Consider the following 55,112-nt stretch of genomic DNA (forward strand, 5'->3'; position numbering starts at 1 on the left):
GTAAATATAATTAATTATATAAAGTAAATAAGTGTAAACATTGATAAAAGTTTGTAGTATAATTAATTATATAATATAAATATTTATGGTGTAATTTTTTATATTTTTTATTTTTATTTGGAAAGATTTGGTGAGTCTATCACTTAATTGATTTATGATTAATAATAAAATTATTTTGAGGTTGTGTTAGTGTTAGTATTTATTTAAAATAGTACTGGAAGAAAATTTTAATTATTATATTAAAATGTAATAAGTGATAATAAATTTAAAAATCAATCAAAAACTTTAAACAATGCATAAAGTTGTTGAAATTGCTTTCAGAAGAGAAGTTGAAAGTAACTTCTCATCTTAACCTATGTTTAACCGTGGTCATGGAAACTGATAATAAAATAAGTGAAAAATAACGGAAACGAGCATTGCATCATGTGAAATAAAGACAATTTTTTTAATTCTATAAGTTTAATAAAATCAAATTAAATGTAAATTTCTTTATTATTTTAAAACTTTATATTCATATTTGAAGGTAATTTAATTTTCACAATCACTTAGTTACGTTGTTGTTGTTGAATTAATAGTATTGCCACATTAATCGTTATAACGTGGCATGCTATATTTATAAGTATCTCATCGAGATTATGCTAGGTAATTCAAGGGTAATAAAATTATAGGACAACATTATTAAAGGTTATGTATCAAAAGCACTTAAGTGCAAACTTCACCTTAAGTTTATCATATCTCATTTCTTCCACTCTAAGAATGTTGACAAATAAGTCAATTATTAATATTTAAATAAAATAAATTGATATTGTACTGATAGGTCCTCCCGGCACAAGACAGCCTAGTAATCCGGGCGTCCGCCAAATAGTCTAGGACCGTCCATCCTTAGAAACAGGACGATCGCCCAAGGACTGGGTCCGCCAATGTGGAGCGTCCGCCCAATGTGGAACGTCCGCCCAAGAGCTGGACGTTCGCCCAAGAAGTAGGACGTCCGCCCAAGAACTGAACGTCCGCCCAAAGTTGGCATGTCCGCCCAATGTGGGGCGTCCGCCCAATGTGGAACGTCCGCCCAAGAGCTGGACGTTCGCCCAAGAAGTAGGACGTCCGCCCAAGAGCTGAACGTCCGCCCAAGGTTGGCATGTCCGCCCAATGTGGGGCGTCCGCCCAATGTGGAACGTCCGCCCAAGAGTAGGACGTTCACCCGAGGACCAGACGTCCGCCCAAGAGCTGGACGTCCGCCCAAGAGATGGACGTCCGCCCAAGAGCTGGACGTCCGCCCAAGGATCGGACGTCCGCCCAAGAGCTGGACGCCCACCTAGGGTAACATCCCTGACCGACCATCATTCCCAACCGACGCACTTCGCTGATTACACGGTTAAACGCTAAATGACACATTAAGTCCTTAATGAAGATTAAGGTATTATTGGGTCGTTCCCAGGCCCCCAAAAGGTAAAAGCTCATTACAACTCACTATAAATAAAGGTCTCAGGTATGAACTCGAACCAACTTGATAACGATGCATACACGCATCACAATCGCTCTGTCATATTACTGACTTGAGCGTCGGAGTGCCTTTAGCAGGTACCCGGCCCCTCCCCAACTGGGAGTGTGGAGCAGCGCTAGGAGAGGGAGGACGCCCGCCCGGCTCGGAGCAGAGAACGAAGGACCATCCGCCAGGAGTGGAGGACGTCCGCCCGGTTTAGAGCGAGCGTCCGGATTGGAGGGCGTCCGCCCGGTTTGGAGCGCCGAGCAGCGATCTCCCGTCTTTGCGTCGCTCGCCAGTGCAACTTCCTTCGGTTCGCGGGATTCTGCAGTGTCCGCCCAGCCCATGCGTCTTCGTCGTTCGTCCGCCCGGCTCCGGCGTTCACCATCGGTCGTCCGCCTGTTCCCAGCGTTCCCCATCGGTCGTCCGCCTGTTCCCAGCGTTCCCCATCAGTCGTCCGCCCACTCAGGGTCCGCCCGGACACCGTCGAAACAGATATTATAACTTAGTTAAAAGCAAACTAAAATAAAATAATTAGTATTTTTTTCAGAAGCATATTAAAAACTAAATCTACAAACTCTCACAAAAGGAAAACCTTTGTTGTTATAAAATAAAATATTAGAAACAAGTTTAATAGCTAAAATTTAAAAAGCAAAGGGAAGATGTAATGCATGGATTCCTAAAAACTTCCCTCAGATTCCTTGAATTGACCATGCCCTTTCTTCTTCACTTCCTATTATTCCTTGATTGTGGTTTTTTTTCTACTGAAAATAAATAAAACATAAATGCAAAATGAATTATGAGGAAGAAACCAAGGGTGTGGAGCTGGATTCTGATGCCATGAAATTCACCGGTCGTAAACCTGGTGGACAGTAGGCATTCATTGCATTCTCACGATGTAACTCCAATAGTCCACATTTCTCATCAAGTTCATCATTTTCAGCAGCATCCTAAACGAACATAAACACAGTTTCAGCAAGATATAGCAACACAAAATATCTGTACTGTGTACAGGAATAGATAGATATGCACATCATAATCATACATGAAACCATAGGCTTCAAATTTATTCAGACTTTGTTAATTCATAAGGGTCTTTTTAACTTGTGTTATTGGCAAAATAGGTTAAGAAATCAATAATTGAAAGGTTTTTCTTTTTTTCTAAGTCTAATGGGTTTATATTTTTATCTGAGGAGGGTTTTTATTGAAGAGATAAGTCTTACCAGATATAAGTCATTTAACACCACTTTTAACCAAAAATCTTAAGGTTCTAAAGGAGTTATTAGGGAGAGGATATATATATATATATGATTTAGTCTAAAAGACAAAAAATATTTGACACCACTTTTAATCCAAAACCTTAAAGACAATAAATTTAGGGATCTTTCATCTTATATAATGTTTAACTTTGTCTTTTTTACCTAATATGAAACTTAAACTTAGATTATTCACAACAAAAATGCATTAGATACCACAGAGGAGATGCATGATAACAACTTTTTAATAGTTTGATTCTCTTAACCGTGTCTTATTAACCATGTCTTAAGTTACTGGTTAGCATTGTCTTATTTTTAACCATATAGACTTGTCGTTAGTAACTTTACCAGGAGAGAATAATGGTGGAAGGAAGGGAGAAAACGCATCTTGCAGTACTCATTGAACATCAATGTGAATATGATTAATGGAATGGTTGAAATAGAAGCAGCTGGTTTTAACTTCAGTCCAAATAAACCAATCATGGTTATCTGCATGAGAATGATTGCAAGGAGAATGTAGTGATGAATGTACGGCCAATATTGCCCACATGTTTGGTAAGTAGTTTCATACACGTCTTGAATCTGCAAAGGTAAGTTTTGCACGTCTTTAAGACAGCATTCATGGAAGACAAAATGAAAAATACCTAAATATGTGTATGAATTGGATATTTGTCCATGCAAGTGGGTGCCTTTTCAGAATTCAGCATAAGAAAAACTTAAAATAATGATATTTCTTGAGTACAGAATAATAATGTAGTAGAATGATCAAGTATCAACCGTTGCATATGTATAGCATCTATTGCCAACTTGCATGATACAATCTAAATCTAATCTTAGAGGCGTTGTTTCTAATGTTAATAAGTTGATATATTTGTGACTTGAGTTTAACCTACATAAGACATTAACACTACTTTTAACTAAAAATCTTGAGACATTGGATTTATGAATCTTTAATCTTTTATCATCTTTATCTAATGTGAAACTTCGACTCACACGGAATATATTTTCAAGACAATTTTAGACTAACACAGGATCACATAGTAAAGCATCTTAAACAGACCAGAACTTTTAGTGTGCCTATGAATTTGTATTATAAAACACATGAAAAGGGTGTTTGCAGATACAGAGAAAACTCACCTGGTTGACAAAGACGACATAGCCCAAACAGAAGTAGACGATAAGAAACGGTAGCAACAATGGTGCCACTACTGCGTACACTATGCCGATTAGAACTGAGAGAGAGACTAAAGGGATTATTCTAAAGTAAGGAAATGAATAAAGGTAAGGACTTGTCTCTCTTTGAGAGCCATAAACACAAGACTTCAAAATATCCCAAATTAGCATGCCAGGCTGGAGAACCTCCAAAGAAAATCCAGAGAGACCATCTGTCAAGATGTATGTCACAAAGAAATCTGCCTACAACGAGTACAGAAGAAAGAAGTCAAACTCATTAGAGGACTATCCAAATGTAACAAAATTAGGCAAAATTAGACTACCCAAATGAACTTTTGAAATTTGGGAATCCAAAATTGGATTCACACCAAGTCTAAGATGTTAAAAACATAATTTAGCCTAAAATAGTTCTTGGAAATGTCGCTCAGTTATTGATTCAGAACTATTATGAAGAGTAGCATAAATGAAGTAACATACTTACTTGGGCAGAGACAGCTCCGGCAAGATGAGTTGGAAGGGCTTTGGGTTGAGTAATAAATTCTCCAATTAAATCAAGAAGGGATCCTGATAACACACTCCAGAAGAACACATTTCCAACCAGAAAATAGAAAACCATGTTGCAGGCTTTCATCTCCTCCTTACTTCTTGCAATACATCCAGCTATTTTAGCCATAGCAAACATTGTAAAAGGCACAATATATATAAATGCTTTGAGTACAACACTTGGAAGAAAACCAGTCACTATAGAGCTTAGTCCGGGTCTGATGAATGGACAATTTGTTCTCAGTCAGAAAAAGATAAGAAACAAAATACTCTATTTTCTACGTTAGGAACTAATCAATAAATTACAAAGTATGTGATATCAAACTTAAACAAGAAGATGTTCGTTTGCATAAAAGGTTATTTGTGAAAACTCTTTATTCTTTTTTATAATGAGAAAAACCTTGCAATCTCTCTATCATAAGGACCAAATTGATTTGCTTTTATATTAATTGATTGAGTAGTCACAGGAAAATTTATCATAAAGATTTTAGAAGTGTTTTGCTAAGAGTAACGCTACAAAACTGTAAAACTTGACAAGATCTAGCCACAATATGTAATGAAATATTCAAGCAAATGTGATATTTTCTTAATTATCAGAAGGGAAAGAACTGGTTATGTTTCTCACATGAGCTGCACAGCCGTGGCCGGAGGAAACCATTTCTTAAGTTTCTCATATTTGGCTATTCCTTGAACAGCAGTAACTGGAATGGCAAAGAAAACTGTAAGAAGAGATGCTGCAATTACAACACCTAGTCTATATAGTGGAACTAGTTTGTAGGATACTCTCATATTCCTCCATGAAACATCCCTTGGTTCTGGAGCAAGTTCAGTGATCCAAAGAAGTGGATGAGAATGCTGTTGCAAATGAGCAGCTGCTGCAGCACCCGAACGTGACTTGAATATTACAAAAGCAACAGGCAACTCCTAATGTATGAGACAATTAAAGATACTTTATTTTCAGCTTTTGTAACCACACAATGAATACAACCTTCATAGATAATTTTTACTTTCATTTTCAAAGAAGCAAATAGGAACACACAACTGCAAAAGATACCCATGTTCTCATAATATGGACATGGATTTTTAGCCAAAATATATCTTGAACATGTTTCAAGAATTAGGATCGTAATATTTCTAGTTATGTACTGAGAACACTTCAGTATTTCTAGTCCTATCATATTGCAATTTGAATCTTCTCCATCATTGAAAAGCTTATAATATTTTGATTTGTAACAAAAACTTTCCCTTTTTAATCATTAATACATCTAATTTTTCCATAAAAAACCAAATTGTTTTATAATACTTCCAGAATTGTAGAAGAGGAAACACGCAAGCACAACGAGATGGACGTGTTTCTACAGGCTAAAGCTGCTACCTTTTTCTGGAGCATGTCTCTGCATTGTAACTGATGGATCTTGTGAGTGAGGGCTTGAAGCTTTTCCTCGAGCAAATCAGAATCAGCTTTTGAAGTCTCTCGATGTAATAAACCCAAGAGTGATAACCTATTGTTACTTTTGTTGGCTATACAACTCTTTCTCATGTCCTCTATTTTTCTTGAAAGGGACTTTGCATGGCTCTACATGTGACAATATATGTTAGAGGATCCATTACACAGGACAAATTCAAACTGAATTTGTTCTCTTTGATGTTTTGAACAAGTACAAAATATCAGTGTTTCTGCCATGTCTGAATTGAAGAATAATTTTTTCCGTGTAAAATATACGTTCCATTACAGGTGAAAAATCTGAACTGGTTTGAAATCCAGTGTTGGAAAATAAAGTGCTTTATTAAAAGAATATCCTACCAATTAATAAGGTTCAATAAATTTCATCTTGACACACTTATATTCTAGATCGAAATAAAAGTACTAGGTTAGGCTCTATAAGGCTATGGTACCATCTTAGCAACTGACATTATACTTAACTTTACAAAAACGAGTTGTAACTTAAGGATTGCACTCTATTTATATATTATAATTTGACCTTATTTTTAGTTGACATGGGATTTCTAACAGGTTGGGTTGTTCCAATTCCAATTTTGAACAATTGAGAACTTAAATATACAATTCATGGGAAGTTGACTACAGAGCTCTTTATAGATTTCACAGCTCAGGTTACAGAACAATCAATGTCACTAGCTTCCTTTCAAACATTGACCATGGCTTATAAACACTAAATTAGGTAATAAGGAGCATCTCAAATACTATTTTTCACATAATATCTTTATCCAATGCTCATGATTAGTCTGTAGCATAATAAGAATAAATTACAATGAAGCAATGCATAAATATCATATTTAAGAAATCAAAATTGTAAATTGTGACAGTGCCTGACGGCATGCCTTACCACCGATTCCTCAAGTTCTTCAGTTTCGTACACCATTTGGTAGGAACGGTAAGTGTTTGGATAATGTCTCCTGAAGAAATGATCAACGCAACAGTCACGAGCCTTGTGTTCCATGCATAATGGAATTTCACGAACTAGCACAGTAAATTGATCAGGCCTATCTTTTAACTTTTGAATTTGCTGAATCCTTCTAATCAAAATTTCATTGTATTCCTGGTTTTGCATAAAGGAAATAATAATGTTAACTTGACTAAACATTAAGTTTGCTGAGTATCACTACTTGTCTAACACTATTGGAGCATTATTGTCTGTAAAAGGTAAACCATTCTTCCAATAAGTGTTTTCATACAATAATGGCAATAGTAATCGAACAGAGAATTTCACCTTGTATAGTAGGAACATCCCGTAAAAAGATATAAAACACAAGCAAACAAAGTGCACCCAAAGCCTGTTAGAAAATCATGAAACAGATCATTTTTAATGCTGTCACCTAAATTTGAGTCAGAATTACATTTGGTCTAAATGATAAATGCTATAACAAGATCAGAAAATGAACATACAACAATAAAAATCATGACCTGTTACCTAGTCCAGGATTGAAGATTATTAAAAGAGATTTGACAATCAATTGAAGAGGAAAAGATTGCAGGGCACCACAACCGTTAACCTATTGCACAATGAAGTAAATCTAATATTGATAGTGTATGATTGAAAAAAAAAAGAAAAATAAAACTATCAGCTTGGAACATGGGGAAGTCAGCTTCAAACATGGCAAAACATCAAAATAACAATCAAGTTTTTTATTGAAACGTTTTCTAAATGCAAGGGTTATATTGCAGTTAAGTGTTCGTAACCAGCTTTATAACAAGACAGTTGATTATTGAACAACTCTAAAATGAGGCAAACAATCTCTCACCTTATCTATAATATCAGACTTGGGGGCAATAGTCTATTTCTCCTTATCTAATAAGAAAATAAGATTATGCTGAGAGTGTGAAACCAATTAATGGCATAATGGAAGAAATCAAATGTGCAGGAAACAAAACACAATTGCACAAGGATTTAAAACTGAAAGTGGAGCATCATAAATGTTATTAGCCATCTATAAATGCTATTGTTTACTTATTGGTTAAGCATTATAAATTGAAACACAAATGCATAAGAGGTGTGACTTCTATATTTAACATCCGTAGTGGTTGGGCAAAAATAAATATCCCCACAAATTAACCTAAGCTTTGGGTTCCCAAGGCTAGTAAGATTTTCACTATGACATGATCTGACACATCATATCTGGAAAAAGCATTAATAAAAAAAGTCACACTTTTCTTGTAGTTAAATTCCCTGCAACTGGCATTAGAAAGGAAAATCACATGAGGAAACAGAATTGTTGAATAGTAAATATATTGAAGGTATTATCTGTTAACAAAATTTAACATTTTCTTCTCAAATATTCTATTTGACTTCCATTAATGATATTCTTCTCATAAAAAAAATCATGGTTTTGTCAACATTGCTTTGATTCAAACCCCTAAACTTTTGTGGTTAGAGATTCAAAATTAACATGCCAAATTCACAAAAGCCATTTCTTTTAGACTTCCATAGTAGGGGAGTGAGAAATCAAAGTACATAAACTCTACCAAACAAAGGATCATCATACAAGTAACCCTGTCTAAATCTTCCAAAACAACCTTACCTATTTGAACCTATTTTAACATTAGAGATTGTGAAAGAATCCATTGTAAAGTAACTCCCATTTTGAACCTCCTGGGCACCATAATTGACAGGGAGAAGAACCACCAACCCAACAACAGAACACACGGCGAAAAACTTAATGCTGCAAACACAAAAATAATAGTAAATATAAAAATAAGAATAAAATAGTAAAATTAAGCAAAATACAATAATGGCAGCGTTATTATTGCATGTTATTATTACAGTGCAGCAGCATGAATGTTAAACATTGGATACTGTACAAAACTCCTTTAAGAAAATTAAGGTAATTTGTTATTCCATAAGATAAACCTCTTTTCTTTCTCATTTCACAAATCAAAATACTAGTCTTTGAGCGTAACCTTTCTATCAATTTTAATGCATAATCTATCTTCTTACCTCAAATCTTTATTTGTCAAATCTTTATTTGTCAAATCTTTATTTATAGATTTTGTTATAGTTATTTTATTACAGTTGACTTAATTACGATCCAAACATAAACAATCATACTTTAATCTTGAGTTGATCGATTTTAGAATTGATCTACTTTGGTCTGAGTCCGGTCTATTAGATGATAGTCCAGGCTGTTTGGTTGATAACCCAGACCCAGATTTGTTGTCAGCTTGATGGTTGACCGTCCGGAGTCATAGAATGGACTGTTTGGTTCATCATCTGGATTCATAATGATTCGTTGTCAGCTTGACGATTGACTGTCAAGGATGTAGTTGACCGGAAAGCTTGATGGTTGACCGGACAATCATCCAGTACAATATATGTGTTCAAATTGTAGAAATATATATTTTCAATTGTGAAATAGTGTGTGGTGTATTCCATTCAAATATTCATAATCATAATTGTTTGCATTATTTCTTTTAGGGTCTGTGTATACAAATGAATCCAATGATTTTGGATTGTAAACTGTTGTCCTCACCAATGACATAGTTTTGAGGAATATTTCAGTAATTTCACTGAAGAGGGATTCCACAACCATCTTGCAACCAATAAAAGTTGAGGATGATCTCTCTTTGAAGACCAAAAAAGGACATTCAATTGAAAAATTGTGATAGCTTATAGTTTATTTGTAATATTTTGACAATGACTTAACCAAAATGCCAAGTTTAATGCTTTAATGTTAATTTGTTTTACTTTTTTTTAAATATGTTACTTCTTTTGAGTAAATGTTCATTTTCATTGAATACTTTAGCTATTAACATGCTGACTCATCAAATGATTGTTGACATGACATCAAATTTGTAACAACAATTTAAAATTTGTAATTATATAAATAGTGATTATGATAACCTAAAATTTTCAATTGTTACATTGGAGTGCAATTTGATCATTCATTAAATCAATGTTGTACATTATAAAGTAATAAACCCTTTACTTATCAAACTTATTATTATTCATCACTTCGATAGGTTTTTATTATTAATTTTATTATTATTAAATTTCCAAAACTTTTTATATAACTTTGTTCACAAATATTATTATATGAACTTTATTATAATTTGTTACTCAAAAATTTCATTTTAACAATTAATTCTTAATTTTTTTTAATTTTACATTTCAAAATTTTAATTTTAATCTTTTAATTATTATTTATATTTTTAGCTTTGGAAATTTTCTATTGTCAACTATACTTTTAATAATTATTTTAAATAACTTCAAAATATATTTAAGATTTTTAAAATTATTTATCATCACATAACAAAAGAAAATTAATAAATTAACTAAACTTTATATCTAATTTTTTAATCATCAATAATAATATTTATTTTATTTAAATTATTCTATTATATTTTAGTCAAGTTTATAATTATAATTATATTTTTTACTAGTTTTTTATATATTTTAACAAAAATAATTAACAAAAATTTAATTCTAACTAATATTTAAAATCAAATTCACCTTAATTATGTTACTTTCCTTGTCTTAAATGAATAAAAAATGAACTTCTATATCTGTAATTAATTATTTTAATTTACTTTTTGCAACTATTAATTTTATGTTTTTTTAGTATTGTATTTTTTATTTTTTATACCAGTTTTTAATAAAAGTTCTACAAATAAAAAAAAAACAAAATTTATGAAATTCTACTGGCATTGTTGGCATAGCTAGATAACCAAATCAGGGAGAAGAATTCAATTTTATGAACACCGAAGTTCTGGTTCATCTTGAAAAATAAATGCTAAATTGTTTTTTAAAAGAAATGAAAAAAAAAACTTTTATGGTTAGTCTGAAATTTGCTAGATTTGACATGAATATAACCTTAATGTGTTAATAAATGGCAGTGTGAATCGACGGAAGTAAACAAAAGCGAAATAGAGGGAAGAACGAAAGAAGAGAAAGTGTATGTGAAAAAACCTGAGAGAGAGGAAGTGGGAAGATGAACTGACCCGAATTTGAAGAGTCTGATGATAACAAGAGAATCGAGGCCATGAGCGTCGAGGATCTCAGCTTCGGTCACACTGAACGCGCGGAAAACCCAATCGAGGGAGGGAAGGAAACGGCGCAGAGGCGACGAAGGAAAGTGAACGGGAATTTGACGGCGGTGAGAGAGAGGGCGAGCGTAGTAGACGGAAGCATTGGAAGGCTGCTTCTTGAGAACGGAGAAGAGCGAGAGAATGAGGAAGGCCAACCCTATGTTTATGGCCGCAGAAGCCAAAAGACTCTGAGGGTTCATCTTCCAACCCAAGCTATTTACTTATTTGCAGTTTAATTTTGTAAAGAAAGAACAAATCATGAATGAAAATCGGTGAGAAAGAAAGAAGAATGTGTTAGTGTAGTGGTTGTGTTGCGTGGCAGAGGCTGAAGCGAGGAAGAGTAATGTAACTCACTCTGTCAGTGTTTGCATGCAAATTCAGTGCCACCTAACCTTTTTCATGTACATCTTCTGTACCTCTATTATTATTTAATAGAATTAGTTTATTAATTTTCTTCTTTAAGGTGATGAATTAATATTGATGAAGCTATAGCACATGTAAAAAGAATTTAATATTACTGTACTACATATATACCCTTGCATATACTTGGCTTTTATGATATAAGAATATATTATTTTGGTTATGGCGGTTAAAATAATTTTTATGGCCATATACTTTTAAGATTAACGTATTATTAAAAAAATTGATTAACTTAAAATTAATTAAGTTGATTAATTACATAGACTCATCCACTTAAAAATAACGCATGATATAAATATTATAGAATGCAAAGTAAATTAATTATTTTTATTATTAAAATTTATATTATTATATAATGCATTTTATTAACTCGAGTATCATACTATTTTTTATAGTTATACCTTCTCGATCGATTCAGAAGAGACATAGGCCTAGAACATCTTAGTTTGAAGGTGTAAAGTTGGAACACAACATTTCTCGGTTTAAGACTACATTCAAATTTTGGAACATTTCGATTTGAAAATAAGACCCACATGGAATTAAGATATATTTTTTGAAGAAAAAGTTATATGATGTCTAAGAGAAGTAAGATGATAAGTACAAAAGAAGCTGAAAATTCATCTAATGAGATAATCATGCTAATGGCAATACAAAAGGACTTCCTTGTCATCTCGGCCTTGAGTTGTCATCCTTACCACATCTTAGCCTTGAGCTTGCATTGTTGTCATCTTGGCCTTGAGTTATTATCATTGTCATCTTAGCTTTGAGTTCTCATATTTGAAGTTCTTATCCTTACCATCTCAGTCTATGGTAGCTTAACACATCTTAGCCTATGGTGACTTAGTACATCTCAACTAATTTTTTCAATAAATAATCTTGAAAATCAATTAATTACTTTCAATAACACTAATTTCATACTTTCAAGAATTAAAATAATGATTTTTTTTATAAGGCTAAGTGTTTTGAAATTGGTTTTATACTTTTTATTTTAGTTTTTGCTTATCTATCATAGACAAGTGGTATTTTTCCTTATATCGATTTATGCATTACATCTTGTAAGGTACACAGTGCATAATAGTCTTTTGAATGTAGGTAGTATCTCTTGGCTTATTCTAAGAGATATTTAATTCGTGTGATTACATGTGTTACATGGAAAATGTAGTTGTAATATAGTAATTGCAAGATGATAGAAATAATCTCACTAAAATTGATTAGATTGAGAATCAATTGATCTCTTTCTTTTCTTATCTTTTATATTTGTTAGATATATTTGTGTTTTGCAAGAATCTTCTCAAAAACTTATTTCAAGAAAAAATTTCAAAGCATATTATCAATTGAAGTTTTAATCACCAATTCATCTCTTCTTAATATTGCAAATCTAGTTTTCTTTACAACATCCTCCACTAGATAACAACATGACATACATGCTCACATTACTAATTCACCATATAACAATTAATCTCATATTGTTGTAATCATACATTGTTAAAGGTGTTGTTGATCTCGCTTATAAATATTGTTAATCTTTTAGTCTTCTACTACCTATAATTTTACCAAGTCTTTTTCTTTTTTTCTTGTTAATATAGTTCATAAAATTGTCTCACCTCCATATTTAGGCACACATGTAGTATTTTCACATCTCCTTTCTTAAGCACACCTCTACCTATAATAATAATTTTTTTTCCCAATGTTGTAGGCTCCTTGTATTATTTTTCTATTTTCTATTATTAATATCCTTTCTTTAACTTTTTTGAAAGAAAATAAAATTCCTTCTTTGAATCCCAACACTTTTATATAATCAATATTGTTGTTATGACTAATTACAAATTTCCAACAAATTCTTTTATGAGATTTTGAAAACAGGATTCATTACTTTTATAATTCCCCTATAATGAATCAATTTATAATTTATCTTTTATCCTTTTCTTTTTCAATAACAAGCTGAAAATTAATAAGAAGAAAATGAATCAATTGATAGATTGAAGATGAAAAAATAAAAAAAATTAAATAACTAAATACTCAGATAAAAATGAAAAGTATTTTAGTCACTTCAAAATTTTATAATAAGGGTTTGATTAGAAATATTTAAATTTAGTATTTGCTTAAAAATTAATGAAGTTATCGAGTTTAGCATGTTAATTTTGAAAGTCTATAAAGAAAGAAAAACTGATTTGATTTTTAGTTATAAACTTCCCTCGTCATTGTTTGGAGTCAACGAAAGAAGCCACACAGCAAAGAAACATGGCAGCGGTGGCCGGAGCATCCTCGTCGCTGATTAAAGTGGCGGCGCTTTCCGGTTCTCTTCGGAAAGGCTCTTACAACAGAGGCCTGGTTCGTGCTGGTTGGTTTCTGATACACAATCTAACTTTATTCGTTTGTTTTGATTTTTATTTTTATTTTTGGGTTGAGTTTGATAGCGATTGAACTGAGCAAAGAAAGGAATGTGGGACTTCAGATCGAGTACGTTGATATTTCGCCTTTGCCCTTTTTGAACACGGATCTTGAGATAAACGGCACTTACCCATCCGAAGTTGAAGCGTTTCGCCAGAAGATTGTTGCAGCTGATAGCATCCTCTTTGCTTCCCCTGAATACAATTACTCTGTTACAGGTACTTCTGCACCTCACCAAAACACTGCCAAAATGTTCTTTAGGGATTGTAGAACGATTTCTTCAAAATAGAAAAATGTAACGAAATGATTCAAGATTTTTAGAGGTAGTTAGTTAATCAAATAAATGGTCTGGAAGTAACCTAAAAGAGGATAAAGATAACGATAATACATATTCAATTTTTGACTTTAGTTTTGGAAATTACTTAATAGACTTTGACTAAACCACATCATAGAAATTATACCAATTAATACTGTTATAATTACCACATAATTATCATATCGATCAAAATTATAAGGTATAAAATCAGTTGTGTTTCTACTGTTTGATTAGTCTCCTTTAGTATTATATCCTTGACGATAAGTATTTTCAAGAATATAATGAAAGATATTTTGTGTGAGAGTTATGTTATGTTTGTTCAGGTGTTGAAGAGTGTTCTTTTGAAAATAAGAAAATAGAAGGATGTGTTAAAGATCAAGACAATACTACTTTGAATCCTTGAAATCACCTTAGAGACTTTAATTAAAGCAAATATAGTACACACTATCTTTTTCTTTTCCTTTTGGATTTCGTGTTTGAGACTTGAGGAAAAAACATTAATTATTCTAATAATGTTGACAAATTAATAGGTTTGTAAATATTTTTTCTTGTGTATTGCTCAAATATGTCCATTTCTACTCATGAACTCAAATTCACAGTTAAAATCCTTCCAGCACACGTTATTGGTAAACAATAACAGGTTGAAAACCAAACTAAAATGCATGTATGCTTTGATTTATTGAAGGACCACTAAAAAATGCAATTGACTGGGCATCAAGAGCACCAAATGTTTGGGCTGGTAAACCAGCTGCCATAGTGAGTGCTGGAGGAGGCTTTGGTGGGGGAAGATCACAGTATCATCTACGCCAAATTGGAGTATTTTTGGATCTTCATTTCATCAACAAACCTGAATTCTTCATCAATGCATTCCAGCCACCAGCAAAGTTTAACAGTGATGGTGACTTGATTGATGAAGATGCCAAAATTAGGTTGAAGGAAATCCTTCTGTCCTTGAAGACATTTACCCTTAGACTTCAAGGGAAAAATTGAGACAACCATGATTCCCAAAAAGTGTTGAATGGATTTTGGCTCATACCTTTTATGACTGCATGAAAACTGTTGTCTGCAAAGACAAGATAACGTACATGTTTTTACATTTTGCAACTTTTGTCTATATTGGTGTGTCGTGGTTTGTTTTGTTGCTATTTGAGTAAAATCTACATGCCTTAAACTATCTTCAATTCTATGACGTGATATGGCCATGCATGGGCTTTCTGTTATATCAGTTTCCTATATCAATCTATATATTTGTAATATAACACAGATCTATCCCTTCATTCATAATAATAATTCCTTTCTTCCACCGCTTCTCTTTCTCTCGCTCGTCCAAATTCAAGGATGATCAAATCCATTATATAATCTCAATTTTTTTTTGTCTTAAAATCACGAAATGCTTTCTTTACTTAAAAATTAATGTTTGAGAATGTAGATTTTCCATTTTGAAATATTCTTTTTCATACAAGTTCTTTTCACATATACCTTTAAAATTAAAAGATAAAATTAATGTTATAAATTAAAATTAATTTATACGTGAATTAAAAATAAAACACTAGAAAATTCGTACTAAAAAAAATTGCAAAGTACTTATGAAATTTCATCAATGAATTTCAAATTAGTTGATAATTATAATTTATCAACAGAATTACCAACAAAATTTCTTGTTTAATTTATCGATGAAATTATTTGTCGATATAATTATATATAATCATATGAAAAAAAAATTACGAAAATATTTGTCAGTAATATTTTGCAAACATTACCGACGAAAAGATCTATTAGTAAATTTAGCAAAATGAAAGATATCAAAATTTCAAATTTCTTCCCTACCTTCTCCATCAAACTGCAAAACTTTTTCTCCCAAAGTTTAGACCCACTTTCTCCCCAAAACAAACAACTAAGTCTTATCATTATCATAATGTAGATAATGTAGATCTTTGTTGACCCTGTTGTCATGTCTCTTTCCCTCTATCCAACATAATCTCTTTCCTTAATTGTGTTTCCTATAACCTAAACTTCTGCGGGGTGTTCGTGTTTTCCCCAATCTCTTTACCTATTCACATTCGTCTATCGATTATCGATAGTAAGTTTAAGGTTTTGATTTTAACTTGATGCATTTCATTCTGGCATTTTGCACATACATTTGATTTTGAATGTGATTCTTGAATTATAGGTTAGCATTTGAGTGGACAATCCCAATACCATTTTTGTTCTCTCTTGGAAAAGGTTAGAAATTTTGTTCATTTTACCCATCTATTTTAGTTCCAAGTTTGAAAGTTGAGCTTGAGAGCATAATACCTAGGTAGCTCGAGCTCGGCAACTCAACAAGACAAGCTTGACATATCTAAATTGTTATATTGCTGTTGTGAGTTGGTTTTCAAAGTTGTTAATGTAAATTATGCATTTGTCTAGTTTGATTGAGTTGCATTCTTAGTTTCAATATATCACTGCAATTATCTTATTAGCATTGAAGTTGCATTATACTTTCATTCAATCTTTTATTGATATTGGTTTAACATTCACATTACCATCTAAACATTTTGGTTAGAGCTCACATTTATAACATTAATTTATAACATACAATAAATCATTCATGATATCGATTATGAATTCAATTAAACATTTCATACACTAGTAAAAAAATGGGATTCAAACTCGCACATTACGCTTCGGTTTCACCAAAACTGAAGCGTATCAAAACGTGGTGGCAATTCTGTAATTTTGACCACTCTATATGCCTCGGTTCCTAGATACCTGCAGCCTAAAACCCATACTGCTTCGATTTTTCTAGGGCTAACCGAAGCATATAACCCCTCTTTCAACTGTCACGTTTTGAGAGACAGAGGTACTAACTCGGTTATCACAAAAAACCGAGGCCTATAACTCAAGCTTTTCGACTGACACCTCTGCTATACCCTGCTGCTTGGAGAATGTATTTTGACCCTAGAGCTCAGCTTTTGTTTCCTCCACCTAATGCCTGTGACCATTACCAACTTTTGGTGCTTTTTAGTTTGTACTTAGTGCTTACGTACGAGCAATTTATAATTTCTATTCATAACAAAAAGGTCAAACAAGAAATGTTACTCATATCTTATCTTACACCATACTCTCTCATCAATTGAACTTTTTTGGGTTAAAATTTAATGAAATTATAGAATTATGTCTCTTACCTCCTATTTATTCAATTTATTCCATCTATTTTAACTTTTAATAAGTTTTAACTAGTAATAAAAAAATTCAATTTGTGATTTTTGTTCTTAATTAAAAAAACATTATATTTGTAATTAAAATACAAACATTCTTTATAAATTAAAAATAAACCAAGGATGAATCTATTTGTGATTTTTTTTCTTAATTTATTTAACAAGTAGTTTTTAATTTGGGTACAAGTTAAATTTAATCTATAAAAAATAAAATTGATTTTTTTTGTTTGCTTTTAAAAATACTTAAAGAAGCATATAAAGTGTTTTTTAGCTTATGCCATAACAATATTTGTAGGGATTGTAGGTCATTTATATTAAAAGCTGGTTAGTGTTGACAGACCCACAACTACAAGTAGCAGAAGTCCTTAATAAGGGGCTACCCTCAAAGAGTACGGTAGCATTGGTCTTACATACACTGTGAAGTTACTACTTCAGTTCTTGCAGTCACCGAGGCATATATGCCTGCTAAAAACTTGCTTCCTCTGAGATACTACCTTTTAAATTAGTATAATATAACTAGATACGACCTCGGTTGCTTGAAACCGAGGCATATATGGTCTTTAGGCTTTGGGTGGACGCCTAACCGAGGCATATAGGGTAAATTAAATTTCGAAAATGGCATTACTGAAATGTTTAGGCACCGGTCAAACTAAGAGTCGAGGTAGTAGGACTTTTCTGGATCTCTTTAACCCTATGTAATCTTCTTTGTTTCCTCCCAAGAGCCATCAGAACTTTGGAAACCCTTAGCCTTCATGTTTTTTTTTCTTCCCTAATTTTGGTTTCTTCTTATTCTTTTTGCGGACCACCCAATCTTGGGGGTTATCTCTGGATCGTGCAATGGCCTCGTGGTGATGAAGACAACGTTGGGGAGATGGCGCGACCAGGCGGCGTTCGTTCGTGGTGACTCGCAGTGGCGCACTGACCGTTCTTCTTCCTTTTCCTTTTCCCGTTTTGAGTTCGTCTTTGACAAGAGAGGGGAGGCTCTCTTCTTCCCTTCTTTCTTTTCCTGTTCAGACGCGGTTTTCACAGGGAGGGGAGACACTCTTTCCCTTCTCGTTGCTGGTTCAGTCTCGCAAGGAGGGAGGCGATTTCCCGGCAAGGGTTTTTGATTTTGGGATTCTGGGTTTATGTTCTTCTCTGCAGATGGGTGGCCTAAAGTTGGGGTTTCTGTGCTCTCAAATTGTTCTTGCAATTTGGGGGTTAGGGTTTACGAATTTTGGGTTTCTTCTCTGATTTCGAAATTGGGTTGGGATTCTATTTCTTCTTTGCAGATTCGGGGCGCGGATTGGAGGCTTTTGATCTTGTTTTCTTGATTTTACGATTTGAGATTTGCGAATTAGGTTTCCGATCGTTGCATTTTTTGGTATTCTCTGTTGTATCTTCTTCTCAGGTTTGAGACCGCGAAGTGGAGGTTATCCCAATTTTTGGGATGTCATGGTTATGAGTAATTTTTTTTTACGTATAAATTAAAACATAATATCATCACTGAAATCCAAATTAAATATATCTTCAGAATTAACAAAGGGTTTGAACTTACATACAGGGACAAACTGCCTCGGTTCAAAGGGAACCGAGGTATAAACTCCTACGAAAAATAAAAATAAAAAACCTATTGCTTCGGGTAACTTTGAACCGAGCCAATATCCTACCCTTTTATGCAGGTCAAAAGTCTACCACATTTTACCTCGCCTGGATATGTCTCGGTTCAGGAATCGCTGCCTATAGGTGAAAATAACCGCTGCCGTTTCCCCTAACTGCACTAGCGATATATAAAGATGATTGCATGAAGAGAAGATAACAAAACAAGATTTGTTATGCTCTTACGCTGTCAACATTCTCTCTCGCTTACATCGTTTAGACTTTCTCTTGGAAAAAGAAAAACATTGTTACAAGTTTTCAGATATTCATTGTATTGAAAATATATACTCTCTAAGAGAGTCATCATCTCTACTTATTATTCAAAAACACTTTATTGTTTTGTATATTTAGAAGTGAATTAAAATATTTATTAATTTAACTCAATGAAGTTAAACAATCTATTCAGTTAAACTAGTGTAAAATTAGAAGTGGTGAAACTCGTCTAACGAGTTGTGTTAGTTTGCAAAACTAAGAGTGATCAAACTCGTTTGTAATCTTTTAAAGATTATCGGAATCCTTTAAAAGTGTTGGAAGAATAATTAGACCTATCTCAAATTGAAGTGAACCACTATAAAAATAAATCTTTATCTTGTTTTAATTTTAAAAGGTTTCTACAAACTTTTGAAATCTTGAAGTGTTCAACACTACTTATAAACCGTTTAAATCCTACAATAGCGTCTAACATTTATTTATGAAAAAAATTTAAACTCTATTTAATCTTTCCTTCTAGAGTTTACCAATGTTTCATGCTAAAAATTATGTTGCAAAACTCGCATCCAATATAGACCAGAGATGATGGCGCGGCGATGTTGGTTGGTTAGAGGAGGTGCAACGAAGGATGCCGCACCGAGTGTTTCTGTGGAGGCAAGGTCTGAACGTGAGGAGGAAGGAGGCGGAGGACGCGTGCAGCGACATATCAAAGTGAGAACGAAGCTTGCTGGTCATAGGAGGAAGACGGTTCTGATCGCAGAAAAGGCGCACAATGACCACGAATACAGTTAAAAAAAAAGGAGGCTATTGTAGATCGAATAACGTAAACTTCTAATACCATGTAGAAAATAATATTTATTCAATGTATCGTGTATTTATATAGACCCCACATTATTAATTTACAGAATTAAATATAATTAATTTCCACCTAATAATCAGAATCAATCAATTAATCATCCTAATTTCCTAAAAAAATTATAATTTAAAATATTTAATGAATATTTGTCATAAAAAAAATTGTATATATGCTATTTCTTTTATCTCTCAGTATAAGGACAAAATTAGCTAAACACTTAATTCACCACCTTATGGGATAGCAGCCCCACCAACCAACCTTCTACAACTTTTTATATATGAAAAAGTCTAAAATTGAATTCAATGTTTTAGTACAGACTGGAAGACGGCAAAAAGAATTCGCTTCCACCCAACAACGTTGACGTCCATATAATTAATTACAATTATATATAAATATATATACACATAAAGCATGGACTCACAGACATCAAAACAACAAAACATGGCGTCGGTGAACAGAGCATCCTCGTCGCTGATTAAGGTGGTGGCGCTCTCAGGTTCTCTCAGGAAAGGCTCTTACAACACCGCCCTCATTCGTTCTGGTTCCTTCTTCTTCCCTTTCTCTTTTCCTTTCATCACTTTATTTTTATACAAAAAAAACTATATCTAAAGGAACTTCAGATTCACTCATATATGTCTATAATCTCTAGTTCATGAGATGTCTCAACCACCACAAACTATATATCTCCAGGGAGACTAAATATTAATAATTCGATTTATCTAATAACATCAAGATAGAAGATTCAATAAATAATAAATTTTATTAAGAAAAATTTTAAATCAATTATATGAAAGAAAGATGAAGATGGAAAAATTGGCATGATATATATGTTGAACTGTGTTGTAATTTGGTTTGACATAGGTATTGAGCTGAGCAAAGGAGAGGTTGAAGGCATCGAGATTGAGTACATTGATATTTCGGATTTGCCTTTTCTGAACACTGATCTTGAGAAAGATGGAAGTTATCCCTCTGAAGTTGAAGCTTTTCGGCAGAAGATTGTTGCAGCTGATAGCGTTCTCTTTGCTTCCCCTGAATACAATTACTCTGTCACAGGTCACTCCACACCTCTCTTACCATCGTCAAATTTTAACTCAAAATCATAAATAACTATATCATAACATTCTTCATAAAACAAAATAACCTTATGACTTTCATAAATACTGACAATTGACTTGTGTTAGGAAGTTCCAATGAGAGTAATTTAGAATATATAAATAGATATAATCTTTATTTTATAATTCGAGTTGAGTTAAGCTTAAAATTCATTTCTTATAATAATATCAAAGTTAGGTTAAAGTTTATTGTAACAAAATTTGTAAGGACATATTATTCTATTTCTTATCGAATCATACGTAGTCTTATGCTTTATATATATATATTTTTGTTTTATAAGTTAGTTTTGTGAAACTAAATTAACAATAAAGTGAGGAAGTATGTTGGAAGTCTCATTGTTTTAGGTTAAAAAAGTTGGTAATTTTTTTTTTTTTTATTTAGTGTTATGTCAAACCTGAAAGTTGAATCATGCTTTCAATTAGAATGACTTTTAGGTTAAAAAAATGTTGCTAATTTTGTGTTTCTTTTATTGAATATCAGGTCCTTTAAAGAATGCAATTGACTGGGCATCAAGACCACCAAATGTTTGGGCCGGAAAAGCTGCTGCAATAGTAAGTGCTGGAGGAGGGCATGGCGGAGCAAAATCACAGTATCATCTACGCCAAATTGGAGTGTTTTTGGATCTTCATTTCATCAACAAACCTGAATTCTTCCTGAATGTATTCCAGCCACCACCAAAGTTTAACAGTGATGGTGACTTGATTGATGAAGATGTTAAGAACAGGTTGAAGGAAATCCTTCTCTCCTTGAAGGAATTCACCCTAAGACTTCAAGGAAAAAATTGAACCAACTTTAGTCCTAAAAAATTGTTGCAATAAGCCATGGAACTTTCAAACATGTTTCCTTCTTTTGGTACTCTAGTTAAAATAATTATGTGATGTTAATCTTACTGTTCCATTTCTATCAAACTCTATTATTTAGTATCTCGAATTTCCAATTGTAGTTTTTCCATTTGTGTGAAAGTCAGTTATCCAACTATTTTAATTATACACTTCCATTCCTTATTTCACTCAGGAAATAATGTTATAACTTATTAGCTTCTTATTATTATTAATTTTAAATCATTTTTTAATTTTAAATTAGAAACTAATTTATGTTAAGAATTCAAAGAGAGTTAAAAATCTCATATTAAAAGTAAAAATGAGTAACATGATTGTTTTAAGATTTTTTTTTTGTTGAAAATGGTGTCATGATCTTTTATAAAGGTTTGTTTATTGATACCAAATCTCTTAATTTCTTTTCCCAAATGATATAGAATAAGTGAAAATCATAAACCAATGTAGACTTTAATTTACAAATCAAATATAATTTTTTTATTTATAATAAAAATTAATTTAGATACTAATAATTTTTAAGACTAATAATTTTTTATCTTTAAAATTGATTATTATTTAATTATTTTCTTAATAACAGTTTGTATAATAGTTTTGTAGGTTAATTTTTTGTTTGATCAATTAGTTTGAAATAATTTAGTTCATAGTGAAAATGTCGATAAACTACATGCAACTTTAACGTGACTTTATATAACTTTTCTTCTTCTTTTAGAATGGTTTATAGTGAAACAAGTGAAATTATATCTTAAAAAAATAAAAATACTTATTATAATTCTACATTATTTTTGTTTCATTACTGAGAAATATCTCTCCACGGAAAAAAAGTAATACTATTTTAAAAATACCATGTTTCGGGCCAATTAATTATGATTCAACAAAGCTAACCATACAAAAATGTATCAATTTTCATATAGATTTTTTATTGAAAAGTTTATCAATAATTTGATACTCATAATATTTTTATTGAAGAACGCATTAGAGATTCGTTTTTATTCTTGATAAAGATGCATCAATACTCTTTCTAAAAAAAATGAATTAGTGTCTTTAACATTTTGTCTTTTATATATGTTTGCACCAAAAGATGTGGTTAACTTTGTACTTAAAAGTTAAAACCATCGTTATAACAAAAATTATAAATTTGTTTTTGGTATATTTAATCAGCAAAGTTCCCACCAAAACATGTAAAAATGGAAGATAAAAAATTTAGCAGCCCCAATTTTTGTTTGTTTGCATTGTCATGTTATCATCAGTGCTCAGCATCACCAATTATATTAGGAAACCAAACAGCCACTTAATATAAATTGCAATTAAGTGAATCATTATATATGTCACTCTTGCAATTAAGTGAATGATTATATATGTCACTCTGCACTCAAAATTTTCTTTCCTCACTTTCTGACTTCGACCTATATCTTTTCTTTTCATTCTTTGTAAATTTTGTTGTTCATATATCTTATCTCTTCCCTATTCTATTTTATATGATTGTTGAGAAATTAAGAACATTTCTTTTTTTATAAGATTTTCAAACACATTAAATTTTTAATTACTCTAAAGATTCTTAATTATCTATTTTTTAAGATTTTATTATCAATCTTAATGAGACCAGTAAGTAATTTTCTCAATTCAATTAAATTCATGTTAAATATTATGTTTGGATAAATTTTTATAGGTTCTTAATGTATTATGTTACATAATTGATAATTATACCAAATCATATAAGTAATAAAATGGATAAGTTTAGATATAATTTCTCTCAGTAAAAATTATATTTATTCACTAAAGTTAAGAAAACTTTCAAGTAATAAAAAGTATTAATATTTTATTATAAAATAATTCTAAAATTGTAGAAAATAATTAAATTGATTTAATGAAATATATAGTAAAGATTTAATCAGAATTGAGTTTCATGATCTAATTCCATATAAAGACACCAACACAATATACTTCTAACTCTTACTTGAAGATTCATACCACATGTAACAAGTTCTAATATCGTAGGAATAAGTCTAAATTTTGACAATAAAAACCCTAATGTGTTAGCAATTTTTATTATAAGTTCGCATTAAGTTCAACATTTTAATGTTATGAATGACTAATTGTTTCACATATATGTCTAAAATGTGAAATCTATTAATTGTCTTATCTCAACAAAATTTCTCAAACTATTTTCAATCAATGAGTACTATCAAAGATGCAAACAATAATCATCAAGTTAAAAACAAGAAGATGCAAACAATAATCATCAAGTTAAAAACAAGAAAAGAATACAAGAATGGTGGAAAAGAAATATATGGAAGGCTTAAATACTCTTTTGGTACCTCGTCAACTTTATTTAATGTGAGACTTAATTTCTTTGAGTGTTCAATGTGGTCTCAATTTCGTAATTTATGTTCAATTTGATTTTTTCCGTGACGTCGTCTAAATCGTTAACGGTAGATAAACATTGTGTGTCATTTTTCTTAATTTTAAAAAAATTGTCCACATGTCAAGTCATGTGTCACGTGACAATGTCAATGTCATGTGTCAAGTTAGTGTCAATATCATGTGTCAAATGTCAAAGTCACGTATTTGTGTTTTGTATTCAATTCAGTTCCCATTTTCGTTATTTTTATTCAATTTAATTCCAAATTTTGTTAATTTTATTTAATTCAATCACAATTTTAAAAAGAAATATCTTCATTATTTTTAAAATTAAAAAAATTCATTATTTTTAAAATTAGAATAATTTTTAGACCGAATCTCAATCTTTGTAACATATAAAAAAGAATTCTCAATTAACTGAATCGTATGCTTTCTCAAAATCCCATAACAATAATACAACTTTCTTTTTTTCCTCCTAATTGATGACTTCATTTACTACCACTACACTATCAAGTATTTCCGTACCCTTTATTAATGCAAATTGTTTATTATCAATGATTTTGTAAAGAACTTTCTACCATCTTTTTGACAGAACTTTGGATATTATCTTATACTAAAGATATCGGCCTCCAATAAACTTACAATAAGAAAAAATATGATTGAAATAAATTATAAAATCTATAATAATATATAAACTATTTTATTGTTATGCATTTTAATATATAAAATCTAGTTAACAATGTTTAATTCATTTTCTTTCACTTCATTTATCTACAACATTAATACTTTCACACTCGTTCTAATTTTAAATTTAGAAAAGTCACAAAAATAAATAAATATACATCAAAATTATATTACAACTTAATATATGTATAGGTTTATGAAATAGTTTTAAATGGTAATAGTTTTTAAAAAATTATAACGAATTAACAATCACATTATTTAGTTAAAAAAATTAATTACAGACTCCGTTGAAAATTTTAAAGTTTTGAAAATTCAATAAATCAAAAAAATTTAATATGAAGATCGTAAACTTAATCAAAACCTTAAAATGTAATTAAGTCAATAGTATAAAAATTAAATTTTAAAAATTAATTTTATTTTAATTTAGAAAATAACTAATCCATTCTACACGTTTTCAATCTATCACCGTATTTTCACGGATTAAACGGAACAAGTCAAAATAGACGAAAAAATTCTAACCCAATTTACTAAATTTTGAAGGGTTTGTGGAGCCCACACACATTTTGCCACTCCAGCTCTAATTTTTCGACCCATATTTTAAGAATTAATTTGATGTTTTAACTCTTGTTGAACTTTGACTTTGGTGTATGTATTCAGCAAACTGAAGCATTGATATTTCAGTTTTGCCTTTCCTGAACACTCATATCGAGAAAGATGCAACTCATCATAATCAAATTTAAATAAGTATAAAATTTGGATAAGATTCCCCAAGAAAGATCTTCATAGATCAAAATTCTCATAAATGCTTAAAGAAAAAAATTACAATCAATTACATTATTTTATAACCAAACTAATTCATAAAACGCCTCTAATATCATTTTTATAAATTTTAAAAAGTTTAAATTTATATATTATTAAAAAAATGGTTTTTGTATATAAAATTTCTTATAAAAAAAACTAGTCCATGTACTACGCTTTTTTGGAATAATTCAAAATATTAGTTTAATAATTTTTAATTATCTAATATATTCTTTTAAGATTTAAAAAAAAATCTAATTAATAGATATAATGTTTAATTATTAATGAATAATATAAATCTTCAAACCTTCAATTGACTCATAAAGATTTTAAAATGAAAAATGTTTTTTTTTAATAATATTTTTACAATGCTCATGTAGTAATGAATTGATTGGTCCTTTTTTTTTTAAAAGTAAATTGTTCCCTATCATATTTCTTTTAAAAATTGAGAAAACTTGATAATCATAAAGAAATTATTAAACACAAACTTTGATGTAGTTAAAAGCTTATTTTTATCCAACTTGTGAAGCTGCTAGTGGTCCTAATATCACCAAGTTGAAAACCAAACTAATAATAGTTTTGTGAGAAAATATGTGGCATTTGCTTCGGCAATTTCTGCCCACAGGCTATAATCTGAAGTCAGATGGGTACTGTGCAGAGTTTAGAGTGTTTGACCCACCCACCCTCTAGAAGTCTGGTTAGCATTCAAAGTAGAAAAATGGATCGAAATGAAACTGAAAACCAAGCAAAAGCATCCAACCACAAAAACACTTTCCAAGTACAAAGTCCTGAGAGAGAGAGAGAGAGAGGGAAGGAAGTTCTTGTGCTTCAGGTTTTGACTTGGTCTTCCATCATTCATTCACAATTTCACTTGCTTGGAAGCACAACGTGATCATGACGATCAAAGCAAAGAAACCATATGTCACCACCTTATTATATTTAACAGCTCACAGCCGTCTGATAATGACCCACAACACACCTTGTCCTTGCTATATTCCAAACCAAACATAAGAAAAAAAGCAACAACTTGTTTTTGCCTTCTGCTTTGAAAGCCGGGAAGAAGAAGAACTGGGGTGATTTGATCTCGTTTGGGATTTGGGTATCTGAAAAATTTCAACTTTAAGCAAGTTTTTGATTCTAAAGTCAACCAGTCAACTTGTCTGTTTCTTCTCTTTGAACTTTTTGTTGGATTATTCTCTTCTGTGTATGGTTTTCTTTGTTTATGTATTGATATTTTGTTATGTTAGCTCTATGCTCTAGATATGTGTGTAATTGAGGATCTTCTGTAACCGGTGAGTGATGACTGGTTTTTCTTTTGCTGCATAAACTCAGTTTTCGTATACAAGATGGAAATCGTGGAAAAGAGAAAATTTTCTAAACTGTTGTCAGAGCTGATAGTTTTGGCCGATGAGGTTGCTTCTCTTGCTAAGAACTCTGAAATTGAGGTACATATTTTTTCTGAGTTTGCCATGTTGGTTGAGAAATTCTCACCAATCTTCAATGACTTGAGAGACAAAAACACAGTTTTGGACAAGCCACCTATAAGAAAATCCTTGGAATCTCTTGAGAATGAGCTGAGGCGTGCCAAAGCTTTGACAAAAAGCTCGAATTTGAGGCAACCCATCAAGCAAATTGAGGACATAACACATGACATAGGTCGATCCTTTGGCCTTCTGCTCGTAGCCAGCCTAGAAATTTCCGTGGATTTCAGAGAAAAGATTGGTACATTGCAAAGACAGTTGATGAATGTGAGATTTGATGGCAGTTTAAGTGTAGCTTCAAGTCCAAAATCAGAGGTTTCCGGCAGTGAAGTGAAGCTGACTGCAGAAATAGAAGAGGAGATAGTTAATGTTTCTATTGCTGATGTTGTTTTGCAACTTAAGAATGGTAATGATGAAGAATTTGCAGTTTCACTTTTGAGACTGAAGGAGTTCATAGATAGTGAAAGATTTGATGGTGGTTTGATCAACGAGGAAGCAACTCTTTCCATTCTTTTCAACCGTCTAGGCTCGTGTAAGGCAGACAACAGGTTGGCAATCATGCGGTTGCTAAGAAGTATTGCTTCAGGAAATTATGAGAAAAAGGTAAAACCCTTAACTTAAGAAGATGCTTCTCGTAATTGTTGGTCTAAATCTTTGCACCTTTGGTTATTTTAGCTTGCTTTATAAAGTAGTTCACTGCAGGAGAAGATGGTAGATATTGATTTCTTATCAGCAGTGGTGAAGTCACTCACAAGAGATTCAGAGGAGAGGAAGGAAGCAGTAGGGCTGTTGCTAGAGCTCTCCGACATTCAGGCCGTTCGCCGGCGAATCGGAAGAATTCAAGGCTGCATTGTTATGTTAGTTGCTATCCTTAATGGGGATGACCCTGATGCCTCAAATGATGCTGCAAAGTTATTGGATATATTGTCTAGTAATTCTCAAAATGCACTTCATATGGCCGAGGCTGGCTACTTTAGGCCACTAGTGCAGTATTTGAAAGAAGGTAATGCAAGATTTTTCTTATCTGATACCATCACCTTGTGGTCCATACACTCATGATATTACAGGTAATTTAGGAGTATACATCATCGAGCCATTACATTTTAATAAATTTTAGTGGAAGGAGCTAGAAATTGATTGAGTTTGTTAGCAGTAGAAGCAGCAAAATTAGCATCTGGTTTCAATTAAAGGTATCTACCAAACAATTTGATTTTATTGGAACATGTAATGCTTTGTGTAGTGTCCTTGATTCAGAAGAAGTTGGGCTATCATAGAGGAAAATCATTGTGTTTACACTAAAATCCAGTTCGATCTTAATTTGCTAGTCTTAGCTATGTCTCCCCAACTGAATCAGCAGTTTCCAAACCCAATATTGTGTGTTCTGTCATGTAAAATTTTGCTGTGTTTTCTTCTATCTAAATACTAAATGTAGGGTAAATAACAATTTTTTTATCATGGTCATTTTCAATTTGATCATAATAAGAAAAAACTTTCATTTAAGTCCTTAGACAGGCGATCATTTTCAAGTTGATTCTGCATTTCCTGTATCTGAATTTGCAACCTTGCTATTGTAGGATCTGACATGAACAAGATTCTAATGGCGACAGCACTTTCAAGGTTGGAACTCCCTGATCACAGTAAGCTTTCCCTTGGAGAAGATGGGGCAATTGAGCCCCTTGTCAACATGTTCAGCACAGGGAAACTGGAGTCCAAGTTATCAGCTCTAAATGCGCTGCAAAATCTGTCAACCGTGGCAGAAAATGTGCAGCGTTTGATCAGATCAGGAATTTCAGGATCTCTGCTACAACTTCTTTTCTCAGTTACATCTGTGCTCATGACATTGCGTGAGCCTGCATCAGCCATTCTTGCAAGAATTGCTCAGTCTGAATCCATCCTTGTGAATGAAGATGTGGCTCAGCAGATGCTTTCACTTTTGAATCTTTCCAGCCCCATTATCCAGGGCCATTTGTTAGAAGCTCTAAATAACATAGCCTCCCACCCTGGTGCATCCAGAGTGAGAAGCAAAATGAAGGAAAAAGGTGCACTTCAGCTTCTCTTACCCTTTCTGAAGGAAAACACCACCAAAGTCAGGAGCAAGGTCTTGCATCTTTTGTACACTCTCTCTAAAGATCTAACAGATGAGTTAACTGAACATCTTGATGAAACTCATCTCTTAAACATAGTCAATATAGTCTCAACATCAACATCAGACAGTGAAAGAGCTGCAGCTGTTGGCATACTGAGTAATCTTCCTGCTAGTAACAAAAAGGTGACTGATATACTGCAGAGGGCAAATTTGCTGCCAATTTTAATATCCATCATGTATACTATCTCAGGAAGTAACTCATCAACAACAAATAACTTAGCAGAGAGTATTGCCAGTGTTATCATTCGCTTCACCAATTCCTCTGACAAAAAACTACAAATTCTCTCAGCCGAACAAGGGGTGATTCCTTTGCTTGTGAAACTGCTCTCAAGCGGTTCACCAATCACAAAAGCAAGGGCTGCAGTCTCACTGGCTCAACTATCTCAGAATTCTCTGTCTCTTAGAAAGTCTAGAAAGTCAAGGTGGTTGTGTGTTCCTCCCTCGGTGAATGCATTCTGTGAAGTTCATGATGGATTTTGCTTTGTAAACAGCACATTTTGTTTGGTCAAGGCAGGTGCTGTTTCTCCCCTCATCCAACTGTTAGAAGATACTGAGAGAGAAGCAGTTGAAGCTGCTTTGCATGCTCTTTCAACTCTTCTGCAAGATGAAATCTGGGAAGGTGGTGTCAGTTGCATTGCCAAGTTATCTGGTGTGCAAGCCATCATAAAAAGTCTTGAAGTTGGCGATGCAAAGGTTCAAGAAAAAGCAATATGGATGCTGGAGAGAATATTCAAAGTTGCAGAACATAGAGTTAAGTATGGAGAATCTGCTCAGGTGGTTCTTATTGATCTTGCTCAGAAGAGTGATTCTAGATTGAAGTCAACAGTTGCAAAAGTTTTAGCTGAGCTTGAGCTCTTGCAATCTCAGTCAAGTTACTTTTAAAACAAGCCTTTCTCTATGAACAATTCTGTGGCAATGATCTGGTTTTGATCTTCATTCATTTACATTATTTTGTTGTACATGCTTGTGTTTTACCTTAGTTTTTGATGAGCCATTTACCAGAAGACAGTTAAAAAGTTTAGTAGTGTATCAAGATTGATTCATTCAGTTTCTTGAATTACCTTGTCTCAAACTTGTTTCTTTTTTGGTCTACTGTTCATAGAATACTGTAATAACATCATAGTGTTCTTCCCTCACTTACTGTTACTATTTAGTCTCTGATGTACAAAGAAAATATATTAAACATATAACTCCCTTGTAATTATCTTATTCATGTTAAATGCATATTATTTAATTAAATTATATACTTAAAATTAATCTAATTATTTTAGTTTAAAAAAATTATTATTTTTTTTAATCTTATTTAGTATTCTACTTGTTTTTAACCTAATTTTAGTTAATGATAAGAATTACAATGAATTATTGCAATGTTCTATTTAGAACTAACTTTTTCTTTTTGAGAAGTAAGATGAATCCATATGGATTTATAAACTATTTAAATTTATTAACTACACTGTTAAAATATAATTTTGTAAAATATATGTATTAAAAATTTAACAATAATAAATAGATTACTCTAATTGATATGCACACTACTTTAAAAATCACCTCAAAATGTTATTTTTATCCACTTAGATAACTACACACAATTTATAACTTTGCCCCTTTTTTAAACTTTTATTTAAACAAATAATTCTCTACTTTATTTTATAGCAAGAAAAAGAGCTCAACTTAAACTCTAAATGAAAAATAATGGTATTACCATGGATGTTAAACAAAAAAAAAATGTGTGATTTTCTTTTAAAAAACTAATTATTAAAATAAAAAAAATTAAATTATGCATTATATAAATAAAAGATCGTGATTGAAATGTAAATAGATATTTTTAGTGTGCATATTTTACTTTTTAATATATCATTTTAAGTTATATAAAATTACTTTTTTTTCCTCTTCGACCTTCTCTCATTCCCTATTAACTTTAAGAGTGAATATTTCATTTATCTTTTGTAACTTCCAAGGTTTTTATTCTCTCACTTCCCATCTGTGTTTTTCTCTAAACAATGAATGCAAATTCTTCTTATTCTAAATTTAATTTTCTTGAATAAAACTTAAATTTAAACAAAAACCACATAAAATATAAATAAATTTTAGAAATGGATATGTATTAAAAAATATATTAAATTTTAGAATGATTATATTTTAATATACCTATAATCTATAGCATATATATATATAATTTTTTATTTTACTCTTAATATATAATATTTTAAACAATACAAAATTCACATAAAAAGATATTGATGTAAAAAAAAGTAAAATAAAACATAATAAAGCAATATAAGGAAATAAAAAAAAAAGAATTAATAGATTGTGGGAAGGAAAGATAGATTATGAGAAGAAAGGTGCCAAGAAACGCCTTATACATTAGAAAGAAGAAAAAACCTACATAATATGTGTAGTTAAACATATTCTATATGACTACCTTTTGTTTTACAAAATACTTCAATAACATAATTATATATACCATATTTAATTATGGGTTAATGGGTTAAGTATTTTTTAATCCTTGCAAGTAAAATCTGTCTCTCTTGCATATAAAATTTATTTGTATATTTTAGTAATGCAATGAATATATACTCCATTTTGAACGATGTTAATTTTTTGATGAGGTGTATAAGAAGGATGTTAACTTAGAGATATTATATTTAACATGTATGATTTTATTTTTAAAAATAATAAATGACATGTATTGTTAAACAAATATTGAATATATGTATGTTCCAAAGGAGGTAACTTTCATGTCCGTCTGATTTTTGTCTTGAGTGAGAAAACGTGAAGTTATTTAAATGAACTGACTCTAAAAGTCTATGGTTTTGTTCGTTTTGGATGTTGACATTGGGATTGTGGTGGTGTGATTGAGAGTGTGACTTTGGTGTGGGAGGAGTCAACAAAGATTATGAAATAGCGATAGGAATATGTATGTTTTTAATGTATTTGTTTATTTATTTATGAATATAAAGTTATGTTATTATTAATATTTTCTAAAAAAATCTTATGGTAAAAATATTTAATTTAATTTTTTTATAAAATAATAATTATTTATATAATAGTTGTGATGTTACTGAGAAGATGATGAGACTAATAAGGTTGAAGAGCATGTTTAAGGGGTAAAAGAGTGGTGACCAATTACCTATATTTTAAACACAATTAAGCATTTAAAATATTTAATTTTGTATAATTAAATTATTATTAGAACATATAATATAATGTATACTAATTATATAAATTATATATTTAATGATCTTATTTATGCATAATAAATAAAATTTATTTAAGATTATACATATATATATATATATAATATTTATGCAATAATAATATACATATTATAAATAATAAACTCAATGTCGACAAAGAATATTTAAATAGTTATTTTAAGAAAATATTGCATTGTCTACTTTTACAAGGTAGACTGTTGTAAACATAAAAAAGGTAAAAAATTATACGAAATCTTAAAAAACAACAGAATACTGATAGAATTTATTTATACATTTTAATAGAAAATAGGAATAAATGAAAGTATATAATTACTTTTAATAGTAGTTTATTTTATTTTCATTCTAAAACAAAATTAATATTAAAATAAGGACATAAGATGTGTAGATGAAATGAGAAAATCTCTCCTCTATATCTGTTTTATAGAAAATATATTTTTTTAATTTCATAAGAGAAAAAAAAGATAGATTTAAAAATTTAAGAATATGTTTTTTTTTTTTAATTTACAAGATATCTTTAGATCCAAACCGTTGGATGGGTCTCACTAGGTTCGTATTAAATATCTCTTCTAAACTGTATAATCCAACGGCATCTATTAGCTGTATATGTGAATACATATATTCTTTAACTTCAGGTAATCGAGATCCAAAACGCAGGTCGTTTTGCTCTTACGGTATCCCTTTTCTTTTCTTCACTTCCTTCTTCTCTTCTGTTCCCGCGCCGCTCCACACCTCTTCCTCTTCGTTTTTCTCCATCTCTGAACGGTGCCGTTTTGTTCTGTGAGTGTGTAGAACATGCTGCGTAGAAACATTCGATTGAGGAGAGAGTATTTGTACCGAAAGAGCTTAGAAGGCAAAGAGCGCTTGCTCTATGAAAAGAAACGCAAAATCAGAGAAGCGCTTCAAGGTTTCTGTTTTGTTTTTGTTTTTTTGCGTTTCATATTCAATAATATGATAATAATAATAATTATTATATAATTATGTTTATTTATTTATTTGTTTGGTTTTTGCAGAAGGGAAACCCATTCCCACTGAACTCAGAAATGAGGAAGCTGCACTTCGGCGCCAAATCGACCTTGAAGATGAAAACACTGCTGGTAAGTGGTGTCACGCTTTATGTTATGTTTCTTCATGTTTTTTTATGTAATAACTTTAAATGGTTTTTAAGTGTTTGTTTGGTTAATGCACATGAAGAGAATCTAAGATGTCACAAAATGAAATAAAGTTGCCCACAAGATAAAATTAGCTTGCACATGAGTTAAAAATTATGTTTTTCCTTTTTTTATTTTTGTGTTATTGAAGTATTTGTGGAGAAACTTAGCCAACTATAAACTAATTTAATTTATAGAGAAGTTTATTTTATTTTTCTTTCTTATTTTCTTCTGTTAGAAGTTCTTGTGAAAAAAAATTGTTTTAATGCATCCAAGGTTTGTGCCATGTATCCTTTTGTTGTGTGTTTCAATATGGGGGTTTGATGGGATTTATAATTGAATTCAGTTCCAAGAACGCACATTGATGATGAGTATGCTTATGCTGCGGAAAAGGATCCCAAGATTTTGTTGACCACTTCCAGGGATCCAAGCGCTCCTCTTCAGCAGTTTGTAAAGGTTTGCTTGCTTTTATTGAGTGTGGTGTTTGTTTGTTTCAATTCTGTTTATAAAACCAATTTTTTTTTTCTACTCTTTTGCTTGTTACTTCAAGTACTCTTGTTCACTGTGATCTTCAATTCTTTTGTGCAGGAGTTGAGTTTTGTTTTTCCTAATGCTCAGCGCATGAATCGTGGTGGTCAGGTTGGTGTCTTTAATTATTCATCATCTGTCGTCCCATTCTGCATGTTTGTGACATCATGATCTGATTATTTGGTGGTTTCTTTGGTCATATGATTTAGATAAGAAATTATGTTTTTAATTAGAAATAAGAGAAATACCAGGATAGGATAAGAAAAGAGAGGCTTCTTCAATTTACCTATAGATACTGTGAAGACAATCCAATAAAGGCATATACATGCCCCTTCATCTTTCTGGCTACTGCGTTTTTTGTGTTATGTCGAGCACATTGTCTGAACACGATACTGAAATGGCACTCCTAGTGCTCAGCAACTCCATGAGTTTCAAATTAATTATCTCGTAAAGAGTAGTTGCTCAAAAGCAGTGTTTTTTCCAAACTAGATGTTCACGTAATACATAAGTTTAAAAGTGCTATGTGAGGTCTACAAATCTGCATATGTGTGCTTTACGAATTCTGTTGCTTTCCAAACACAGAATCTTCACCTTGGAGTGAGTTTTGGATTTCCAAATTCCAAATTTGCTTAAAGGAACATCTATCTATCCGGAGAATGCATACAAAACTTTAAATAGGATTTGCTAGAAGTAAATAAACCAAAAGAACTGAGTACAAATTCTCAACGGGTTAGAGAAAATATGCAAAGAATCTCAGTCAAAGAAGATCACTATGGATTTGTACCCATTACACCCTTTTTCATTACTTGCCTCCGTCGTTCAGGCCTGTGAAGTTAATATAATTTAATTTTGAATAGTATGTATGCCTGGGGGTCTTTCGGTGAGACCACACTTTACTCCTCTTGCTTCTTGTTAAGGAAATTAATATTCCAACGCCACAATTGAAGGCAGTACATGAATAACATCCACACCACTAGGTTATATTATTCAGCGCATCTCTGCTTCAATTTAGTTGCATTCATTAAGCCATTTTTTTCAATCTAGAATGTCAGATGGCTTTCTGTAATTAGCTTTATTTTCAACTCTTGCTAAAACATGTCAACATCTAATTCTTGACTCCTTGAGCAAATTGCCTAATGGTTTATGCAATCTTCCTTTTCATTTCAGGTTATCTCAGAGATTATAGAATCTTGTCGTGCACATGATTATACTGATGTTGTTTTGGTTCATGAACATCGTGGTGTACCAGATGGTTTAATTGTTTGCCATCTACCATTTGGTCCAACTGCATATTTTGGATTACTCAATGTGGCAAGTATTAGTCTTACAATGTTTCATATTGATTTTAGAGGAAAATATGCTTATCTGTTGTTTCGTACAGGTTACAAGGCATGAAATTAAAGACAAGAAAGCCATTGGAACTATGCCTGAGGCATATCCACATTTGATTCTTGATAACTTCTCAACTAAGGTATTCATAATTCAGTATGAGCTTTATATCTAAGGAAGTACTAAGTTTCAATGACAATGATCTGTTGCTTTGTCTCTGAACCTTTTTGATAATTACAGGTCCTGCAGTATCATTGGTTCTTATCTTATTCCATAATGTAGTGATTGGAGTTCAAAATGATTTTAAAGTATTCAAATCTAGATGTAAAGTTAACTGGTTCAGGCTTTAGTTGACATAATATTATTGACTAAAAAATATTTACACTATGCTGGATGGATATTAAATTCCAACGTTGAAATGCAATTGTCATTATTTTTAAACATCAAGTGGTATTAAACTTTCACTGAAGCCAGAATAATATGTGAACATGTTTAAGCATTGTAGTGTGTTGCTATCATGGCATGTCAAGTGTGGAACTGTGCAATCTGGTTCTGGTTTGAGTACTTGTACTTAGGTTGCGGTTTGAGCATTTGACAGGTTAGTTAGATATAAAATTCTTATCTTTCTAAGTGTAGACAATAGCATAGATTAGGTGTTGCAAGAATGAGAATGTTTTGATGCATGAGTAGACATTTAAGAATAGATATGATGTGGAGTCATTGTATTGAGAGAGCTTACAAGTGTCTTCTACTGAGAAGGATTGTAGAACCATACCCAAAATGGCATGTTACTATAATGCCCAAAATGTTGTGAGCAGTAGCAAATGAATCTGAGTTGATAGGGTGTGCTGTCATTTGTTTGAGTACTGATTGGTGTAAAAGTTATATAGCTCGATTTTTCAATTACATCTCTTGTACTTCTGTGCCTTTGAAATAAGAAATTGTACTGCTGAGATTCAAACTCCAGTTCATTTTTGAAAATGAAAGATGCTCAATCACTATTTCATTACTGGTTTTTGATGAAGGAAGTTATTTCTTATAATATATTTTTGTATCCTTTTTATGAAAAATGTTTGAGAGTCTGCCAAGAACCTTTACATTCAAAGAATTAGTAATTTATCATTTATAAAGGATTGTTTACCAGGACCTTTCCCTTGTCTTTTTCTCGTCTCTTGAGTATCTTTTTACAAAATTATGCTCTGGCCATCTCACTCAAAACAAAATTAATTACTATTGACTACATTACACTGCTAAGTGCTTACTGCTCATCTTGTTTGGAATACTTTTGGACGCTAAACAGTTAGGTGAAAGGTCAGCGAACATTCTCAAGCATCTTTTTCCAGTGCCAAAACCAGACACAAAACGAATTGTCACTTTTTCCAACCAATCTGACTATATCTCGTTCAGGTTAGGTCAATGTTTCCAATTTTGTGGATTCAGCTTCAAATATTTGTTCAAGTTCTAACTATTATTAATCTTCGCTGGTTAATTTGTTTCTTTAAATTGTGTCTGTTATATACAGGCATCATATTTATGAAAAGCACGGGGGCCCTAAATCTCTAGAACTGAAGGAAATTGGTCCACGGTTTGAGTTACGGCTTTATCAGGTGTGCATCACAATTAAGCCCACTATGGATTGAACACATTATTGCTACTAGGATTTAAGGTTTTTGTTTGCTTAAAGCTGTATAGTGTAGTGATTCTTTTGCATGGGCTATATGATATCTTGTCAATATGTTTTCATCATCATTAATACTTCTCATAAGCTTAACTGTGCTTTGATTTTGTTATGATTTATTTTTTTATTTAAATGCCATAGTTTTGTAACATCAGTTTTTCTACCATGAATACGGCTACATGACAGGACCTAGAGTAATTCCATAAGCAGTATCACTTTCAATTGTGATTAAGCATTGTTTTTTAATTTTTGGAATCGTAGCTACTTAAAGTGGATACTTCTCTCCTTAACATACAATATTAAATTGGACCATAGTAGTTCGTGCTTCAGTTTTTATTTTTATTTTATTTTATTTTATTTTATTTTTATTGCTTTCATTATAGTCATACTTCAGTTTTTTTTGGCTTTCATTGGTTATCTTGAACGCCAGTTTCCAAAGTAAATTGTCATCGAAACTGGCCTATTCGTCATACAACATATCTGTTGAACAAGTACTGACAGTTCCTGATGTTTTAAAAAATTTTGGTTTCAGATAAAGTTGGGAACGGTGGATCAAGCTGAAGCTCAGATAGAATGGGTCATTAGACCTTACATGAACACATCTAAAAAGCGGAAATTTCTCAGTAATTGATGCAAACATTGTTATGAATTTTGAGCTCACATTTCACTTAACTGTACTTCCGAGGATGTGTAGTTGATGAGGTTGACAAACGAACTAAACTATTTAAACGAAATTTATATGACACTTAGTGAGATAGCAAAAATTTAAGCAAATGACAATGAAAATGTACTTGCTTACTTCTTGATGAAAATTATTTTTTAAAATTTAATTTCCATATGTGCATGTTGTGTGATCTTATATCTGAGTGTGGTGTTTCATGTTGGTCCTTGAATTCATAAACTGTGTATTACTGATTTTGTATTAAACGAAATATTTGTTTAAGAATAGGTCATGTAACTGTCCTTATTTTTCAGATACATGTGACATTTTTTTCATATTCATTATGGAAGAAAAGTAATTGCAGAGAGCCAGATAACCCACAAAGCAAACAGAAATTTTTATGTCAGAGTAGAATAGCTTAACAGGAAGAACTCTTTTAACAGAAAGTAAACACTATTTCCAAGTTCTAAGATTTTTTTTTAATTGTAACTCGTAGAAAGTATTCTATTCACCACCTCAATTTGTCCATGGAGGTGACAAGTTATTGAAAACAATTTATTTCCAATCTTTATGAATTGGATTTCAAAAAGTATTCTGAAAGTAATGATGAATGAGGTCAATACTTGATGCATCGAAGAGTTAAACTGTGAATCTTTTTAAAATACTTAAGAACTTCAAACACTACAAAAGCTTGAAGATCATATAGTAAAGGACATTATGCATGAATATTGAGAAAGAAATATATTTCAAAAGACTTAATGAATCATGATGAAAATGATGGTTATAAGGTTTATTAATTGATGTGAACATCATTAATCAAGTTGAAGTTCTTAATGTCATAAAGTTCATTTTCAAGATCAAATGAGAACAAAAGATCCCATACAAAACTTAAGAGGTACAAGACAAGAAAAAGAACTAAATTAATCCAAAAAAACTTTGTAAACAAATGTAATTAATCTAATGGTACAATTACATGATGAGACTTATATATATATATATATATATATATATATATATATATATATATAATTATAATAAAAAGAACTTCAAAAAAAATTCTTAACTGTGATAACAAAACTGGTTTGATAATATTTAATTAATTGTAATCTTATTTACATATAACTTTTCATAATTAATATTACTCTTTATTTTATAAAAATCAACAAGTGTTTTTGTCTTTGGTGATATAATATCATTACATCAATTAACTTATTCAAAATATTATTTCTTTTTAGAATTTAAAGTTTTATTATGATTTTACTTTTAAAAAACGTCTTAAAATTAAAAATATATATTTAAATTGCTTAAGTTTCAAGAGTCATTAACATTTGTTAATAGAATATTCATTTTGAAAACAAACGTCACAACTTTAAAATGTGTTAATAATGTTTAATATTTTAAAAGGCAGATATGAAAGAGAATATCCAGACTAAATCGATGATTTGGAAGATGTTTAATTTTATTGTGGCCCGAATGCTGCTCCTTCTGCTGACTTTTCATTCGTCATAGTTTTGAATACTAGCAAGACAAATTCGTGATGCTTTCTTTGTTTTCTTTGGTTTGTCTTACTAATAAGAAATTCACCTTTAAATTCAGCTCTTTGAAATACTCATCAAAACCATAGCATTATGTACTCTTGGTGGTCGTAAGACACCGCTATACTCGTGACTTTTCACTAGTCAAAGTTTTGGACATTACAAATAAGAATTCAGCATAAGGTGATCAAATTGTTGAGAAATTGAGAAAAGTATATGGAAGTGAAATTTTTTTCTCTGTCTATATCTTAAAGTAGGCTTAAGAAATAAAAATTAGGAGAAGAGAATAACTTATTATATTTTTAAAGTAGAAAACCTACTTATATATGATAAGGAAAAATAACGGGACTAAGCAAGTATAAGAATTTTACTATAAAAGTTGGATTATAAAATGATCTCTTTTTTTTTCTCACAAATGACACTTAACTCGTTACTACTCTTCAACTTACTAGCTGAATTACTTAACTACTCTTGTGTATTTCCAACACTCTCAAAACTCTAAGTGATAGTGAATATTAAATGTTCTTTACATTTTCAAAGATGAATGTACGTCTCTTCAAGAGCCAAAGAAATAATTCCAAGACTTAGAGCATCCTCTTTCTTTGATTTTACCTCTTTTACAGGATTTGTTAACTCTTTATCTTTAACAAGCGTATCAAATCGTTTAAGTAATATACATTGTAAATCCATGCATATGAATTGCATTCCTCAATTAAGGAGGGATGTATTTCCAACACAAAAGATATATATTCTCAAATCCAATTTTTAAATATTCAAATTTATATTATTTTGAATTCATTTTAAGTTGACAAAAGTTAACCAAAGTAGAATAGAAGATATGAGTCGAACTAAGCCCAAGTCGAATCAAGTCAGATTGGGATTAAGTTGAAATAGGTTTGCTCAAGCTGAGTCAAATTGGGTTTAAAATGAACAAGGTCTTCTCAAGCTGAGTCGAGTCGGCTGAAAACTAAGGTTAAGTTGAGACGAATCATATTGAAGGTTGAGCCGAGATGACTTTAACCAAAAGTCAAAATGATTAGATATAGGTCTAATGAATCAAGTCTATTTAGTCTCAAGTTTAAGTTAAGTCTGGTCAAGGTTACAGTAAAACGACCTAAACAACAGAAGTAATTGAGCCAAATCCAATTCGAGTTAAGTCACTCCAAGCACATCTCTATTAAAACTAATAGTTAGTTCTATTAGGTTGATCTCACGAAATTGAATCTAATTGAGAAAGTGGATACAATCTAAATTTAATCCAATCTAAATTAAAGAGAAAAAAAAATCCAAATCTAATCGATTTAGTTAAAATAGATTTGGACTATAGATCCGATATTGGAACTAGTTTAAAAATCCAATCCATGATCACCCTTTACCCGTAAAAAGAGTTAAAAATTTGTGAGTGAACGGGACAAAGACAAAATGCTATTAAACGAACTAGACTAGAGGTTTTGTCCACTGCAAGGAACACAATCCGATAGTTATGTCAAAGAAATTGACTGGCGAAAGTTTGAAGAAGATACTGAGGTGGGAAGTTGCAGGGAAAATGGCAAAGTCAATTGTTCGTAGTTAATTTTACGTGAGTGCCAAAACATCTATTTCTATGATCAATACTTTAGTGAGTTAACGCGTGGGCAAAATGGCAGAGTTGACTAACCAGTTTGAGTGTAATATAAAATATTTGATTAAGAGGATGATGGTAGCAGTAACCATAACAAACATACACACACACAATGGAGAGCCTACAAACTCTCATGCTAATCATTTACACTACTTTCTTTTGTTTCATGCCCACTTCCTCTACAATCACTCCAAATCAGTCCTTAAAATATCATGAGACACTTGTTTCTTCTGCAGGAACCTTTGAAGCTGGATTTTTTGACTTTGGAAACTCAAGAAGACAATATTTTGGTATATGGTACAAGGGCATATCACCTAGGATTATTGTGTGGGTTGCCAACAGGAATGTCGCAGCACAAAACTCAACAGCAGTTCTTAAACTTACTCATGAAGGAGATCTTGTCATTCTTGATGGCTCCAGAGGAAGAGTCTGGTCCTCCAACTCATCAAAAATTGCAGTGAAACCAATTATGCAACTTTTAGATTCAGGAAACCTTGTTGTCAGAGATGGAGAGAGCTCAGAGAACTTCTTGTGGGAAAGCTTTGATTATCCTGGAGACACTTTCCTTGCAGGCATGAAACTGAAAAGTGATTTTGTTACTGGTCCATATCAGTATCTCACGTCTTGGAGGGACAATGATGATCCAGCTGAAGGTGACTTTTCTTATAAGATCGATACAAAGGGCTTTCCTCAACAAGTTACTACAAATGGAACTACAATTTTTTACAGCACAGGGCCTTGGAATGGCTATCTTTTCAGTGGTGTTTCTTGGGACAGAATGCACAGATTCTTGAATTTCTCTTTTGAGTTCACTAACAAAGGGGTTTCTTATGGATATGAAACGTTAAACAGTTCAGTGCTTACTAGAACAATGCTTAAGCTCAATCCAAGAGGGGGTACAGAGCGTTCTCTATGGTCAAACCAAAAACAAAGTTGGGATATTGTAAACAGTCATCCACTAGGTCAGTGTGAATATTTTGCAACCTGTGGTGTCAACTCTATCTGCAATGTTAATAATGATCCAATATGTGAATGCTTGCAAGGATTCACACCAAAGTTTCAATCAAAATGGGATTCTCATGATTGGTCTGGTGGATGTGTCAGAAGAACAAAGTTAAGTTGTGATAATGGAGATTGGTTTAAGGAGTACACAGGAATAAAGCTTCCAGAAACGTCTTCTTCCTGGTTTGACAGGAGCTTGAGCCTTAAGGAATGTGAGACATTGTGTTTGAGAAATTGCTCTTGTACTGCATATGCAAATTCAGATATTAGAGATGGTGGGAGTGGTTGTTTGCTTTGGTTCCATGACATTGCGGACATGAGAACTCACACTGATCGAGGGCAAGAAATTCATATACGACTGCCATTTTCTGAACATGGTAATTTCATTTCCATTCATTTTATGCCTCTTTGTCAGATTTAGTTCAAAAATATAATTTATGTTAAGTTGGAATCGATAGAAAAGAAAAGAATGAAATGGAACATTACTAGGATTCATCAAAGAATGCATTCTATTCCATTGCATTTAAAACCTTTCCTCCATTGCATTCCATCAAATTTATAAATTCTATTATACAACTAAGAGGATGAAATTATTGCAATACTAGATTCTGCTTACCATCAACAAGCACAGTATGGCCAATAGTCATGTGTCAGAAGTTGGAACTAGCGGGTATAAATCAGCTTCCAAGTTGAAGTTGTTCTGTATAACATGCCTTTCTCCTCTTTTGTTTTTCCCTGAACTGTAAGCTTAGAGCTACTTGTGGATTGACACTAACTTCATTCCTCAGATCAAAGAAGGAATAAGAGGGACCTAAATCCAAAGAGACTTGCAGGGACTGTTGTAGGACTTGTTACATTCATAGTTGGACTAACAATTCTTGTGTGGGCGACTTCAAAACGTATGAAAGGGATGAAGCAACCCAAGCCAGGTGAAGAATTTATAACTTATTAAGTATTTTATATTTCAATGAAAGAAGAATAATATTGAAATGAAAGATTATTTTTCAGTTCTCAAGTTTGTTTTCTGGTTCACCTAGTGTCTATTTATCTGGTTTACATTATAAGCAAAATATAATATTATTTATAAGAATTCATGTCTCCTGCTACATTGGGAGTAGTGAAAAAAGCTATTCCTTGGAAGCACATGATGGAGAAGGAAAACAACAGCTTGCCGACAATGTTTGATTTTTCAACCATCGATATTGCCACAAATCATTTTTCTATCACAAACAAGTTAGGAGAAGGGGGTTTTGGAACAGTACACCAGGTAGGTGGTCAAATTTGTTCTTGGTTACCAAGTTATTCGTACTGATTGTGAAGTACAAAAATTTTCAAAATCATTACTAGGGAACGTTGATAGATGGACAAGAGATTGCAGTCAAGAGACTTTCAAAAACTTCGAGACAGGGAACTGAGGAGTTCAAAAATGAAGTAAAGTTGATGGCAACACTTCAACACCGTAATCTTGTAAAACTTCTTGGTTGTTCTATTCAACAAGATGAGAAGTTGTTGATCTATGAATTCATGCCCAACAGAAGCTTGGATTACTTTATTTTTGGTTTGTTCTTTCTCTCCCATCAAATTTTTTGCTTTGATTTTTCTCTTGCTTTCGTGTTATTTCCATGATAACTTGACAAAATGAATGTTGCCAGATACAATGCGAGGCAAATTACTAGATTGGGCTAAGCGGTTGAAAATTATCGAGGGAATTGCTCGAGGTCTTATGTATCTTCATCAAGATTCCAGACTTAGAATAATACATAGAGACATCAAAACAAGTAACATTCTTCTTGATGACAATATGACTCCAAAGATATCAGATTTTGGATTAGCAAGAATATTTGGAGTAGATCAAGCTGAAGCAAATACAAGCAGAGTGATGGGAACGCAGTAAGAAACTTAATTTTTGTTTAACAAAGCTATATGCCTGTACTGCTGCTACACAACCACTTCTCCTTACTTTGATACTGTTTTGCAGTGGCTATATGCCTCCAGAATATGCAGTGCATGGTTCTTTCTCAACCAAATCTGATGTTTTCAGTTTTGGTGTAATTGTTATTGAGATGATTAGTGGAAGGAAGAATCGTGGATTTCATGACCCTCATCATCATCTTCTCAACCTTCTTGGCCATGTAAGCTTGAACTGGTTTCTTGATACCTTAGTTTCCTTATATAATTTGTTTGTCCAAGTCAAACCTGAAGAATTATGAAACTTAAAATGAAAACTAATTCGTGCATATACTCAATGTAATTGAACTATAGTTGAAAGTAAACTCCACACCAACACTCATAGCCTGCCAAATAATCAAATAACAGGTTTTGAACGCATCATAGAAACATGAAAGTTTGCTTTAAGTTTTATCATCCATTGAAACTCCCAGATGTTTGAATAGAAATTTGGAGTAGGGAATGAAGTCACTCTTGATATTCCTTTTTGTCATTTCAGGCGTGGAGATTATGGAATGAAGAAAGGCCACTGGAGTTAATGGATGACATATTAGATGATGGTGGAGACTTGTCTTTAGAAATACTGCGGTGCATTCATGTGGGTCTGTTGTGTGTACAACAGAATCCAGAAAATAGGCCTAATATGTCATCTGTTATTTTGATGTTAAATGGTGAGAAGTTGCTACCAAAACCAAGCCAACCTGGATTCTATATAGGAAAAGATAATATTGCTGACACTGAATCTTCAAAGCAATATGAAAAGTGTTCAGTAAATGAAGTTTCAATTTCATCCTTAGAGGTGCGATAGAACATATTTCAAGTAATGATATAGTTATGTAAATGAAATGCTGTTCAAATATGTTGAAACTTGTGTATATTGTATATGTGTTTTCAAACTTTCAGTTTAATTTTAAAGTGCAAAACTTTTTACTGTCATCACCAAGATTGTTTACAATGTCCACAAAGGTTTTTCCGTGGTAACATTACAACTAGCTGTATTATATATACTTTCCCGTTCACCGTGACCTTGAGGAAAGTACACCACAAGGAGATGAGCCCTTGTGTGCCAATATTCTAGATGTAGAACACAGTTTCTGCTTGCAAACAATGTCATCAATACGAAATAGAAAGGTTCACAATACTCAGAGCCGAGGTCCTGGCGACAGATGGTGAGGAGGCCGAGGACGAGGTGGACGTGGCTGAGGTAATTTTGAGAATAATAGTGAAGAGCAAACCCGTCAGCAAAATTGGCATGATCGAGGACAAGGAAAAAGCTGAGGAGATTAGTCAGGAGTTGAGTGTTTTAAATGTGGCAAATATGGCTACTATGCAAACGAGTGTAGATAAAAAAAGTGCTACAATTGTGGTAAGTCCGGTCACGTTGCTAAATTTTGTTGAGCTGAGAAGAAAAGTGAGATAAGCCTTCTTACGGAAGAAGAAGATGAAGAAAAGTGTGAAATCTTGTTGATGGCAAAGAGCTCGGATGTAGTGGACATGGAGAGCTCGATCTCAACAATAGATGAAGTCTCGATAAAGGATGCAACAATTGTGGAGAAGGAAAACTTGGAGAAAGAACTCAAACAAAAAGATGAAGAGATTCAACGAATAGGGAGGCTTTTGGATGGAGCTAATGAAATTATGAATAAACAGAGGGTTGAGCTTGAGGAGCTAAAGAAGGCGACTCTTTGAAAAGGAAAAGAAAGCATCTAGTGTTCTTGAACCAGATGAAGAGGAAGATGAAGATGTTGAGAAGAACCCGATGAAGATGTCAGCCAAGATTGTTGAGAAATCGCCCAAGGTTAAAAACGAATTGGTTAAGGTTACTGAGAAGTCAGGCATAACAAAGTCAATCAAAGCATTAAAGAGGTCAACCAAGGTACAAGACAAGAGGGCCATAAGGAAAAAGAAGAAGTCAAATTTAATTGAAAGAAGCAAACCCGGTGAGGGATGATGCACTTGAAAAGCCGAATGAAGGAAGGAAGGAAGGATTTAAGTTTATGGGGGGAGTTTGTTGGGATAAACTTAAATTTTAGGGTTTTATTAATAATTTTGTTTAAATATTATTTTATTTGTTTTTGGGTCTAGTAATATTTAGTTTGATTTTGATAAAGATAAAATAGGAATACGTAGTTATGATTTTCGATTTATCTAGATACATTATTATTTTATTATAAATTAAGCAAATTTTATTTTTATGATAGTTGATATTTTGGAGTAATGAGAGGGTGACCTTTACATTCATTTGATACAATATTGGTCATATAAAAGAACTTTGATTTGGTGAAATTATGGCATCAAAATGGGATTACTGTAATTACTTCATGGCCCCTCTTCATCTCCATTTATTAAGTGTAAGCATTTCACTTTCACACTTTGGATTTTCTTCATCTTCTTTCTTCAATAAATTATAAGGATTATGGAATCATGGATCATTCTTCTCTTGTGAGTTAAATTTATCATTCTTCTATTTGTCAATTCTATGTTTGATTCTTCTTAAAAGTTAAATTTAAATGGCTGTGTTTTATATATATAATCTGTAATTCTGTTTTGTTCCGTTAAGAGTTTCAAAGAGGTAATGTACAAGTTATGCATGTGAAATTTGAATATAGCTGAAACATGTTAAAAATCCCATATTTAAGATATCTCAAAGTTGTCATGAGATTCAATGTAAGGAAAGAAGTGGGAAGAAACACAAATGTTAGCATTGTGACATGGATTGTATGATCCTAGTAGAAGTATGAAATATGTGTGAAGAACTTTCTTTAAATCACAACCAGTACTTAAACATTCAAATAATGATTGATGTTCTCACTTTCCATATGGTTTCATTGTTTAGATATGTAACGATAGTTAATAAAGGAGAAAGGCCCATTATATGCATCCGTGTTCAACCCCTTGTGCTCGTGGCTATTGCTGCTTCCCTGTTATTGCAAGAGCAGCTATACCTTGGAAGGTATATATATATAACATAGAGTTGAAAAGTTTAAAATGAATATGTATATAAACTAAAAGAAATTAAAACGATAGGCACGAACATTAAAATAAACAATTTTTAAATATAAAAACTAAGATAAAATCTGTACAGCTTATAATCAAATGACTAATCAAACATATTATTATTATTATTATATTACACGTGATGGGTAATTCTAAATGTTTATGTTAGAAGTAGATTTTTAGCCTAACTCAACTCCACAAAACCAGCTTATAGGGTGATTTGCACTCATTTATAAACTATGACTTTCAACAATTTAGGTATCGTTCATGATATATATGCAGGCATGGAATTTTTCAACTTTTGAGTGCTTGGGCAGATGGTCCTGAATCTGTAACTCAGTGTCCAATACGTCCTGGTGGATGGTATACCTATTGATATAACATAACACGACAAGAAGGTACCCTTTGGTGCTCTTCTTTTCACACTCTTCTTTTCTAGTATACCTATAGATGTCCCGCTGTTGATTGGTACTTTTTTTCTTTTACCTTTTTATTTCCTTTAGTTAATCACTAAGTTATTCAAACTTTAATCTGAAATTCAAAAATTTCTTTTAATCTTTTGCATCTTAAAAGTATTTTTAAAAGAAAAACCCTAATGAACAGGTATGTTTAACTTGTGCTTGAATAGATGTTGCAGGGGAGTGGTGGAATGCTAATGCTGTTGATGTGAGAACGATGCAAAGGAAACTGGTCTTGGTCCAGTTGATTCAGATGCCTACACCATTAACGGCTTGCCCAGTGATTCTTACAATTGCTCTCAAAATCGTAAGTCAACTATTCACCATAATTTGGAAATCAAATATAGCTCATACTATATAATCAATCGACACATATAATTCGAATTCTCATAATTAAATAAAATTTACATAAATTTATATTTTGCATATATATATATATATATATATATATATATATATATATATATATATATATATATATATACTAATGAAAAAGTGCATAAAGTTTCAGTGTGTTTGAAATGTTATGAAAAGTAACCTAAGTTTTGAAGACTTTGATAGCATTGAACTTGGTGAGATTTGAGAAAGTGATACCTGTGACAACATCGAGATGTTATATGTTGCAGGGCATTAAAAAGAGATATCTTGTCATGTTGGTGTTGGTGTGAAGAGAAAGGGAGAGCTTGACAAAGAATGTTATTTATCTCTCTTTTCAATTTCTTAATCTTATTTGGTAGCTATAATTTCTATTGTCTTTCATTTTTTTTGGCTGCTTTATGTATTTTCATCAAACGTAATATTTTTTGTTATTGTTTGGAATAAAGGCTTTAATTGTTTTTCCTTTAAAGTTAGAAATGTCTGTATGTGTTTGTATATATATTGATGAATTTTCCTTTAAAATATTTAGATGCAGTGGAGTGCAATCTTTTTTCATCTTCTAAAGAAAGACAACCACAGGTTGACACTTCATCCGCTAATGCTGAAATTAATCTTTTGTTGATTTGAACTTAGAATACAGATGTTCACTTCAATACTTAAGTATTTGTGGTTTGATCATTTATATATTTGTAGGTTGAAGGCGAGGTCCAACGATTAAATGTTGTCAAAGCCAGTAAGATGAAAGATTTGGTGTTTAAGAGGCAGAATGAGCTTAAAGAATTTTACAGAGGAGTTCACATGGATTTCGATAGTAAATCTGCAAGACAGATTTTGACTAGTCTCATTGAATGTGGTACAAAACCTGTCCTATTATCTCCTTTATATAGTTTTTAAAACTCCCTTTATATAATTTTAATGGTTGGTTACGTGACAATTTGATTGAGTTTTGGGAAACTTACATCTGTTATTGAATCCTTGTTTAACGACTTAAGACTTTTGGTCATCTACGACATGGGTAGGACATGGTTTAATCCATTCTTCAAGCCCAGAAGTTCTTTTTGTGTGGGATAGTTGGATAACCAAAATCATTCATGAGTTAATTGGAGAATACAACTAAAGCTATTAGGAGAGGTATAGTGTGTTTTGAAAAGTTAATTGATTTTTTCTAACCATAGTTGTTCCAAACAGTGTTAATCATTGGCATTACACGTAATATATGCTTGTTATTTTGTTATTTATATGCTTGGTAAATTCAATGATTATTTTGTTATTTCATAACTTTATATTGCTTTCTTTGAACCTTGCAGTCTTGTTCTCTCTTATTGTATCAGTGCAATTGTTATTTTGAATGCTTGTTCATTAATTTTTCTTTCAAAACTACATGTTGATTTTTTATTTGATCTTAATTTATTTACTTGTTGATTTATTAGTTCTTTACCAATTAAAATTTTTTTTCTCTTTAGGGTTCCAGAGAAGGAGTTTTTGAAGGCTTTCAAGACTTATCCAGGTCTAAAGATTAGAATAAACGGCTTCCATCATCGTCATAAGAATATCTTTATATTTCTTCTAGTATAATATGTTCAATATTACCCCTGGAACTGAATTATTGAAGATATTAGTTTGATTAATTTTATTGTATGCATGCATATTTATTGTGGTGTATGTTTTCGCCATTCCCTGTTATTATAGTCATTGCTTTTGGATTTACTATGTACTATAAGGAATGACTGAATCTGACATGTGCAAGCTATTGTTCATGTTAGTTTGTGGACCCAAAAGGAATAGAAAATTAGGATAATCTATTTTTTTTTTATAAAACCATTAAGTTATATACAGATTTTTCCCTAATGTTACATTTTTAATTCTATACAAATTTTATATATGGATTTTTTTCGTTTGTAATTATATACAGATTTTTGTGTATATAATTACATAAAAAAAATCCTTTTGTTCATATATAAGTTGTGTGTAATCAAGTATTGATTTTGAGTATATATATGGATTTAATTTTTTTTAGTCTCTCACAAAATAGAAGTTACCACACATCCTCAGCGAGTATGGTAACATGTAGTACGTGTGTTCTCTTCATCTTGGACCACCTGAGGAAGAACTCAACACAGAACGGACTTACCACCACTGGTGAAAGCCTTGGTTGGGGTGTGCTCTTTGGTTTCGGCCCTGACCTCACTGTTGAGACCATTATTCTTCGTAGCGTCACCCTCTGATCCTGCATCGTCTTCAACGCCAACAACACCTTTGTATTTGCCATTTTTCTTATTCATTCTTTCATTTTCCTACATGTTCTTGCTTCTCTTTATCATGTCAAATTGTTATGTGAATATCTATACTTGAAATTCAATGTTTTTTCATACCCATTCTTACGTACAAGAAATCCATTCATACTGATTGTTTCAAGAATCTCTTCTTTCCCCTCTTCTTGTTTTCCATGTGCCCTTCTGTGTTAAGTAAACTTTAAATGGGTCCATGAAAATTGACTGAAGACAAACCACCTAAAGTTGCCATGAGGTAGTGTGTTTGGAAGTAAAAATATCCATTAAACCAAGCACTTACCACTAAACCAACTTACTTTTGTTTTCTTTTGTCTTCCTCAATTATAAAAACAACACCTCATCTGAAGTGGAATGTGTGCAGCCTACGAGAAAAAAAATAAGAGAAAGAGAGAGCTACCAAAATGCAAGGGGGCATACACCTTGAAGTGGAGAAAATTAGAGAGTGAGTGAGAAAAGAAGAAGGAAGCCATGATTGTGAGAATGTGAGTAAGGTATAAAATAGGGGTTGTGTGTTTTACAATGTTGTGAGGTTTAGAGCTTGAGTATTGGGTTTGTATACTCTGCATTTTCCAGAAAAATTGTTTGTTTTTCAATAAAGAGAATATTTCCAAATAGGTTTAATTCATTCGTTAGATTTTTTTTGGGTCAGAATCTCAAATAGTTTTTATATTTTTTTCTGTATTAGGTTCTAAATTTTGCAAAATTGGTACAATTAAAGCTTCAACGTGTATCTTTTTTTTATTTTAGGAATTTGGCAAAAGTGAATTAAAGTGAATAGTTTCTTCGAATTATGGATTGAGAAAAGAAACTTAGAGTTTAGGGTTCATAAAAATTGGAAATTCATTTTGGAAAATTAGAATTCATTTGGACTTTACACTGTCAGAATTTAGGGATTTGGCTTCTTTCGCTGGAATCGCTTTTTGGAAATTTAGGGTTCATAAACTTGAGTTGTTTTTGAAAGTCAGTTTTTTTTGTTTGAATTAGGGTTCATTGGCAAAGAATTGGGAGCCAATCAAAGAAACATGTAAAAACTTTTGTTCAATCACAAAACATAGAAGAAACACCCAAAATTCCTCAACGCGAAAATCAAATTCACAGGCAAAAACCCTAACCGTAATTTGCGAAACAAAATTTGTAGAGAAGAATCAAGAACACAAAAAACGAAACCCTAAGATTCTAAAAACAAAACTCTAATCTGAAACGCGAAACGAAAATTGTAGCTTATTCCGTTGCCGTCACGGTTTACTTTGAAAGAGGGAGCTTTCGCGATCTTCACTACCACAAGAACGCCAATGAAACGAGCTCCTCGCACCGTTGAGACTTCAGAAATGAAATCCTTCATGCAAGAATAACCAGAAACAGGGGAGAGAAAAGCAGTCTCCTCACCTTGGGACGCGAACATGAACCAGATTGAAAGAGATGAAGAAGAAGGTTTTCCCCTCCTTGTGAAATCAAAACAGAACCAGAAAAGAAGGAAGAAGAGAGCGCCTCCCCTCTTTGCCAAAGAAGAACCGAACTAGAGAAGGAGAAGATGAAGGTGGGTGGTCGCACCACGCTAGCCACCACCACGAAAAACATCATTATGGTTTTCCTTCCGCCACCCATTACATGTCGAAGAAGAACATGAATGGGACATCTACAATTGATTATTCATTTTCGCCAAGGAACTCTAATTCGAAAGACCACTCATAGTTTTTCGCAATTTCTTTTCTCAAATCGTAATTCAAACAAAGGGATTGGAGAGCAACTTGAAGAAAAGCGAAACATAAAGCTTAATGGAGGTGAATAGCTCAGTTGAGTTATTTGAGAGCTCGGTATAAAGCTCAGAAGATCAGGTGGAGAGCCCGAAAAGCTCATTAGTGTTAGAAGTTTCTCTTACAAGTCCCACGTCTAAAGTGGACAAAGACTTCCCTCCCTCATTTGCATATAAATAGAGGTGTAAGCGAATGTATAAGATACACTAAATTACTTGTATCCTCCTTGCTCTAAAGAGAGGGTGTTGTAATCTTTTCTATCTAATAAATATTTTTTTTGACCTTGCCCTTGATCTTGTGTTAGTTATAAATTTTCTCATCTTTATTTTAGTTGTGTGTGCTTGTGCTGTATGATTGATACCTAACAAGTGGTATCAGAGCTTTCGGTTCTTTACTTCACAGTCTACCTGTACCGTACCAACTTGTGGGTTCTGTCTAGTATAGCAGAGAAGAAGACTGCAAAGGAGATTTGGGATACTCTCATTAAACTGTACGAGGTCAAGTCACTTCACACCAGAATTTTCTTAAAAAGAAAACTCTATACTCTTCGAATGAGTGAGTTCACGCCAGTGACGGAACACATCAACAATCTGAATACATTATTTGCTCAGCTTATTGCGTCAGATTTCAACATAGTAGAAAATGAACGTGCAGAGCTACTACTTCAGAGTTTACCAGATTCATATGATCAACCCATCATCAACATTACAAATAACAACATTATTGGTCGTTTATCCTTTGATGATGTTGCTGGAGCTATTCTTGAAGAAGAATCCAGGCGAAAGAATAAGGAAGACAAGATAGAAAGTTCGAAGCAAGTAGAAGCTTTAACGATGATGAGAGGAAGATCAACGGAACGTGGCTCCAGTGGGAGTCAAAATCATGGTAGATCAAAGTCTCGAGGAAGAAAGAATTTTAAATGCTACAATTGTGGCATGAGGGGGCATCTGGAAAAAGATTGTTGGCACAAGAAGAGTGGAGGAAAGAACTTCGAAGCATCAAGCTCTCAAGGCTGTGTTGCAAAAACTTCTGAATATGGAGAAATCCTGTATAGTGAAGCAGAAGTTAGTTCTAAAGGCAGAAGACAACTTTCTGATGCCTGGATAGTAGACTCAGGCGCGACATGGCATATGACTTCACACCGAGATTGGTTTCACACTTATGAACCTGTCTCAGGAGGATCTGTATTCATGGGGAATGATCATGCCTTAGAAATTGGAGGGATTGGTACCGTCAAAATCAAAATGTATGATGGTATAATACGCACTCTTCAAGGAGTTCGACATGTGAAGGGATTGAAGAAGAACCTCTTGTCTGTTGGACAATTGGATGACTTTGGGTGCAAAATTCACATTGAAGGCGGAATCCTAAAAATGGTGAAAGGTAACCTCATTGTGATGAAAGCAGAGAAGATCGCAGTCAATCTATACATGTTGTTGGGAGATACGTTGCAAGAAGCAGATGCATCAGTTGCAACAACAAAAGAAGAAGAAGCAACGATGATGTGGCATTACAGACTTGGTCACATGTCAGAACGAGGCTTGAAAATTCTTGCTGATCATAATCTCCTGCCGGAGCTCAAAACATTTAACTTACCGTTTTGTGAGCACTGTGTGACTAGTAAGCAACATAGATTGAAGTTTGCTAAAGAGACTGCTAGAAGCAAGCACATACTTGACTTAATCCATTCTGATGTCTGGGAATCACCAAAAATATCCATGGGAGGAGCAAAGTATTTTGTATCATTCATTGATGATTATTCCCGGAGATTATGGGTGTACCCAATCAAGAAGAAGTCAGATGTGTTTCCAGTATTCAAGGAATTCAAAGCACAGGTGGAACTTGAAACTGGAAAAATGATCAAATGCTTGAGGACAGATAATGGAGGAGAATATACTGATGGTGATTTTCTGGCATTCTGCAAGCAAGAAGGTATTAAGAGGAAATTTACAGTTGCTCATACACCTCAACAGAATGGTGTAGCAGAGCGGATGAGTAGAACTCTTCTAGAAAGGACAAGGGCCATGTTGAAAACTGCAGGATTAGCCAAGTCCTTCTGGGCAGAAGCAGTCAAAACTGCTTGCTATTTGATAAATCGCTCGCCATCAACAGCAATTAGTGTAAAGACACCAATGGAAATGTGGAAAGGAAAACCAGCTGATTACTCTTCTCTGCATGTATTTGGTTGTCCTGTGTACGTGATGTACAACTCCCAAGAAAGAACAAAGTTGGACCCAAAATCTAGGAAATGTATATTCTTGGGTTATGCTGACAATGTTAAGGGGTATCGCTTGTGGGATCCCACTGCCCACAAGATTATTGTTAGCAGGGATGTAGTTTTTGCAGAAAAATTGCAAAGTGGGTAGAAAAATGTCAGCACACCAATAGACATTACTTCAGTACAGATAGAGGAAAAGTCAAAAGATAATGATTCCTCTGAAGCAAAACCAGAGCACGATGAACAAGAACCAAATGAGGTCAATAATGAAGATGCTCGACGAACAACACGTCTGATGAAGAAACCATCTTGGCACTCAGACTATGTTATGGCAAACCATGATGCGTACTGTCCCTTAACTGAAGAAGGAGAACCTTCAACCTTTCAAGAAGTGTTGAGGAGTTCAGATGTTTCTCAATGGATGACAACAATGCATGAAGAAATAGAAGCCTTACATAGGAACGAGACATGGGAACTTGTTGAACTTCCAAAAGGTCGAAAAGAAATTGGAAACAAATAGGTATACAAAATCAAACGAGATGGCAATGAACAAGTGGAATGATATCGTGCAAGACTGGTGGTCAAAGGATATGCTCAGAAAGAAGGCCTTGATTTTAACGAGATATTCTCACCAGTTGTTAGACTTACCACTATCAGAGTAGTGCTAGCAATGTGTGCTGTAGATGATTTACATCTGGAACAGTTAGATGTAAAGACTGCTTTTCTTCATGGAGAACTTGAAGAAGAAATATATATGCTCAAACCAGAAGGTTTTGAAGAACAAGGCAAAGAAAACTTGGTTTGTAGGTTGACCAAATCTCTGTACGGTTTAAAGCAGGCGCCAAGGTGTTGGTATAAGAGATTTGATTCTTTCATTATTAGCCTCAGATACAACAGATTAAGTTCAGA

General features: G+C 32.5%; 6 protein-coding genes across 8 annotated transcripts; 5 read left to right on the forward strand and 1 right to left on the reverse strand.

Moving 5' to 3' along the window:
• Positions 1-2,123: 2,123 nt before the first annotated feature.
• On the reverse strand, positions 2,124-11,341 carry LOC108334015 (CSC1-like protein At3g54510). Of its 2 annotated transcripts, none has more exons than XM_017569595.2 (10): positions 10,907-11,341; positions 8,491-8,631; positions 7,182-7,245; positions 6,798-7,010; positions 5,828-6,028; positions 5,078-5,376; positions 4,391-4,670; positions 3,874-4,152; positions 3,085-3,318; positions 2,124-2,430 (listed from the first exon to the last, which is right to left on the reverse strand). In XM_017569595.2, exons 1-10 carry the CDS (start codon positions 11,191-11,193, stop codon positions 2,278-2,280), a joined length of 2,151 nt encoding a protein of 716 aa, XP_017425084.1. In that variant the 5' UTR covers positions 11,194-11,341; the 3' UTR covers positions 2,124-2,277. The 2 variants fall into 2 exon arrangements, with proteins under 2 accessions (XP_017425084.1, XP_052726718.1); XM_052870758.1 differs by having other exon boundaries at positions 10,875-11,011.
• A 2,256-nt stretch (positions 11,342-13,597) lies between these two features.
• LOC108333387 (NADPH:quinone oxidoreductase) lies at positions 13,598-15,294 on the forward strand. The gene is made up of 3 exons (XM_017568822.2): positions 13,598-13,754; positions 13,831-14,022; positions 14,806-15,294. The coding sequence occupies exons 1-3, from the start codon at positions 13,655-13,657 to the stop codon at positions 15,108-15,110; spliced, it is 597 nt and encodes a 198-aa protein (XP_017424311.1). The 5' UTR covers positions 13,598-13,654; the 3' UTR covers positions 15,111-15,294.
• Positions 15,295-20,410: 5,116 nt separating this feature from the next.
• Positions 20,411-22,126, forward strand: LOC108333511 (NADPH:quinone oxidoreductase). The gene is made up of 3 exons (XM_017568977.2): positions 20,411-20,565; positions 20,886-21,077; positions 21,618-22,126. Exons 1-3 carry the CDS (start codon positions 20,436-20,438, stop codon positions 21,920-21,922), a joined length of 627 nt encoding a protein of 208 aa, XP_017424466.1. The 5' UTR covers positions 20,411-20,435; the 3' UTR covers positions 21,923-22,126.
• A 4,320-nt stretch (positions 22,127-26,446) lies between these two features.
• Positions 26,447-30,497, forward strand: LOC108334404 (U-box domain-containing protein 44). 2 transcript variants are annotated; one of them, XM_017570238.2, is made up of 4 exons: positions 26,447-26,971; positions 27,146-27,897; positions 27,997-28,297; positions 28,869-30,497. In XM_017570238.2, the coding sequence occupies exons 2-4, from the start codon at positions 27,160-27,162 to the stop codon at positions 30,320-30,322; spliced, it is 2,493 nt and encodes an 830-aa protein (XP_017425727.1). In that variant the 5' UTR covers positions 26,447-26,971; positions 27,146-27,159; the 3' UTR covers positions 30,323-30,497. The 2 variants fall into 2 exon arrangements, with proteins under 2 accessions (XP_017425727.1, XP_017425726.1); XM_017570237.2 differs by having other exon boundaries at positions 26,448-26,912.
• Positions 30,498-33,303: 2,806 nt separating this feature from the next.
• On the forward strand, positions 33,304-38,168 carry LOC108333099 (uncharacterized). The gene is made up of 9 exons (XM_052871021.1): positions 33,304-33,562; positions 33,669-33,752; positions 34,153-34,262; positions 34,395-34,445; positions 35,502-35,645; positions 35,716-35,805; positions 36,964-37,070; positions 37,186-37,270; positions 37,874-38,168. The coding sequence occupies exons 1-9, from the start codon at positions 33,451-33,453 to the stop codon at positions 37,970-37,972; spliced, it is 882 nt and encodes a 293-aa protein (XP_052726981.1). The 5' UTR covers positions 33,304-33,450; the 3' UTR covers positions 37,973-38,168.
• A 3,096-nt stretch (positions 38,169-41,264) lies between these two features.
• LOC108333510 (G-type lectin S-receptor-like serine/threonine-protein kinase At4g27290) lies at positions 41,265-45,057 on the forward strand. Its single transcript, XM_052870663.1, has 7 exons — positions 41,265-42,537; positions 42,949-43,089; positions 43,279-43,427; positions 43,508-43,718; positions 43,813-44,050; positions 44,139-44,292; positions 44,607-45,057. Exons 1-7 carry the CDS (start codon positions 41,271-41,273, stop codon positions 44,913-44,915), a joined length of 2,469 nt encoding a protein of 822 aa, XP_052726623.1. The 5' UTR covers positions 41,265-41,270; the 3' UTR covers positions 44,916-45,057.
• The last annotated feature ends 10,055 nt before the right edge of the window (positions 45,058-55,112 follow it).

Source organism: Vigna angularis, chromosome 11 (genome assembly GCF_016808095.1).
Source record: "Vigna angularis cultivar LongXiaoDou No.4 chromosome 11, ASM1680809v1, whole genome shotgun sequence".
NCBI classification, from domain to species: Eukaryota; Viridiplantae; Streptophyta; class Magnoliopsida; order Fabales; family Fabaceae; genus Vigna; species Vigna angularis.

What these genes read in the sequence shown, in the direction of transcription:
- LOC108333099 (XM_052871021.1), top strand. Translation starts at nt 33,451, where the DNA reads ATGCTGCGTAGAAACATTCGATTGAGGAGAGAGTATTTGTACCGAAAG. An exon ending in TGAAGATGAAAACACTGCTG is followed by an intron (nt 33,753 to 34,152) that starts GTAAGTGGTGTC and finishes AATTGAATTCAG; the next exon opens with TTCCAAGAACGCACATTGAT. An exon ending in TCTGACTATATCTCGTTCAG is followed by an intron (nt 37,071 to 37,185) that starts GTTAGGTCAATG and finishes TGTTATATACAG; the next exon opens with GCATCATATTTATGAAAAGC.
- LOC108334404 (XM_017570238.2), top strand. Translation starts at nt 27,160, where the DNA reads ATGGAAATCGTGGAAAAGAGAAAATTTTCTAAACTGTTGTCAGAGCTG. An exon ending in CAGGAAATTATGAGAAAAAG is followed by an intron (nt 27,898 to 27,996) that starts GTAAAACCCTTA and finishes AGTTCACTGCAG; the next exon opens with GAGAAGATGGTAGATATTGA. An exon ending in AGTGCAGTATTTGAAAGAAG is followed by an intron (nt 28,298 to 28,868) that starts GTAATGCAAGAT and finishes TTGCTATTGTAG; the next exon opens with GATCTGACATGAACAAGATT.
- LOC108333387 (XM_017568822.2), top strand. Translation starts at nt 13,655, where the DNA reads ATGGCAGCGGTGGCCGGAGCATCCTCGTCGCTGATTAAAGTGGCGGCG. An exon ending in CAGAGGCCTGGTTCGTGCTG is followed by an intron (nt 13,755 to 13,830) that starts GTTGGTTTCTGA and finishes TGAGTTTGATAG; the next exon opens with CGATTGAACTGAGCAAAGAA. An exon ending in ATACAATTACTCTGTTACAG is followed by an intron (nt 14,023 to 14,805) that starts GTACTTCTGCAC and finishes GATTTATTGAAG; the next exon opens with GACCACTAAAAAATGCAATT.
- LOC108333510 (XM_052870663.1), top strand. Translation starts at nt 41,271, where the DNA reads ATGGAGAGCCTACAAACTCTCATGCTAATCATTTACACTACTTTCTTT. An exon ending in ACTGCCATTTTCTGAACATG is followed by an intron (nt 42,538 to 42,948) that starts GTAATTTCATTT and finishes TTCATTCCTCAG; the next exon opens with ATCAAAGAAGGAATAAGAGG. An exon ending in AGCAGAGTGATGGGAACGCA is followed by an intron (nt 44,051 to 44,138) that starts GTAAGAAACTTA and finishes ACTGTTTTGCAG; the next exon opens with TGGCTATATGCCTCCAGAAT.
- LOC108334015 (XM_017569595.2), bottom strand. Translation starts at nt 11,193, where the DNA reads ATGAACCCTCAGAGTCTTTTGGCTTCTGCGGCCATAAACATAGGGTTG. An exon ending in ATCAGACTCTTCAAATTCGG is followed by an intron (nt 8,632 to 10,906) that starts GTCAGTTCATCT and finishes TTGTGTTTGCAG; the next exon opens with CATTAAGTTTTTCGCCGTGT. An exon ending in GAGACATGCTCCAGAAAAAG is followed by an intron (nt 5,377 to 5,827) that starts GTAGCAGCTTTA and finishes CTCATACATTAG; the next exon opens with GAGTTGCCTGTTGCTTTTGT.
- LOC108333511 (XM_017568977.2), top strand. Translation starts at nt 20,436, where the DNA reads ATGGACTCACAGACATCAAAACAACAAAACATGGCGTCGGTGAACAGA. An exon ending in CACCGCCCTCATTCGTTCTG is followed by an intron (nt 20,566 to 20,885) that starts GTTCCTTCTTCT and finishes GGTTTGACATAG; the next exon opens with GTATTGAGCTGAGCAAAGGA. An exon ending in ATACAATTACTCTGTCACAG is followed by an intron (nt 21,078 to 21,617) that starts GTCACTCCACAC and finishes ATTGAATATCAG; the next exon opens with GTCCTTTAAAGAATGCAATT.